General features: G+C 42.2%; 4 protein-coding genes across 5 annotated transcripts; 2 read left to right on the top strand and 2 right to left on the bottom strand.

The window, feature by feature from the left end:
• Positions 1-2,811: 2,811 nt before the first annotated feature.
• coa7 (cytochrome c oxidase assembly factor 7) lies at positions 2,812-5,004 on the bottom strand (the record flags this gene model as incomplete). The annotated part of the gene is made up of 3 exons (XM_083888605.1): positions 4,734-5,004; positions 3,945-4,085; positions 2,812-3,257 (listed from the first exon to the last, which is right to left on the bottom strand). The coding sequence occupies exons 1-3, from the start codon at positions 4,837-4,839 to the stop codon at positions 2,812-2,814; spliced, it is 693 nt and encodes a 230-aa protein (XP_083744731.1). The 5' UTR covers positions 4,840-5,004.
• Positions 5,005-5,179: 175 nt separating this feature from the next.
• On the top strand, positions 5,180-12,639 carry zyg11 (zyg-11 family member, cell cycle regulator). Its single transcript, XM_083888487.1, has 18 exons — positions 5,180-5,562; positions 6,592-6,757; positions 7,109-7,320; positions 7,427-7,744; positions 7,841-7,954; positions 8,048-8,164; positions 8,255-8,395; positions 9,151-9,327; positions 9,869-9,933; positions 10,201-10,300; positions 10,412-10,462; positions 10,551-10,712; positions 10,896-10,943; positions 11,042-11,239; positions 11,337-11,389; positions 11,485-11,582; positions 12,203-12,406; positions 12,505-12,639. Exons 1-17 carry the CDS (start codon positions 5,539-5,541, stop codon positions 12,394-12,396), a joined length of 2,238 nt encoding a protein of 745 aa, XP_083744613.1. The 5' UTR covers positions 5,180-5,538; the 3' UTR covers positions 12,397-12,406; positions 12,505-12,639.
• A 2,658-nt stretch (positions 12,640-15,297) lies between these two features.
• echdc2 (enoyl CoA hydratase domain containing 2) lies at positions 15,298-21,716 on the bottom strand. 2 transcript variants are annotated; one of them, XM_083888662.1, is made up of 12 exons: positions 21,349-21,716; positions 20,074-20,141; positions 19,714-19,801; positions 19,540-19,626; positions 19,362-19,454; positions 17,891-17,947; positions 16,995-17,057; positions 16,777-16,901; positions 16,609-16,684; positions 15,820-15,870; positions 15,684-15,731; positions 15,298-15,481 (listed from the first exon to the last, which is right to left on the bottom strand). In XM_083888662.1, exons 1-12 carry the CDS (start codon positions 21,602-21,604, stop codon positions 15,375-15,377), a joined length of 1,119 nt encoding a protein of 372 aa, XP_083744788.1. In that variant the 5' UTR covers positions 21,605-21,716; the 3' UTR covers positions 15,298-15,374. The 2 variants fall into 2 exon arrangements, with proteins under 2 accessions (XP_083744788.1, XP_083744789.1); XM_083888663.1 differs by lacking the exon at positions 16,609-16,684.
• An 11,466-nt stretch (positions 21,717-33,182) lies between these two features.
• lrrc52 (leucine rich repeat containing 52) lies at positions 33,183-53,497 on the top strand (the record flags this gene model as incomplete). Its single annotated transcript, XM_083887491.1, has 2 exons — positions 33,183-33,856; positions 53,151-53,497. The coding sequence occupies exons 1-2, from the start codon at positions 33,208-33,210 to the stop codon at positions 53,495-53,497; spliced, it is 996 nt and encodes a 331-aa protein (XP_083743617.1). The 5' UTR covers positions 33,183-33,207.
• Between the last annotated feature and the right edge of the window lie 18,592 nt (positions 53,498-72,089).

Raw genomic sequence — 72,089 nt, 5'->3', positions numbered from 1 at the left:
AGTTTTTGAATCAGAATTTTTCTTTGTGATAGGTAAGTGTGTTGCCAATACATTTTGGTAAAAAATCTACCCACTGAAAATAAAAATCAAGAAATCCCCATCTCACATAATGGGTAATAGTGTCAAGAAATCATATCTCTCTGAACAAGTTTCATTCAAATCCAGAAGTCAAGTTTAACAAGTTTAGATGCAACGTTCCGTTATCCCAGCAACATCTTAACAGATCAGGATGAATTTTGTCATGCGTAAGAAGGTAATAACTATAAGCAGGTTAAGTTCTATATAGATCCAGTGGATCAAACGTAAAGAGTTCAGGTGCTGGTATGCAAAATGCAGGTGCTCTGACTGCTCTTGTTGTCGTCATATTTTTCTTCTACTACGAGTAAGTGAAGGAATGTTGTGGTTTCCTCATCAGTCCACACATAATTCCTCTCACCTGCTTTATCGCCATTTTTCCAGTACAACAAACTGTAAAAGTGTCAGGGGAAATTTCAGTCATGTGATTTCCGGACATCCTCTTTAAACTAGCTAATCCTGTTTCCAGTGTACTCTTCCAATCTACCTTTTTTTGTTTTGTTTTCTTAATTCTGTGTCTTTTTAAAGTGAAAATACAAAATGCACATTTAAAACAGACCCAATTAATGAACCATATAAAATGATTTATCAAGAAAAAAAATGCATTGATCACAATAACTGTCAGAAATTATACCTTAATTAACTGTGGCAAAACAAAATATTTAAACAGTACATTGAGAGTAGCTTACTGAGCATTGTTAGTGATATATTTAAGTCTCTGTTATGGAAAACCTGGAGGACCCTCTCTTCCTCATAATCTACATTTTGTATTATTATTATTATTTCAATCATTTCAGGGCCACAAGGGTCAAAAACACCGTCACTACTGCACCTTTTCCAGCAACCAATATGTGCTAAAACTGTACACACCAGTGTTCGTGGGTGAACCCACGCCACACCCAAAACACTCCCCGGAGGGCAACTGTGCAGGGGGTTCACCGCCAATGAGCTATCCACGGCACGGAGAGGCTGCAGTGGGCATGCATGCTAAAGCGGCTCTACTGGGCTAACAGCAGATAAATAGGTCGACCAAAAAGTCCCCAGCTTGCCTGTGCACAAGCTAACTGTGAGGAGACTTGAGTAAACAAAGTAAAGACTGTGCATCCGGGGAATCACAGAATGTTAACTAACCGCCTGTCCTCACAATGCTTTCTAATATTAGCATATGTAACTCTATCTAACGCTAGCATGAATCGTTAGCTCAGAGGGGGGAGCGCATGATTTATTACCAGCATGATAATCAAACTCCCCCGCGCCGCCTCTTCCTATGCGTGGTTGTGGAGCAACTGTGTCTTCACGTGGGAGGAGGAGAACATCCAAAAAGGTCTAATAAAAAAAATGACTGCACCCACAAATTGACAGTTTGAACTACAATACACTCGGAAAAGAACCTGTGCTCAGCCCTCACATAACCCCCGTCCCGCCTCTTGATGGATGCCGATTTTACTTTAGATAATAGGAGCACCCTGCAATTAAAAACAAACACACCCAAACCATCTACGGGGCTTAGCTAGCTACGTCGACGGCGGGGAAGCCGCAAAATGAAAACAAACTTTGCCTCTTGCTGTTCGTAAACTCACCGAAGTGCGCCGTTTCTTGTCTTTATCCTGCTGCTGACATTCCAGCGGGTACATGAGAAGACAGCGTGCAGCTATCAGTTTTTTAGGCTAACGCTCGGAACACGACGACGCGCCTCGCAACAGCTGTCCTCTGTTTTGAATGAGGGCTGAGGAGATTCACGTCTGATGGGCGGAGCTAAGGGTGAGCGGGCGGGGCAGTCCGCCCATCACCCCGAGCACCCTCCGGGTCGGATTAAATCTTTGAATACTGTCGCATTTTTGTCTGTGCCTGCGACATATTCATCTTTGTAATCCAATATTTGGTCAAATCTGGGCATATGTGACTTCGACACACACTGATTGTTGTATTGACTTCAGGGAGAAGAAGCGCATTGAGACGTTTGAAACGAGCGCAACCTTCATGTCTTTGATTGTGGCTCCCCCTTGTGGCGGAAACACTATAATGCAACACCAGCTCATAGTATAAATGAACTAGTACTACAAGTTGTTACCATGCAAAATCTCACTTTTACTAACCGGTTAAAGTTTGCAACTAAATCCCACAGTGAAACTACACACTGACATTTGCAAATAAACAACAGAATACGTGGCTGGGATCATACAGCATGATCATTTCTGTTCAAAGTAGAATGTGTAGTATTGTAAGCTTCGTTTAAAGAATCAGTATGTAATATTGGCAGTATTGTAAAAAACACACAGTGTGTAAAAAAAAAAAGCCTCAGTATAAGCCATTCGCATGTTACAAAGGCAAAGACATTTATTGCAATTTGCAGTGTCAGAACTTAATTTTTACATCATAATCATAAATTATAAAAACTTTACAGCATGAAATTGTCATTTGTGTGATTCCAAGTTATTCAGTCCAGATCTAGAATTAATCTCTTTTGTTGATTTTAAACTGCTCTTAAAACTTTGAAGTCAGACATTTCCTTCCTTAAAAAAAATATTCACAAAACCATGATTAATGATGAAAATGTTCAGAAAAATCAGTTTATTACTTTTAACATTTCTTCCATAGATTTGGACGAACTCAAGTAGTAAAATTGTTAAGCTAACATGGCTTCCTTAATGGAGGCGAGGTACACCGTTCAGCCGTTGAGCATGAGATCACAAACAACGTTTTACTTTGACTTGAATACCAGAACAACGACAACATTCATTCCCCAAATTTCAGCTGCTGTTCTTTCTGTAAACCGTGCAGCTCCTTTGCTCGTTCTTTCAGCTCCTCCGCTTTCTTCTCGTCCTTCTCTGTACCGTCGCCCAGTTTGTACATGCGACTGGCGTTGGCGCAGCCCCACACGTGTCCCAGCTCGCAAGCTCTGTTGGCGTACTTCAATGCTTGTGCCATGTCCGGTGCCAGTGCTTTGGGATTGCCCTCGATGAACATGGCGCTCAAGTTAAAGCAGGAAGGAGCGAAGCCACCGGCGCAGGCTTTCTCATAATACTGTCGCGCCGCTGTGATGTCAGAACCTCCTTCCATAGATCGTCCATCGTGGGCCAACAGGCCAATGTTGTGACAGGCATCCACAGACTTCTTTCCTCCGGCCTGGCAGGAGCGCATGAAGTAAGAGTAGGCCGTTTTCAGACACTCGCTCATCCCACCTAGTGGTAAGATCAAGATTTAGACTTTAATATAGAAATCTTTATGGCTCTCATGCAATAAAAGGATATAAAAACAAGCTCTGCAGTCAAGACATATGTGAGCAATTAATTGTGATGATAATTTTTAATATCATGCAAAACCTTAGCAACAGGTCACAGCGGTGATGGATCACTGTGCCGCCCTCATTCCCCTGTAATGCCAACTGTAATGTCAACTGGTGATGGTTTTCCTGTTTGTGTCTGTGTAATGTGATGTAGTCCATGTGGGTGGTGTATGTGGGGACATGGTGGTGGGTGAAGAACTCTATGTAGTTCGTATTTCATGTTTTTGAGGCTTGTATGGTATGGTCAGTGAAAACAAATTTCCTATTTAAGGACAAATAAACTAACTAACCAACTAACCTTATAGCATTGTACTGTAAACGGTGTCTTCGGTAGACTGTTTAGCTTGGCTACTTAAAGTCATGTGTTTAATCTCTCACTTAAATCCGTCCATCTGTGCACGACAGCATCAGGACCTACTCTCCCACTGAGTTTTACATTTCTTTAAAATAACAACAACACGTCCTCTTACATGAACATTTCTCCAGGGTTTAAACCCAGTGCTGTTGTTGCTGCTTTTAATGTTATTACAGGTCTTTAATTGTTATTTTATGTGTGATTTGGTGATGTAACTGCCGTGTTTACCTTTGCCTGTGATGTGATAAGCCCCGAGTTTGTAGCAGCTCTCCCCGTATCCGTGCGTTTCACAGTTATGTTTGAGCACCTGAGCTGTCGCTTCGTAGTTTTTCTTCACCCCTTCCAAATAATCTGCGAGTCTCTGGCAACCTGGAAAAGAAAAAAGAAGAAGAAATTTCCCACGTGGAGCTGGGATATGTGTGTGTCTACTTCTTTTTCTGGTTTAAAAAGATATTTTTTCAGGACTAGTGGACCAAAACCTGTTTGTAATGAGTCAGAACCTCATCTCTGAGGCTCAAGGTCAGGATTAATGAATTGTAGTTATCTTAATGTAGCATCCCACCAAGAATAGTGTGCGTTACAGGTATTACTCATATTGTGGGGACCTAAATATGTTTACACAGTCATATTATGGGGGTGGCCTTGACGATTACATTTTATCATCAACATTTTTACATTTTAAGGTGAATACATGTTGTATGGTAAGGTTGAGGTTAGGTGTCCAGGTATTACAAATGTTGTGGTTCACCCAAATCTGTTTACAGTCACATTATGCGACTTATCTTCCTGATGGGGACAAAAAGTAAGCTCACATAACGTAAATGACTAGATTGTAATGTTAAGATTTTATGATTAGGATTAGGCCAGTAGTAATTATGGTTAAGGTTAGAGAAAGTCTCCAGGAAATGAATGGAAGTCAATGCAATGTCCCCTGAAGTCACGTAAACCCAACGTGTGTGTGTGTGTGTGTGTGTGTGTGTGTGTGTGTGTGTGTGTGTGTGTGTGTGTGTGTGTTACCTTCAGGGTCCTTCTCACTGTGGCACTGGAAGCTGTATTCCACTCCCAGATTTTCCAGAAACTGCTTCACTTCCTCCTCGTCTTTAAAGTTTACAAGTCCAGCCATGTTTTAAACGTTAAACCGTTCTTTCTTTCAGATAATCACATGTGTAGCACTTAGGCTAAAAAAGCTCTCACCACATCCACTGAGACTTGTGACCTTGGTGGACGAATGAATAAGCGACGTCGCTGAAAGGGTTTCCTTCGACTAAAAATCTCAGTAAAGATAGTCACGGTTAATCGTTGCTTTAAAAGCTCACCAAAGTCTCTCATTTAAAACGTTTCCATTGACAAACTAAAAGCATGTTCCTGTGTTACACCACTTGCTGGTTTTACCCTGACAGGTTTCCGTAGTCCCGCCCCCTTGGTGGTTTACTTCCGATGTTGCGACCTTTATGTACGGGCTGTCAAGGCAAAAAATAACCGTACTCCTTCGGGTTGTTTCGTTAAACCTATACTCGCTGCAGTGATTAGTCGATACATTAAGAACATGAATCCCGCTACAACAGACTGCTGTCGATATGTTTGCACCCAGAGCGCTTTTCCGCAACGGAGGCGACAACAAGTGAGTTAGCTAGCTGCTGTCGCCGCTAACGCCGCCGCCGATGCTCGGTGACAGATAAACATTAGACACCGCAGATCACTAAAGCAGATAAAACCGCAACCGCACTACGGACAGCGAGTGGTGAAAACGACACCAGTCTGTTACACATAAGCTAAAATTAGTGAGCATTTTGTTCTTTTCTTCTCTAACAAAGCTACGACCATGGCCTGTAGTTTCTTCAACACGGTAAGTTTCAGATTTTGCTTTCACTTGTTTTCTGTGACGTCTTAATATTAGAATCCTGCGAGAATAAACAGCATCATTGGCAATTGGCATTTAATGTTTAAATGTTATATTTGACTATCCGGAATTAACATTCCAGATGGGGCTGCAACGATTATTTGATTGAATTGTCAACAATCTTGATAATCTTTAAGTGTTTTTTTTTTTTCATTGATTCAAAACAACCACACTGATTTTTAATCTTCTTAAATTGCACCATACAACAAATAAATAATTAAAACTAAGGATGCACGATATTATCGGCAGATATTGGGTACCACAGTAGGCTAAATAGACTGCTACCTCCTTGACTTCTATGCTGGTGCCTTATACAACTATTGTTTATTTTTGTGTTTTGCACAGTGGAGAAAATATGTTTTTGCTGCAACATGACTGGGCAAAATATATATTTTAATATCACTACTGAAGAGACTCGTATATATCTGTGTATAAATGAATGAACAAAAAGTCCAATATCGTGCATCCCTAATAAAAATTAGAACAGTTTTGGTTTGTGGAAAAAACAATGACAGTTTTGATCAACGTTTTTCAAAAATCTTCAGACACTTTAAGGACCAAACAAATACTCTATTTATTGAGAAAATGATAATCAGATTAAGCGGTTATGAAAACATTTGTCAGATGCAGCCCTAAGTACAACATCCACATGATTTATCCACATCATTTCGACATTTTTACCATTTGAAATGATGCAGATAGTTGTATTTCAGATTTGTCTATCAAAATAACAGTGAGATATCGTATGTGACTGCTAACTTTGATAGAGATATCTGTAATTCAGATGTTTGTTTTTGACAAGTCAAAATACCAAAATTCTGTAATTCAAAATGACAGTGTGAGATGTCTTTTTTCAGTTTTGAAGAGGCAAAATAACAAATATCTAGGAATAATCTAAGTATTTATCTGTTCTACATATCCAGACTAAGTACTGTTAGAATAAATTGCCTTGTTATGTTATTAAATGTATTTCAGGAAGAGGCGTCTCCTGCGGCGCTGACAGACCTATGTCTGACCTATGTGAGCCAGAACTTTGAGTGTTTCTGTGTGAAGCGTCCTGATGGTTCTCTGTGCTTCAGAGAGGCTGTACACTTCCCACAAGAGCTAGCAGACCAGCTGCTGGCCAAGATGGCGACTGAAGGTAAAAATCACTCAACGCATAATGCTGGTCATTTCTGAACCGTCACAATCGGTGAAGTGAATGGAAGCTGGAACTGTCAACACCCAGGAACTCGGGGGGGGGGGGGGGTCTCAAGGGTCAGATAGTAAATCTCGGAGAAACTTCTCCACTATCCCATATTATTATCTAATCAGGAGCCAGAATTCCACAAAGAATCATCTCAGTGCTGATTGTCCATGATTAAGTACCCAATCCTCAAAGTTAAAGAAAAGTTTGACGACATTGCTATCAGATAGTCCGATTAGCTCAAATCAGTTGTGATCAGCTCAGCGTGGTCTCGGACGTGAACGTTAACATGTCGTCACTCCGCAGGTCTATTGAATGACAGTACAGTGGGTGTGTTTCGTAACTGTGAATGCCTGCGTCTGAGACGAGCCTGCATCCGCACGGCGCGCATCTCTGCAGAGGCCTTCCAGAAAGCCATCTGTCCTCACAGACTGTTGGAGCTGGATGCTGCCAGAGTCAATGCAGACCTCACTATCCATGATATTCTACAGGGACTGGCTACCAATAAATACTGTCAGGTAAAGTGGGAGTATTGTTTGTGTGTTGGATAAGCACCGCTCCCCCAGTCATCAAATAAAATAACAGCTTGTTGATTTTGTTTACTTTTTTTTAAACACTCCACAGGAGTCCCTTCAGCGTCTCAGCTTAACAGGTCTCACCATGTTTTCTCTGGAAGAACCAATCCGGTATCGCTTCAGCTCACTCCGGAGCCTCCGCTCGCTCTCTCTAGCCAACGTCGACTTCTATGACTCTGGGTTAGTGGACGTGTGTTCCCTGCCCCGTCTGGAAAGTCTCGACATCTCCAACACCTCAATCACCAACCTCACCCCTCTGCTGGGCCTGAAGGAGCGCCTGCGCTCGCTAACGCTACACCAACTGAAGAGGCTGGAAATGAGCACGGCTCAGCTGCTGGGAGTCATACGCCAGTTGGATGTACTACAGGTCAGTCGAGGCTGGAGCTGTCGATTTTGTTATTATGCTTAAAGTACAACATTGTCATCATTTTTGTTTCGATGTTTGTTACCTGTGGCTCTGCAGCACCTGGACATCAGCGATGATAAGCAGTTTACCTCGGATGTGGCTCGGCAGCTGCTTGGACAGCCAGGAATCCTTCCCACTCTTGTTTCTCTGGACGTATCGGGGAGGAAACATGTATGTATACTTGTTTTTGCCTATGTAATTTCTCTGAAATCCATCGTGTGAGTTGTCATTTCTTTTCATTTCTCACACGTGTTGATATTTTAGGTGTCCGATGCAGCTGTGAAAGCATTCGTTGAGGAGAGACCAGGTATGACCTTTGTGGGACTTCTGGCTACAGATGCTGGTTTTTCTGACTTCCTTTCTGGAGAAGGAAATCTGAAGGTATACAGATGTATGGATTAACACCAAATACACTGGTGACTGTTGCACAGAAATGTACTTTTGCTAAAATATCCTTTTGCGTGTGGCCAGGTAACCGGCGAAGCCAACGAGACCCAGATCTGTGAGGCTCTGCGACGCTACAGTGAGAGAGAGGGTTTTGTGAGAGAAGCTCTGTTTCATCTCTTCAGCTTGACACACGTCATGGAGAAACCACGACCTGACATTCTTAAGGTGAACTGACAAAAAAATTTCTGCTTCATCAAAGTAAAATGTAGATCATAGGTAGTGTTGTCAAACGTTAACATGTCAACGGCGTTTAACGCCGTCAACATTAACATATGACGCGTTTCCATGTCGACTGACCAGAAAAAGACGTGTGTGACGCCATGTTTACGTGACTCCGGATTGTTAAAATGAGTCTCTAAAGTAACGCTCAACTACATATGCAGTACACAGGTACGCTGGTTATTTGCAGCGCTTCTCTTTTCGTTTAATAAACAGACCGCTCCAGTTCGACTGTAAACGCGCTAACACCGCTAAAAGGAGCTAATGCAGCTAACGGAGCTAACTGGTAAACAGTGCCTGGACTCCGGTGTCGTGGCACGTAAACATGACGTCATGCGCATCTTTTTCCGGTCAGTTGCCATGGAAACGTGTCATGCACCTATTGCACAACACTAATTATAGGTAGTCTTAATGTGCATAAACATCTTGCATAACTGTCCAAACTGACCAATGCAGATTTTGGTACAAATGCAACAGATATATTGACAATATAAATATTCTGAATATAAAAACAAAACTTAAACCAAACTTTTCGTTTAATAATAGTTTAAGGTTTAATAGTTTTTCAAACACACTACTACTTCCTACATTCCTACATTATTATTCCTAAGCCAAAGCAATATATTTACATAATTCAAGTTCCTAATCAGTCATATTTAATGCTCTATTAAACTTTCATTTGTCCTTTCGTTTCTTTGTAGTTGGTTGTTTTGGGCATGAAGAATCATCCTGCAACTCTGAATGTCCAACTGGCAGCGAGTGCCTGCGTGTTCAACCTGACAAAACAGGACCTGGCAGCAGGAATGCCAGTCCGACTCCTGAGTACCGTCACTCAGCTCTTACTGGAGGCCATGAGGACGTTCCCGAACCATCAACAGGTAATTTCATGCGCTGTGTCTCGGTGGTACATGTCGTTCAATCAGTCACGATAAATGAAAAACGTGTCTTATAAAAGGTCCTTTTTACCTGAAATAGTTTACTAGGAGATAAACAAAATAGGGTATTTGAAGTTTTGTGGGCCATGGGGCTGAAAAATCTTGCCTGTGACTGGAACTTGGACCAATCACAGGACAGTTTAGAGACTTTGTCGAGGGATGACTCAAGTGTCTGATGCAATCTGTGTGTGGATTGGATCAAAGTGTGGATTGTGACACCCTGTAATTTCTGATGTGCTGCAAAAATGGCCACAACTAAAGAAGCTGCTTCCCTATTTCATATTGGAAAATTTGGGATTTGGTCATAGTCGTATGTTTGAGCAGGTATGTAGGTCATGCATAATTGGATCATGTATTGTTTAATACAATTTTGATGACGCATTTTCTGTAAAGGGCACAGGGAGAAGAAGCACACATGATGTGAACCATATAAGATTATTTCAGACTCCAAAGCACTGATATCTGCTCTGTTTCGTGTGTGCAGCTGCAGAAGAACTGCCTGTTGTCCCTGTGCAGTGACCGCATTTTGCAGGAGGTTCCATTTAACAGGTGTGAATTACAAATTGTGTTGTCGGTATCATTGTATAGTAACACTTCTGTTATTTCTTTATTTATTCTTTTTTTCAATTTAGTTAAAATCATGTCCGTTTTTAACTTAATAAAAAGATGTGTTTATAAGCCTTTCTTTTGTATTGCCACTTATTCTTAAATTCCTTTTCTTGAATAAAATGATGATTGAATTAGTATTAAAGTAGTAAAATAGTAGTATTGTTTTGAATGTTTTAAACATTTTGTGATTTATTTCTCCTCTGTCAGGTTTGAAGCTGCCAAACTCGTGATGCAGTGGCTCTGTAACCATGAAGACCAGAACATGCAGAGGATGGCTGTGGCCATTATTTCCATACTGGCTGCAAAGGTTCAGTATATGCTTTGATGTATTAATAATATCGCTGTTTATAACTGTTTACCCCCCCCCTTTTTTCTTTTTTTTACTAAATTAAACGTTGTAACATTTGCTTTTCTCCAGTTGTCCACAGAACAAACAGCTCAACTGGGAGCAGAGTTGTTCATTGTGAAGGTGAGATCGTTATCTCTGCTGTTTGCTCCTCCATTGTTAATCCTTTACCAAAAAAATGGAAAATAACCTCTCTCTCTCTACCCCACAGCAATTGCTCCACATAGTGCGTCAGAAGGCGACTCAGGGCGTGGTGGATGCTACCCTCAAATTTACACTGAGCGCGCTCTGGAACCTTACTGATGAATCACCGACCACCTGCCGCCATTTTATCGAGAACCAGGGGCTGGACTTGTTTATTAAAGTTCTAGAGGTACACGAACATATTCACATGTAAAGAAACAGAGCTGCTAAGAGCACATTTCCATATTAGTCAGTCATCACACTAAATCATGCATTGCTCAGTGCTATTGCAGCAGGTATGAACGCCTTCAGGGCAGTATGACTCACTGTTGTGTTTTTTTTTCTGCTTCTGCTTCCACCGTGCTCCCTGCAGTCCTTCCCCAGTGAGTCTTCTATCCAGCAGAAGGTTCTGGGTCTGTTGGTGAGTTAAGCGCTCTGTTTTTACCCTGTAGAAAAAAAACGCTGAATAAATTACAATATTAAGACATAATTATTCCCATTTCACCTTCTGTTGTGCAGAACAACATTGCAGAGGTCGGGGAGCTGCACGGGGAGCTGATGGTGCAGGGGTTTCTGGACCACATCAGTACTCTGCTGCACAGTCCAGAGGTGGAGGTCAGCTACTTCGCCGCAGGCATCCTTGCACATCTGACGTCACGAGGGGAGGAAGCCTGGACGTTGAGCGCTGAGCTACGATCGTCACTGCTGGAGCAACTGGTAGGAATGAGCAAAAGTGCTACTCATGTTTAAATACACTGTTCCCAATCATATAAATATGTCGGTATGAAGTGTATATGTTTGTGTGCTTCTACAGCATGCTGTCATCATGGATTGGCCCGCGCCAGACTGTGAAATGGTTGCCTACAGGTGAGCAGCTGCTTGCATGTAATTTACATGGATATTGTTTGATATTGATTTGATTCACTCAGCTCCTCTTATTTTTCTTCCTCCCTGTCCTGTAGGTCTTTTAACCCCTTCTTCCCTCTTCTGGAGTGTTTCCACACACCCGGTGTGCAGCTGTGGGCAGCATGGGCCATGCAGCACGTCTGCAGCAAGAACGGTGAGTCACAGATGCTGCAGACCAAATCCTGTCTTATGGTTTGACATAGGAGCCCGTTTACATGCAGTTTCAAAAAAATTTATTGAAGATAGTTGATATTTAGTTAAATGTCTCCCATTGCCTTCCTTGATGTACGTAGACTAGTCCTACGCAGAACAGCGGGGTTGTGGACACTGTCCCTCTCTCTCGGTCGTTGACATGAGAATCCATGCAGAACAATGAGAGAGCAAATGATGTGATGCCTGGGAAATGAAAATTCCAAGACCTCCGTCTCACCAATGAAAATGACAAAGACTGACTTTGACCAAGATCCCAAGGACAATCACTGGTCCAGATGCAGAGCGTGCTGCAAATCAATAAAAGTGGATACCATGGGTGAAGCAGCTCTTACAAGTTGCCCTCCCATCTTAAGCTGTGTTGGCACATTCGGTCCTTGAATTTGTCCTGAAAAGTCGTTGAATTGGCTGCATTTGAAGGTGAGGTGTGTCCATCTTGGTGTGAGGAGGACGCGCCCAGAAAAACAGGTGTAACAGACCTCGCAGCAGTAAAGGATGTATAGATGTCTGCATGAACAAGCCCGTAGGAAATTGACTGTGTCATTTACTCCTCTGTGTCTGCAGCCACTCGTTACTGCAGCATGTTGCTGGAAGAAGGCGGCCTGCAGCAGCTGGAGAACGTTCACACACACCCAATGACCCACAAAGACGTCAAACTGCTGGCTGAGAGCATCCTGGAGAGCCTGCAGCGCCACAGAGCGCGCACTGGTCAGCCGGCAAACGCACAACACACAGGTCGCCGCCCACCGCCACAGTGACCTCGCCAAGGTAAAGACGCACACAAACTGTTGGTTGTTTGCTCTCCGTCTTAATTGCTAGCCAGAAATGTTTATAGAGATTTTCATACTTTCATATTTTCCTTTCAGAAAATTAGTCTCCCTGACCAAGAGAAAGACTTAAGTGTGGACACGCCACCACTAAGGGGGATTTTGTATGTGTGCGTGCGTGTCTGTGGTATGTGTATCTAACGCACAAACACACTTTATTAAGAATCCCGGACAGAAACGGAGCAATTCTTTGCACACACACACACACACACACACACTAACCTTATTTATTTTTTTGTGTTCGTTTCATAACGAAAATATGTCTCTGTTAATGTGGGTGGGGTGGGGTGGGGGAGGGTGGGAAACATTTTAATTATGATAATCTGTTGGGTCAGTGAAGGTCAAATTTCATCATGAGGCTTGTTTGTGCTCGTTATCATGATGTTCGTACCAAAAACACGTCAGTGCACACATACAAATCTCAGCCGGGATGGAAAACCTCAGAGGTTCATCCAAGTGTCAGCGCTCTGCAGCCCCCGTGTGTTACGGAGGGCTTTGGTTGATATAAGCTCATTAAACATACGCATGACATTGCTGTGAGCTGACGCATGCTGGAGTTTGTCTCAATGCTTGTACTGTTCTTTATTTTTTTCTTCTTTTAAATGCCTGCTTGTTACCTACACTTTTGGGTCTGCAATCCTACAGCTATCATGAGCTAAGACCTTTGATTTGATGTGAAAGGACATACTTGTTGAGGGTGTGTGTTCAGATATTCTAGACATTACAGATGGAAACAAAACAACTAAATCACAGAGAAGTTAAAGATGCTCTTGTGCGCTTTCTTTTTCTAAAAGATTTGGCAGCAGAGTCAGGCACTGTAACTCAAACAAGCCAAAGTAGGATCCATGTGATTCACTGAAATTTTAAAGAGCTACAAGTCTGTGATTTCTGGTTTAAATGCAAATGTTCATTCTGGACTAAAATGGCAATAACAGTGTGGGTCAGTAAAGTCATGATGGTGAATCAAAAAGCTGCTGTGTTCTCCTCGGGAAAAGCATGTGTGTAGTAAGTCAGCTGTGCTTCCCAACACGTACTGTTGGCTTCAAGACAGAGGCAGCACTTTTCTCCTGAGCATGTGTGTGTATGTGTGTATCAGCTTCTTAAAGAGTGTATGTATTTGTACATATTATACAAAAAAAATGTGAGAGAAATAGTCATTGTGCAGGAGTGGATGCATGAAAGTTAAACTATTGTATGTTGCATTATTTGCCTTTTTCAATTTATCTGGGTGAGAAATACTTGTAAAGGGTGGAAGGACAAAGAAAAGATGCTTGTAACAAGGAGTGAGTAAGGTGGCATTATGGGAAAAAAAACTTAATGTTTTATCAGTATCATCCAGGATGCCATTTAACCTGGTGCATTTCTGTTCTCCAGAGGAGCTAACATGTGCTCACACTGTTTCCATTCTCTATCCACACAAAGCTAAGGTTACCGTTACAAACTGTTGTCAATGACACAATAAAGCAACACTATGCAACTTTTTTTTAAGCCTAATAACCGCTTCAAAGTCGTTTTTCATGGGTCGGTGAATTGTATTTTGGAGAATTGTGTCCATTTCACTCTCCCTTTGCACCTGAACATCCATCCTTGCACTACAAGGAATTAACATCCAGCCTGAGCGATTATTGAAACTACATCCTCACACACATTTATAGTACATCTGACTCCGCCTCCATAGGTGGCTCTGTATCTCTAAAAGCTAGTGTGTATTGAATCAGTTTCCTGTTGACCTTTACATCACAGAACTCGGGTCCAACTAAGCGTGTACACACAGGAGAAGTCGGACTATAAATCACATTATCCAGGTTTGTTAGTCCGACTAAGACTAGCTCGATTTTAGTCGGACTAACATGTTTACATGACATTAAAGAAACCAAATTATTGTCTCAGTCTGTCTATTAGCATGCATGTAAACACACCGATTGACATACCAAATGTTTAAATCTTTATAACACGTGACTGTACAGACTGTGACAGCTAGAGAGAGAAATGAGTCGGGAGTAGCTGACTGAAGGGTGCGTTCAAAGACCTGTACTTCATGCTGTTCACATGTGATGGCATCATTCAGGAGGGACGTTAACACCAGACTCTAATGGGGCCAATGTCAAATTGGTGAGCGAGTAAAGTTGTTGGCGGTTGAAACTGCCAGAAGCAGGCGCATCAAGTTAAAGAGTAATGCTGAACAGAGGTCCGTTAAAAAGTCATCAAACACTTACTTTCATGGTGGAGTGTTTGCTCCAGTCACAACACATTCAGAAAAGTTGCATAGTGTTGCTTTAAAAAAAACATACATCATTTTGAGGGGAAAAGTGAATTGTGGCTTCAGCAGTGACAGGAAACCAACACTTTTTATGGAAAATCTTTGTGTTAATGGAAATTAACTAAATATAATGGACTAAGTGTTAACCTGAAAATAGCCATTAGCTGAACACACACATCACCTCATCTCCACAGTGAATTATGGCCTCGTTTTCTGTAAATTATTTGTCGAATGAGCTTGCAAAATATCGTGCAGGTTCCCGAGGCTGAACTTTCAACATAAACAAAAGCAGCAGATGAAATGGAGCTTTAAAAATTGTGCTTCTACTTCTTCTGAAAATGTTTGATTATATGTTAAGCCCTGAATATCTCCTTTTGGTTTTTTTGTTTATATTTCTCATCAGACACAATTCAGATGAGAAATGTTAAAAGGTAACAATACTATTTATCTGCTCTGCCGGTGTCATGTTGCTGCTGAGAGTCATGTTTTCAAGATTGGGAAAAATAAAGAATGTACATTCCCATAAACTGGAGATGACACTTGTGTGGCCTTTTTATTACTAGTCACTAGTCATATGTTCCTATAATGTACAAACAGCTACTATCAAAGTCCTTATTGTCACAGATTGACACAGACGATGGTTAACATCCTACCAGGTAGAAAAAGTCACAGAGCAGTCTATTGGCCAGTGTACTGTGGAGGTCTCTTCTCTATGAAGGCAGCCATACCCTCCCGTCTGTCCTGTGTGGGGATGACCTGCAAAGAGAGGGACATGGATTACAGCAGACATATGACCAAGAGAACATGAGACTGCAATAATGGGTACAAACAAACACAAACAAATACTGTGCATCATAACAAAGAGAGGAATGAACTGCCTGATAGACACACATCTTAATTCTTACAGCCTAGACCTTTAAAGGATAAACAGGACAAGCAGGATGGATGGATATCTTACCCGAGCATAGCACATTCTCTCTATAGCCATCGCTGAACTCATGTTGACCTGTAAAAACAATTTCCAGTTAGCAAACAGTGGCTGGGAGGGTAAAAAAAAACAAAAAAACAGGGAAATGTGAAACGAGTCATTGTACCTCGCTGCCTCTGTTCATAGCTTCTTTTGCCATTCGCACAGCGATCGGCGCCTGAGCAACACAGATGAAGAACATCACAGCTGAAGGGTGATGATGACACATGTCATATGAGACGCTGTAATGTACACAGACTTCATAAAAGTATATGAATATGTAAAAGAAAAGGGCCTTTACTAGTACAGATCCACTACTTCTGATTCTACCATTTTTTTGCTATTTCTAACTGTTCTCCAGAGTAGGATGATGTCAAGTTTACGTGTAAGTTGAAGATGTCAGAAAAGTGCATGTCTGGAATTATGCGTCTGCTTATATCCATAGTTGGTTCTGTGATGTATGCGATATATCTTCATGGCTAACTCTGGCTTGAAAGTGGCACAGGAGCTTTTCCTGCTGCCATGACAGTGTAAATAAACTGAGTCACATGACATCCAGAGCTCCGTATACACCTGGAATCCTGAACTGGACTGGACTTTAGAAGCCATTAAATACATGAGTTTGATCAGATTACAACCATTGTGGTCCGATGCAACTCCTAATGCATTTTTCTTTTCTGAAACTAAACAAAACATCACCATTTCTACTTTAACTCAAAGCAAACTAGTGTCATTTATTCAACCAACACTAACACCAGTGTGTGTGTTTGTGTGTGTATTATTTGGTCATTTCTCCACTTGACTGCCACTCCAGCAGGGCTCCACTGCAGGCATCTGAACTGGAGTGGAAGATATATGGAACGACAGAGGCCTGAAGAGAGGGGAGGAAAGAGGAGGAAGGAGAGAGAGGAAACACCTGGGGGGAGATAAGGAGGGCAGAGGAGAAAGAGGTAGAAAGCAAGCAGAGGAGATGGGCTCTTACAGAGAGGTGGCTGAGTGGTGGAGGAGTACAAGGAGATGGAGGATGCATCAGTGTCTGAATTGCGTCAGAGAGAAAAGAGTGTGTTTTTAGTTTTGGTCTGACCTGGGGCAGAATCTCTCTGGCCAGGCCCAGTGCTTCTCTGTAGGCAGCGTCTCCAGTCTGGTTCTGCTCTACAGCTCTGTTTACGAGGCCCATCTCCAGAGCTGCCTGTCCTCCCACACACCTCCCTGATCACAGACACAGAGAGAGAGTGGTGCACAAAATGCTCATGACACCATAAGCATCATGTTCCTACAGCAACATGTTTGCATTTTCTATACCTGTGAAGATGAGCTCTTTGGCCAGAGTGATGCCCACCATCCTCGGCAGCCGCTGACTGCCCCCTGCAGGACAGACCACGTCAAGGTCAAAGTTGTTTTGAGACATGGGAATGGGACAATGCATGATATTATCGCACATTGCAGTAAAAAAAAATAAAAAAAACTCACAATTAGTTAATCGCGGTGAATAATAATTGTGAACAGGGAAAATTAAATTAATATTGTATGTGATTGACTTGAAAATGCTGTCTAGTGTGCCAACATACAGTTCTAGTGAATTATTTTCAATTGCAACAAGGGATAGTCTGCCATAAACCATCATTTAGTCATAGACCGTGTATTGAAATGTGAGTGTGGTCTTCCAGTTTCCTCCATGAAGCCAACCAGGAAGCTTAGAGGAAATATGAGTGAAGACCAGTGTGATTGACAGCTGGTATAGCAGCCTGACTGTAGTTGACATCTGTGAACTTCTATTTGCAACCGGTTGCCACTTGGATTTATGATTATCTTGATTAAGATTCTTATTTTTCACACAAAAAATAACATGTTCTTACAAAATTACAATATTTTGTTGTGTTTTTGTTGACACAAGTAATGGTTTTGTAATGTTAAATCTATATGTTTTAGTAATATTCCCAACATTTTTTACATCATTTGCTATTTGTTTATATTTTGTTGCATTTTCATAATAATATTAGTAACATGAGATTTCTCTGTATCAAAAAATCTGACGAATGTCAGTGTCACATTTTCTGAAATGAAGATTATGGCGGTTGCATCTGTTTATGTTAAAAAGCTCGACTTAATCATTTTTCATAATCATAATTGTGACAGGACATTTTTCACCAGTCTCGTGCCTTCACTCCGCTCATGTGTGTGACCTCTGTTAGTCTTACCCGCTCCTGGGAGCAGCCCCCGTGTCGTCTCAATCAGTCCCATCTGTGCTGAATACACTGAAACACACACACATACACAGAGGACAGTTGAAGGTCTGAGCCACTATTAAACTAGAGAGGACACAAAGTCTGACTGATGACTCTTTTAGAGCAACAGAGCACCTGCTTACCTCAGTGATCAGCCAATCACTTAGCTGCATAAACCAACCAATCAGGTCCAGCAGCAGGAACTGCTGGGCAGATGTTTCTGACCTCAGCATTGGTCTCATTAGTGTCTCAGCTCATCAGTGCATCATTAATCGTGCAGTCTCCAAATGCCAGATTCTCAAACGTCCACTGACTCACAGTGTTTTTTTTTTAAACACCTGCTGCACCATTTCATCAAAATGTTCTTTATCTTTAATAATTAAAGCGGTCTTCTTGACAGGAAACTTCCGCGACCGACGGGTCAGGCTGAGCATGAATAACCCACACTAAATTAAAACTTGAGTCAGTCATTAGTCTAAATCTGTCATGAGGATTTAAAATGCGTCAAAGTCATGACTTTGAAGAGTTCTGTCATGTAATGTAATCATTAATAATGTCAAGGTTAGCAGTAGCAACTCATATCAGAGGGAAAATGCCAAAAATGTATGGATTAATTTCCAAAAGAAATTTGTTGTCACTTTATTACTTTTGATACCAAGTAATAAATTATATTATTAATTATTTTTAAAAGGGTTTATGTAATAAGTGACTTAGTAAACTTCCTGAATAATTGAAGTCCCACGCTGCTGGAGCAACTTATCACGTCTCCTCTCATAATGTTAAGAGGGTTGTCAATGTGGAGTGAAATGTTGGTGTATGCGCAGAACGCCAAGTCCAACTCCAGTCCGACTAAGCGTATACATGCAGGAGTAATCGGACTATGGATCACATTAGGTATGTTAATCTGACTAAGACTAGTTCGATTTTAGTCAGACTAACATGTTTACATGACGTTAAGAAAAAACCTAATTATTGGACATTGATTTCTCAAAATGTCCTCTCATTCAAAGGTTGTGCTTTTTGGAACCGTGTCCCACCTTCAGTGAGAGAACATTTAAAAAGCAGCTGAAACTGTGATGGAGGAGTAACCAAACATGTGACCATACATACATTTGTGTAATGATGTGCAATGGGGTTTGTGCAATAGGTTTATGTGCAGTTACACCAGACACCATTTCCTCATTTATGTTACTTTTTTGTATTTTCATTTTTATCCCTTCTAACATCAACGTGCCAAGGAATTACAGCAGAAATTAGCCTTAGGCTACAACCTGACAAATTTACATTGTAATGTTTATTAATATGCCTTTTCCCTTTACTTAATTAATGAATCAATTAATTCATAATTAAATTAATAAATGAACTAGTTAATTAATTAATAAAAACCTGTCTTAGTCCAACTAAAATCAGACTTAACATGGATGTAAACGCACCGACGACTCACCTGCAGTACGGAGGTCACAGGCCAAAGCAAGCTCCAGTCCACCGCCCACGGCAACACCATCAATGGCTGCGATGGTCGGCATGGGCAACAGTGCTGCATTATTACGACAAAGAAATGAAAGTCGGCATCTGTGTGTCTACACGTTCAGGCTTCAGCGCGGGTCAGCTCCGTGTCGTACCTATCTGAGTCATGAGTGAACGCAGGCCGTGGACAAACAGGTCAGACTCGCTGTCCGTCATCAAAGCTCTCTCCTTCAGGTCTGCCCCTGTGAACAGGCAGCAGCACACGTGTCACACACACATACACACACAGGCTGAGATCACAGGTGTACATGCCCAGAGGATATTTTTACCTGCACAGAAAACCTTTGGTACTAAACTCTTGAAGACGACCACACGGACTGATGAGTCACTGGACAGAGTGGACACCAGCTCCCTCATCTGCACTCACATGACACAGTGTCCTTGTATTTGTCACCTCTTTAGGACCTTTTTCTGACATAAACACTGACCAGTGGTTGTCATGGAGACCAGAACCTGGTTTTAATGAGGTAGAATCTAATTTCTGAGGAACTGCTTACGTTTGAATTGTGGTTAGGTTATGGTTAGTGTTAGGTATGAACTGGTTATGGTAAAGACTTTGTTTTGGCTGAATGAATGAATGAATGAGGCTAAATGGAGTGTGTTAGAGAGACATGTAGACGTTGGCTCACCTGTGACACAAACACGTGGCCCAGAGCGTTTCTCGCTTTGTGTCGACACATTTGCACCTCCACTATTCCTAAAAAAATATACATAAAACACAATTATTAAAAAAATTGCCTGATAAATTGCCATTATTTTTCCCAGTGTGATCTTGAAATGCGTGTTCTATTGTTTGACATCACAGGTTTTAAAAAAAACTGTAGGTTTCTGAGAAGATTGTCTCAAATATAATTAACCTTGTCAAATCAGTCAATATCGATTATAATTTTTTAATAAATTATAGATAATTAAAGTGGAAATTTGCAGAAACAACATATGTTTTTAAATTCTTTATGGGCAAACTTTTTATATCATGATTATTTATTGGTATCAATATTTTATCCCTTATCTTTATTCATTGTTTTTATTATTTTTTTCATTTTGTGAGAAGTTTGTAAAAGTGATAGTGGTTTATTTGTTATTCTTGCTCTAGGAATAAATGAAAAATAAACAAGTGAGATGGGAAGATGTTAGTTTTTCATTTAGTTGCGTAATAATTCTGCGCACACAGATATTCTCCTGAGAAAGCCTTAACTCGCTTTTCCTTTATTGAATATTCAGTTTTGAGGTTTATTTTACATTTTGGATTAACTGTATTTGTTCAGCAAGAAAAATTAATCCTCAGGAATACATACAACAGGCCTAATAACTGTGCCCACAGTGTACACACTGTTAGTAGTAGTAGTAATAAATACTAGTAATAGTACTTAAACTATAAATCTGAGGTATAATATTTAAAGTAGGGCTAGTCAATAAATCAATATCAGTATCAATTGCAATATAATGTTATTCAACCAAATGTAACAAAGACTAAATACAGATGAACATACTGAGGAATAAGATGTATAATCATTTTGGCTCAGACTTGTGAAATGTCTCAGTTTGATGTGTGTTTTGTTGTTTTCCTCTACATTCAGCATTTCTGCTGAAACAAATGCATTTATAAAATGTTTACTCCTACAAACGGTCTCTTTAATGATTAACATTCAAATCATTTAAACCGTCCTTAAATTATTGCGACGCACTAATGCACAGCCAGATATATACATCTAACACTCTGATGTAATGTCTCATAACTTCCATGATGTATTAATATTCCAGAATGTGCTGTCACTTGTGGGAATATTTCGTGTTTAATTTGTGGTTGTTTTACACTTTGAAGCTTACACGCTTTAATGCTGTACAGTGTGATATGTGTGAACACTTTGTCAAAGTGGTGAATTATATGAAAAGTGGCTCCCTACCGTCGTCTCCCTCCTCTAACCGCTTCACATCCACCTCCACAGGCTCTGCTGCAGCCGCTGTGTGCTGCTGCTGCTGCTGCTGCTGCTGCCTACGGCTCGGGGCTTGAATGCCTCCCGTCAGAGGTTCACGTCTACCGGCTAACGTTTGCGCTCTGTCGCGGTGAAACGCAGACGAGGCCCGGAAGTGCGTTCCCCGCAGCGTTGCTTCCAGACACTTCCACGTCCCGCCGTCTACTCTGCGAAGGAGCTTTAACATGACGCCTGGTTCTTTACTCTTCAAGCCAGAGAAAGAAGAAGAAGAAGAAGCCGCAGAGTTGTAGTGTAGTACAGGAAGTTTGGGACAGGTAAACAGGAAGCGGATTTAGCTGCTCTTCAAGTGACCTTCAAATGACAGCGCAAAAATAAATAGTAATAACTCGTTCACCACAGACTGAAGTACACTCATGGTTACCACTTTAATAGGTACACCTCACAATATCAACGTTTTATCACAACATGTCTTACTTTATTTTACACTTTACAACAGGGTCTCCCACTCAAAAACGGGGGGGTGCACTGAGCGTCGAGTCTGGTCAGCAGGGGGCAGTCAAGGTCACACTTTTTGGGTAAAACCAACTGTTGAGTAGAGGTGGGTGATATGAGCTCAAAATGATATCACGTAATTATCCATCCATCCATTATCGCGGGGGGGGGGGTGCTGTGCCTATCTCAGCTGACATTGGGTGAATCACGTAGTTATATTAATGACATTTAAAAATAAGCGTTTTTACTATATATGGTATGATAACTATTTGATATGACAGTTTTTCTCCATTGGTTTGGCTCATTTCTTGAAACTGAAATGACATTCTCAAAACTCTAAGATCGTTTGGCACAACAGTCTTACAGTTCAGCACAACACCATAGTTCACTTGCAAAAGCTCATGTCTTTCTCAAAACTGTTCACTCATGCTTCAAAACTAGATTTCCTTCTCATATAAATAGTCAGTGCCCCCAAAATTCATTGTCCCTTTGGCATTGTGTAAGCACTGCAAGTCAAAACGTTTAGATGTTTTGTCGCTGTGGCAGAGGACCATTGAAATATCCCTCATGTCCACCTCTCAGTCTTAGCCCAGTCCTTCATTGACAATGGTTACTGTACTAGTATTTTTGTCCAGCTAACAGAATACAATTGTGTAGAATACTGATTTTTTTTTTTTTGGGGGGGGGGGGGGGATTTTATGGTAAGAGTACCCTCCAAGGTTTGACATCACACATTGCACTCATACTGCCAAGGAATTTGTAACCATTTTTATTCACAGATATCAACTAACTTCCATACATCAGCATAAAAATATATATAGAATACACATATAGAATATACAAACACATAAACAAAATAAAGCTGGAGATTCAAAACTAACATTTCTTGAGGACATTTCTGTCCTCGCCCTCCTTGCCAGCCACACGCTGCTGTCTGTTTGGCCACAGATTCTCATCCACATCACAGTGTATATTTTCCATTGTGCTGCAATGAGGGAAGAAACGCTGTGCATGTCACAACCATCCCCTGCACCGATCTCCTGTAATATCGTCACATGCAGCGTCCATTGCATAGAGCAGGGACCTCTTATTATGAGCCTGATGCTCATACACTCTCTAACACCAAGCAGAGAAAAACTCTTCAATAGGATTGAGGAAAGGAGAGTAAGGTGGTAGGAACACCACGGAGGAAATTCACACTGTCCCACACGATTGCATACTTTGGTAGGTGAGGCCCTACCAGACCTCTCATTGTCAGGGATCAAATGAATGAAGGTGGTTCAAGAAAATGAGGAGCTTCTGTGTAATTGAGGTCAAGGTCAGGTGAAAATAGAACTTTACTAACAAATGAGGAGTTTCACACATCTCAGATGACAGATCAGATCAAAGAATGTGTCAATTATGATATATTTATCAAATGTTTATTTTTTAAAAGAGATTCATATATAGTATTCATGGTATTATGTTCTTGACTAATTTTGACAATTGAACAGACTATTGTGCAAGTGATGACTTGCACAATGAAATGATGCTGACATGTTTTGCAGAGAACATCCATTAGACTGAGACTTCGATAATCAGTTTAGATCAACAAGATCTATTCACTTGGAAACTGTGCTAAATGAAGGCTAACTGTGCTAACTGTGTGCTACCTGTACTTAATCATTTGCAAAGATGTGTAAGACAATTGCAAATTGATAAATTAATGAGAAATGCAATTCTGTTGTGGACAATTGCGAAGTGTCTGGAGATTTGTCCATGTTGTTTTGAGAATGTAATTTCTGTTTCAAGAAATGAGCCAAACCAATGGAGAAAAACTGTAAGTGGAGGGCCATATTAAATTGATTGGAGGGCCATGTGTGGCCCACGGACCGCAAGTTTGAGACCCATGGTTTACAGCTCAAAATGTTGTGGGGGGTAAAATTATGGAACAGGTGAATTATAGCAGAGTGAAAATGTAAATCAGTTTTAAAGATTATACAAAATACACATTTTAATAAAGATGAAGAACAGCAGGAGATGGAAATGGCAAATTCTTCTGTTGTACTGAGAACATTAACAACGTCATATAAAATACTGTAAATGGGATAAAGTCGTCTATAAAATTGAGTTTTGTGTAGTAGGAATGGGGTAGGTACATAGATGTTTATATATCTCGATAAAGCAAAGTCTCCTTAACCCTAGAACACCATTGTCGGGTGTTTTTCACCCGCGCAAATAAATGTATGTGATTTTCATGAAAACTTCTTCATTATTTTTTTTTTTAGAAATTTTTTGTTCCCAAATTCCCAATTTTCCAGTAATTTTTGAGCATTTTTAGTCACATCAGCATAATGGTTACCCTCAAAGGGCCAGATGTAACTGTCATACAGAATAAATGTAACTAAACGTGACCAAATATAATGTAAAATAATGCTAACTACTCCATAACATATTGCTAAATATCTTTCTGTATTTATTACTTATTCAATTTCACTCGTCGCATGATGCATATACAATGATACACTACAATCTAGTGGCGATGCCGATTGTGGGTAACACAATCACCATGCATTGTGGGAAATGTAGTTTATGGTCAACGCACGCCTTAAAGCAGCATAGACCTATTTTAACACAGATTTTTAAGACCAATTAATCACCTGCGGGCCTAATAAAATTACGTGACGGGCCACATCTGGCCCACGGGCCTTGAGTTTGACACGTGCACTAGACCTTTAAATCACCTTTCTTCTCTATTCTATAATGCTTGACCTTCAGAAGGTCGTCTTGACCATGTGTGCATGCCTAAATGTATTGAGTTGCTGCCAAGTGATTGGCTGAATAGATATGTGTGTTAACCGGCACATGAACAGGTGTACCTAATAAAATTGGTGGTGAGTGGATAATGAAGAGTCATTAAATCTGAAAATCTAATCTTAACGCCTGACCCCAACCCTTATACTAACCCTAACCTAAACCATATTCGACACCAATCCCTAAAACCAGTCTTAGCCCTCAAATAGTCCTCACAACAACACATCTAAGCCCAAATACACACACACAAACGTGTACACAATCCTCTGCAGTGTCCACACAAAGCGAGTTGTTGATGTAAGGTTTTCCATCAGGCAGCCCGTGTCTAGTCTGACCATGCATTATTGAGCAGGTCTTTACAGGTTATGCAATTACTGTCAGACAGCATCTGATCTGATGAATCTGATGACACAACAGCCTCTGTGTGTGTGTGTGTGTGTGTGTGTGTGTGTGTGTGTGTGTGTGTGTGTGTGTGTGTGTGTGTGTGTGTGTGTGTGTGTGTGTGTGTGTGTGTTAGGTAAGGAAGGAGCAATTCAATAAAGTGAAACTGAAACCCTAACTGCATAGAAACACCTTAATAACATGGATTATTGATGTGAATTTAACATAATGGATAAAACAGGCAGAAAGACGAAAAACGTTACAGCCGAGTGATCATAAAACAGAGTTAATCCTGACTCTGTTTTAATGAGTTAATCCGGAGTGGGAGTGAAGTATTGTTTTTGGTGGCTCTGTGTGTCTGTTTGTTCGTTTGTTTGTGCTTCCACACTTGCACTTGCCAATATGACCAGCAGAGGCCGCCAGAGGCTTGTTGAGCGAACAGGGTATAGTCTTTCCATCTCCGATTGCCTTGTGTAGAGTTGATTTGTAAACAGGGAGTGTATTCCTCAGTCATCTCACGTTCAGATGGAAAAATAGATGTGTACGAGTGACAGAAAGTGAGAACGCTGTTGGACGCAGGCTGACACACACACACACACACACACACACAGTGTGTCCCTGAACTCAGGACACACAAGATAGACAATGGACAAATGCCAATCACGAGGCATTTTCCCTCACATCCTGCAGGGGTCAGCCTTGTATCAGGAGGTTGTATTAGATTTTGTCCAAATGACATTGATGGCACACGTCTCTCATTGTGTGGACATTTATGGTTTTGTCATATCAGATTTGACTCTTTTGTCTTTTTCCAACATCTGATCCAGTGGATTTTTTCCCCAGAATCCTGACATTGTGTCAGTATTGTGACATATGTGCAAAGCAAACTACAGGATATTGGACTTATTTTCCGATAATGTGCACGTGACTCGGTTAAAGCAGTTTTTAAACGTTGTTATAAACTTAGCTTGCTCCCCTATAGGGAGGGACGATTCAATTACAAACTCAGTTGGGCCACATTTTCAAACCAAGAAATGTACCTGAGCCAGACATTTCGTGCAGCCAGAAAGCAGCAGGTGAGGATGAATTTAAAAAGTGCATTAAAAATATAATAAAAGAACCATGCAGTTGGTTATGGTCCGCTATTTTAATAGACTGGCAATAGGGCAAAGGGTTCAATTCCCCCCGCAGACCTTTCCTGTGAACCCAGCCATGGGACGGCCACATCCAGTGAACTCCTAGTGCTGGTCCCAAGCCCAGATAAATGGGAGGGTTGGGTCAGGAGGGGGATCGTGTGAGTAATGCAAGAAAATTCAAGTGATCGTGTTCAATTTGTTTGATTTAAATGATTTGTTGCCTGATATCTCACAAAGCATCCTATAGCATATCGCTCTTCGTCTCAACTAAATAAATGTTTCCTTCTCTGCGATAAACAACTGTGCCGCTGCAGTAAATAGTCATTTCAAATGTATTTTCCTCCATAAAAGAACATTTACTACTGCATCTGTATGATTCATTTATGAAGATGTACATCTTCAATGGGGAATGATTCTGGGATGGGCAGGAAGTATTGCTGTCATAGTGTTGGCATGACAAATAACATATATATATTTATTAAAAAAGGTGTTCAAATGGGTTCATTTTTCCCCCCCGGCTATGATGTCCTTGGTCGACATCAAACATCATCTATGTACTCCACTTCACAAAATACATTTTTCGAGCAACACAAAGACATTACGGCCCACATGCAATAAATAAAATGTAAAAAAAAAAAAAATGACATTCCACCTCTTTATATTCAATTTCCTCTCTCCCCACACACACAAACACACCACCTGAGAGGAGGCAGTGAGGGTGACTGATAGACGGTCGTATACTCTCGCTTCAATTACATTAGAATGATGGAGTTGGTTATGCGACGGAGGTGAAAAATAGCCCAAGATTTTCAGCCTGAAAGACGGAGCAGGAGCAGGATGGGAGAAGAGTTATGGGCGACATACTGTAGAGCCGCAGGGAGAGAAAGGAGGAGAGGAGTTACAGCGACAGCCTACAATGGATAGATTACACTGCTGTGAAAAAACTTTCCCCTGTCGTTATTTAGTGTGGGAGTGCCTCTGAAGAAAAAAAAACAACACGCAAAAAAAAGTGAAGTAATGCGTGTGAAACAAAGGTGAGTGACACCAGAGATTGAGGAGGCCCTTCCTTCAGGAGCGAGGATTAGACCCAACGTCAGACGTTTGACAGCTGACACTGCACAGGCACAAGCCCTTATTAAAAAATAAAGAGGTTTCCTTTCACACACACACACACACACAAACACACACACACACACACCTAAACACACACACAGGCTTGCAAACCTATTCCTCTTAGGACTTGCATTTATTTGGACGGCTTAAACAATGCATTATCCCTACAACCACTTAATGCCTAATCCTAACTTAAACCTGTAATCACAATTCAAAATCTTAGCCCTAAACTTAACCAGTTCCTCAGAAATTAGGTTATGCCTCATCAGGACCAGGTTTTGTACTCCATGAAGACTACTGGTCCTGACAAGGTCCAGTAGTTGTTTGCGAAGTATAGCCGTGTGTCCACCAATGTGGTTTTATGGCATTTCCATTGGGAATAGTACCGCAACCAATCCATTCTTTGACACCCTTCTGTTGGGGTACCAGAGTAAAATGGTACGGTACTGTCAGGGTAGGTCCATCCACGACAATCAGCTGATTGGGCGACAGAAAAAAAAATATCTGTCTATTCTCATAATAGAGTTTCATTGAGACAAACTGCTGGATGTCCTTAATTTGTTGTCTGTTGTGTCGCATTCAATGTTGTTGTTCGCTGTCGACGCACTGGTACAACGCCACTGTATACGCGGCCATCAGGCACAGCCCACATCCAAGCCTGACCCAGGACTTCACCATTCCAAACTGTACCAAACTGAACCACATCATTTCCACCGGGCGCGTTACAGCAGCGGAACATCAGCGGCATGGTTTTGCTTTGTCCTCTGCCCGGCGTCAATCCCAACAGGGCGCGTTAAGCAGCACAGCAGTGCCTTGGGATCCAGCCGTATTCACGGAATATCACGCGATTATCCTGAGCGGACGCGAGTTTGCGAGATCCCGCGATAGACTGTGTGTATAAAGGAAACAACAACAACACAGCTTCTTTCATTCTCCAATGTGGAAGAACTGTTGATCTGGTGTCAAAAATCAGTCTCTCGTCGTACATTATGACTCTCCGAGACCCTCTAATCAATTGACTGTTGACCTGGTAGCACCGGTTACGACGTAATGTCGATGTGAAGTTGCGATAGGCTATATGACCTGCGTATTGTGTTTTATTTTGAAAGGGAGGGCGGAAGTGTTTTACTTTGATTCTGTGTCGGACTTCCTGTCTGGTGTGATCTGCTCTGTTGAGCTTGGCGAGACTCCGCAACGGCAAAAATAGAACTGCTACCTATCGATGCGTCCAGCTGCCGCTGACGTTCCGCTGCTGTAACACGCCTGGTGGAAATCCAGGGTAAGGCTACGAAAACCAGACAGTTGGCAACGCATAAGCAAACATACGTCAGGTATAGCTTCTGTTACAAACTGGAAGGTTAACCCTAAAAAAAGGGTTTATAGAGCGTTCTTCTAGTCTTGATGACCACTCAAAGCTGCATTACACTACAGCTTTGCCATTCACCCATACTTTCTCACAATACTGGAGCAACAAAAGGTCAAGTGTCTTGCCCAAGGACACATGTAGACTTGCCACAACCTTCAAGCTGAAAGACAAAAGCAAAAACAAATACTGTTCACACAACCACAGGAAAACACACACGAGCACCAACGCAGGGAACATCCATGACACATAAACTCTGTAGCCACATGACCATGAAACACCAGACCTTCCAAATACCATGTGACCCCACACACACACACACACACACTCACACAGGTGGCACCTTGGGAAGCTGACACCTTTTAGATTAGTCAGGGAGAAAAATGACATTAATGATTCTGATCACCAGGCTTTATCTGCGAACACGATCCAGCAGCAGGACCATTTAGACAGCAGGGCTACGACAGAGGGAGGAGACAGAAACCCACACTGATCAAATAGACTAATTTCCCCCCCTGAGGCTGCTCTGTCCTCACTACAGCCGTTTCTTCTTCTTCTTCTTCAGAAAGGACAGAGATGTGTGTTTCCTCTGACCGGAGCAGAGCTGCAGTAAAAGGATGTCCGTGTCACATCTGTGGAGCTGTGTGTGCTTGTATCTCCGAGTCATGAGACTTCAGCTCAGGACTTATTTTCAGTTCTTACACATAAAAGTGCTAAGTAGAACCATATAAGGTTCTTCAGCTTGTCCTGATAGGAGAACCCTTTTTGAACCTTGTTATAAACCTTTATTCAGGAAAGGGGTTTTAAAGAGTTCTCTGGATCAAAATGGTTCTTACTGGAACCATTAGTGTTACCAAGAACCCTTGAAAAACCCTTTCTTCGGGAAAGGGTTTTTCAAAAGCAAATGGTTCCAGGTAGAACCTCAGCCGTTGTAGAAGGACCCTTTTGGATGGCATGGAGAAAGTATAAAATATAGCGTCATTAAGAAGCTATGTTATATTTCTATTTCAATTGAATTGAAGGGGGACAAATTTGTTTCGTTTAAGTACTTTTTACCACGAGAACAAGAGAACTTTAGACAAATTAGTGGTGTTTTATAACTTTGTCTAACTGTTTTGAGCATCTAAAACACTCATCTTGTTGCATTGTACAGTTCTTTGTGTTGCAATGACAATAAATATCTATTCTAAACCATTAGAATTTAGGGATTTTATGAGTTTTTCGTTTTTGTTTCGTTTTTTGTTGATGTTATTGTTCTGCATCTGTTTGGTCTCTGTGAACAGAAATGATGTAACATTATTTGTATGCTGCATCTGTCAAGCAAAACTAACAGACCTGGCTGAGGGAGCATGTGTGTGTATACAGTGGCTGACATGAAAGTAGAATATACTATATACTATGTGCAATATTGCTGTTGCCTCTGTCTCTCTTTACATGAATCTAACTGCTTCCTGTGTGCAGTGCTAGCATCATTCCAGCACTGTGGAGCCTCGATCAGCGTCATGTGAACTCATTTGTCAAATTATTTGAATGTAACAAAGTTACACTACATACATTCATTAATGGATGGACGGATAGATGGATTTATTTGCCTTTTCTAAAATGTTCAAACTGTCCCTTTGGATCAGGAATTCTTTAACCCTTTAAGGTACCACTCAACCATTTGGTCGACCACATTTTAAGTCACTAAATCTCATTGAAAAATGCATCAAGCTGAACTCACTAACACTTAATGTGTGTTGTTCTGAATGTTGTACTTTATGAATTATGCAAACCAGGTTTATTATGAACAACCGTTTGGTAGAGACCTGTATCTGAAATACTGTAGGGTCTACTTACAATGGTCATCATACTGTAAAAAGCTGGTAATAAATGTCCAAGATGTTTCCTCTTCATTAGCTTAACAACTTAATGTTGTCGCATACTCTCTATTGAACATATTTCTGACACTACCGTCATGGCAAATCCATAGACAGGACAGCAACGTTGCCACCGTATAATTTTTCTCGTCCACATCCTTCATTTAAATTAAAAATCTATACTCGCATCCGCTTTTGTCGTGATGCAGTAATGAGACTCTGACAGAAGCGTGACAGACAACATCCTGTCTGCCTCGTTACCATCAGTCCATTGTTCAGACTAAAAACTGACGCTGCATATGAATGTGGACAGCTTCGAAAATTACAATTTGGAAAGGCAGTGCATTTTTTTTTTTTTTTTTTTGTTTAAATGAATGGGGCTTACAGTGAAATGTGGATGCACTGTGTTGTCAACAAACAGCAACAAAGCAGCTTGGGGTGAGAAAGAGCCGGAATTGCACACTGGACCACATGAGATAAGGCCTGTTAAAGCTGTCTATGGCTCAGAGGCGAGATTATGAGTTCATGTTAAGAGAGAAACGACAACAGACATTCTCTGATTTTCAAAACATGGACACTCTAAATTGACCGTGAGGTGTGAGGTGTGAGAGTGAGAGTTGTTTGTCTCCATGTGTGTCCCTGTGGTGGATTAGCGTCCTGTCCTGTGCAGGATGTACTCCGCCTTCCGCCCTGTCAGCGAGGATTGGCACCCGCCGTGACCGTCATGTGGAGGATAAAAGCAGCCGTGAGTGAGATCCTAAAAGGCCTGGTACTTAAGAGAGGTCAACACCTGACCATGTCACCACCACTGCAAACTGCAAACTGCAAACTTTACCTGACAACAACACTGCGACAAACGCAGCCCGACTCTACTTTCATGATATATATTCACATCATCATGAGCTCAAGTCAATATCACTCACTGAGTCATTTGTATCCAGGTAATTAGGGAATGAATGGACAATAAAACAAGAAAGGCAGACGGAAAGTAATTTGATCAATGGAAATATAATATTACATAATTATAGTATTATGAAGACTGGATCACACACAAGGATAGATCCTCTGGTGACACTAACCTACATGTCATTCTTAATGTATTAACCCTTGGTCAAATGGTCAAACACAGTAAAGAGCAGTGTAGGGCTTTTATTTTCTTTGCAGGAAGTGACTTTGACGTTTTTGGTCAATTTTATTACTTTTGTTGTTGTGGGTATGAGAAGTATCTCCGACCCACTGTCTGATGATCGAGTAACACATTTTATCTCTGGAAATTAGTTAATAGCTGCATATTTTTTGGGTGAAGTGTCCAAAAAGGCCTTTAAAGCTGTGAGAACCTGCTTAGAATGTCCTCAAAATGATTGGGTCGTCCTCACAGCCAAAAAAAGACACACTCTCTTGTTGGTTCTGCATTGATTTCCATTCATTTGAACCTCCTAACCTCAACCACACTCTTCGAAATAAGGGTTCCAAAAGGGTCCTTCTGCAAGGGCTGAGGTTCTACCTGGAACCATTTTGCTTCTGAAAAACCCTTTCCCAAAATAAAGGGTTTTTCAAGGGTTTTGGTGGAACCCTCCAAAAGGTTTCCAGGTGGATCCTAAAAAGGTTCTCCTATGAGGACAAGCTGAAGAACCTTATATGGTTCTACTTAGCACTTTTATTTCTAAGAGTGCATAACCAGATAATGCCTAAACCCTAATATTAACCTATAACCACAAATTCACCTCTAAGACCTAATCCTAACCAGATCCTCAGAAATGAGGTTCTGCCTCATTAGGACCAGGTTTTTGGTACTAATGAGGCAGAACCTCATCTGGGGGGGGGGGGGGGGTTGACTACTGGTCAAGGTCAGTGTTCGTGTGTTTATGTTTATGCCAGAAATGGTCCTCAAGAGGCAGCAAAACGAATACACACACACACACACACACACACACACACACACACACACACACTGCAGTGTGAGCACAAATGAGGAGGCAGAGAGAGAGAGAGAGAGAGAGAGAGAGGATGGTTAGAGCGCAGCAGAGCCACAGTCTCGCTCTCACAGAGCTGCGTGAGCGCAGTGGAGTGAAGGACACACTTTCCACAGCTCTTGTGTAAAAAACAAAAAACAGAAGACAGTCTGCTGGACAGAGGGAGACATCAGACCCACGCACACTCACACAGAGACTCACATTATTAGGCACACGCGCGTGTGTGAGCGCACAGCATCTCCAGGAGTCCACATCCAGGATTCGGGGAGGATTTTTGCGCACGTCGCGTCATTTGTTTTGAAAGTGAAGCAGCAGCCATGCACTCAGCCGGCGACAACTAACTCACTAAAAATGACTCACCGAGGGAACGGAGAACAGCGTTCGTGGGTTGCCGTGGCGGAGCAGCAGCAGCGTCCGTTAAGCCGCGTGATTCTCACCCACAGAGGGTCACCTTCTGGAACCATGTCTTGTGGCGACGTGCGTGGCGCGCCGGCGTGCGCGTGAGTGACTGACTGACTGACCCCGATAGTCTTTTATTGCGAGAGGAAGAGAGGCTGGATAAACACAGCAGACCGGCTTCCAGGCAGCGACAGCCACACACCGAGAGAAGCCGCCCGTCGTCTCTCCCAGCCCCGCAGACACATGCAGGATGTCCGGGGAGCGCCGGCGAGTCCTGGTCCAGCTCAACCCGAGTTCATGACGCGCTGGGCGGCCTCGTCATGCGTCTCCTGCCCGAGCCCAGCGCTCAATCCCTCCGGCTCCTCTTCCTCTTCATCTTTGTGATGGGGGTGGCCCCGTCGCCGGTGCTCACAGCCGGCTGTCCAGACAGATGTGTGTGCGACGACCAGCTGGTGGTCCAGTGCGCCGGGCAGGAGCTCACCCAGTTCCCCAATGACCTGCCGCTGGCCACCCGGCAGCTCATCATCTCCAACAACCGCATCGGGGAACTTCCGGCGCTGCAGCTCAACTACCTGTCCGACCTGGTGTATCTGGACTGCAGCAACAACTCTCTGAGCGAGATCTCCGAGTCCACGTTCGGCAACTTGCGCAAACTCGCCTACCTAGACTTGTCTTTTAACATCCTGCTGCAGATCGAGGACCGGACTTTCGGCCCGCTGGCGTCTCTGGTGATGCTCCGGCTGACGGATAACCCGAGTCTGGCTGAGATCCACTCGGACGCCTTCTCGGAGAACATGGCTCTGCAGGTGCTGGACGTGAGCCGGAACAACCTGACCGCGCTGAACATCAGCAGCCTCATCGCTTTGCCCGCTCTGCGCTCTCTGGGGCTCAGCGGGAACCCGTGGAGGTGCGACTGTGACACGGAGGACCTGTGTCTGTGGGTGCAGATCGAGGGCTTCAAATTCCAGGGTGAGTGATCTGAAAGACGCTCACAACTCATGTCTGCACATTTAAACATTAAACCAGTGAAGTAAAGTGTCAAAAACATGTTAAATGTTCTGCCTCTGTCCTTGAGGACACACTGAGTTCAGGTGAACCTCTTCAATGTTTGGCTCTGGAGTTTTCTTTTTGTGTTTAGCATGTTTGTATTGATTTGTCATTAAACCTTATAACATTTCCTACAGCACATATTAGAGTAAATATACGAGAATAGTATAGCTGAGTTATTCAAATATTAACCAATATAAAAGATAGAAACCCACCCCCAACATTCATCCCAGCTTGGCCTTTTAAATCCACATCATCACAGGAATAATTGTCCGGCTCTGGAGTTTTCTATGTCCAGTTTCCTGGCAAGGTAACAAAGTGTCCTTGTGTTTCGAGCCAAAAATGCCCCAAGGTCTTACATACGTTATAAGTTATTTAAGAAGGTAGATCGATAGATATTTTTTCAGATTGGTAGGCTGCTCACACACTCAGTGAGCACACTGCTTAGCCCTTAGAACCAACATTTTGTAGTGGGGACACAAAGAAAAAAAGAGTATTAAGAATATTTTAACCACGTTTCCCTCACTGTTTCTGACTGGAAACTTAAGTTTATAAACTATCCACTTTCCTGCACCAAAGTCCATAGAGAAAATCAGTGATTTTTATCCCATGGGGACAAGGGAGTCGCTGATCTGCTGCTGCCTTGTTTGGTAAGTTTGTGTCTCTGAGGTAAATCAAAATGAAGTATGTCAAACACCAAAGGTGCAAAATAACACATTTTAACTTACAAAAGGAAGCAGCAGTGGATCAACAACACACTTGTGCCATTTTGTTAAAACACTGATTTTCTCTATAGACTTCTGTGCAGGGTGAGTGAGCACTTTACAAATCTTCAAGTTTCCAGTCAGAAAATGCTGTCTAACTGTGAAAAAAGCAGCATATTGAATACCCACTGGTGTGAATACCCTGAATACTCATCCTTTGAAAGCAAGTATCCGTATCACACCAGTTCCTGGCACAGGTGATGCACAGTGAAGTCAGCAATGACTTTATGTCAGAGGGTGGCTTAAACACTTGTGTTTTGCATACAAGCATCTGAATTCTTTACATTTTTGAATTTAAATTGCTGCCAAATCTGTAATCTGGATCAGATCTAGATGAAACTCTGATGGTAGAGAGTGTGATCCTGCACACATAGTCCACATTTCAACATGTAATGAGGACACACTTGGGTGATCACCTAGCCATCTCAAAAAAATCAGATTGAATCGTGAAAAACTGTAGACAGGAAGTCGCTAACATCAACCCACGCTGATGAAAATATAACCTCCTTGATGGAGATTAAAGAAAATGCAGTTTGTCTCTCTGTAGTGGACACACACACCTGCAATCTGAAGCCCAATTTATACTTCTGCGTAAAGTGCTCTGCGTAGGCTACGTAGAGACTCTGCGTCGACGCAGAGACTGTCGAAGAGCCTCTGCGTCGTCTCCGTCTGCACGAAATATTTTTTAAGTGTCCGTCACTCCGTCAAGGGACTACGGAGACGACAAGAGCTGCGATTGGTCCTCAGGACAGGCTGAGCTAAGCTGCTCTGTGCCGGCTCACAGTGCGCTCCGGGCGTCCTGACAGAGGCGGAGCTGATCCCCGCCGATAACGCCGCTGCCAAACTATAAATACGTCATATCTTAACACACACAGCACATGTTTAGACTCTAAATGGCCAATTTCTCGCCTCAAATTATCTTAAAACTGCGTTCCGTGACACAGAAAAGTGAGAAACGGCCACTTTTTCAACAACAACAGTCTTTCTCTCTCTTTCTTTCTCGGACGCCATTGCTCACTGTCGCCAGAAGCACAACAACCTTGCGCAGCGACCCCTACTGATCGGGCGGGAAATTGCAGCGAGTGTCCGTCACCACGCCGCAGAAGTATAAATGCTCGAGGCGTCTCCGTGGTGACGCAGACGGATAACGCATACGCAGTCAGAGAAGTATAATGTGGCCTTAAGCCTCCACTGATAAGTCAAGAGTTCAAGTCCAGCCAGAGGTAATCTGAAGATTTCGGTGTCCCGGCTCAGATCTGCAACACAATCCCCTTAAAATGCCCGTCACGTCTCCATAATGTCTCAAGTTTACCCGTTTATCAGATCGGCTGACTCGTGTTGCGCTCACTTTGCAAACCGACGGTCACTTCAGCTGACCACTCGGTAAACAGAGGGTGTGAAATGACCCCGGGTATGATCGCGATCTTCTCAGTGACAACATGTTTAAGTCATTTGTGCTTGTGACTGTTAGCTGAGCTCAGCTGTGGAGCAGGTGAACTGGCGGTTATGTCTGTAACGGTGAGGCGCGCGTACGTCACTTCTAGCGTCCTGGTCATGTTACTGTTGCTGCTGCTGCTGGTCACTGTCTGTCCACTGAGAGCATGACTGCGTCCTTCTGTACCTGTTTCATGTCTCGTTATTACACACACACACACACACACAGACACACACACACACACACACACACACACACACACACACACATACACACATACACGGTAAACAGGCAAATAGGAAACTATCATTCTTCACAGACAAACGGGGGACTTGTGTTTCTGGTAGTGCTGTCGAACTTTAACAGCGTCAACGTTTACGCACATTAACGCATGAGGCGCTTCCATGACGACTGACCGGAAAAACACGCCTGTGACATCATGTTTTTACGTGACTCCGGATTGTTAAAATGAGTCTGTAAAGTAATGCTAAACTTTAAAAACAGAGGCACACATACGCAGTACACAGGTACGCTGGTTATTTGTAGCGCTGCGCTTTTCGTTTAATAAACAGACAGCTCCAGTTCAACAGTAGGCGCACTAACGGCGCTAAAAGGAGCTGATGCAGCTAACTGGTAAACGGTGCCTGGACTCCGGTGTCGCGGCACGTAAACATGACGTCACGTCTTTTTCCAGTTAGTTGTCATGGAAACATGTCATGCGTTAACCTATTGCACAGCACTGGTTTCTGGTCATTTTTAAATGACAACGAGGGGCCCTGAAAAATGCCCCCTGTTCAAAGTGAGTCCCCTCTTTGTGGGTGTGTAACGACACCGAAGTCCCCTGTTCTGCTGGTTGACGAGTACACACACACACACACAGAGCACAGCATGCACCTGGGAGTGCTGTCACTCCCTCCGCCGTATGCTTTAACCCTTCAGTCCAGATGGTTTATGATGATGCTCAAAAAAGCTGAACTGTTGTGCTCACATTAAGAACAGAGTGTGTGTGTGTGTTCTTGTATGGGTATGTTTGGGAGGACCAAAAAAAATAGCGAGCAAGGACATTTTGCCAAAGTTAGGGTTAGATTTGGGTTACACTTAAGGGAAAAGGGTAAAGCATGCATTTTGTTCTCATTACAAATGCTGCACAAAACTCCTATCAGGGATCCCAGGAATTAGGGATTAAATTGATATATTTTTTTTTTGTTATTGACCCATAGTGAAGGTTGAATTTGCCATACGCTCTCATTGTGCAACACTGACGCCTGAAAAACCAAGACAAGGACACTCACCCTCACTGACTACACAGCTGCCAGCAGGGACACAAAAATGTTATAGCCACCAACTAAAAAGGTTCACCTTTATCAAATCTACCCCTGTGACATCTTAAAAATATACTCACCTCTTTATCTTTAGTGTTAGACGGCTCTTTTAGGCCGAAAAGGGAAGTAATTGCTCATTGGAGTCGTCAAATGTGTTGTTTTTTTGCGGCTTTCATGTTTAAAATCCTCTGTTCCAGTTTAGTTAAAGGTGCCATATGTAAGAATGTGGCCAAAAACGGTAACTACACTCAAATTCAAAATACCGAGGTCTTTTAGGTTTCGTTTTCTGACGTAACTGGCAACCTGTGGTTGCTCGGAAGCTGAGACTCTACTGACTGCAGTGATGTAGACGGCGGTAGGTGGCGCCACATGCCAAAACATGATTTCAAAACATAAACATGATTTGCAGTCTGCAAAAGATTTTTTTAATGCAAATATTTTGTCTGTACTGTTGTTGTTGGTGAGTTCAGTTTGTTATATGAACATTATTCCTGAGTCTCTGTGACATATTAGGAGGATTTTATGGACAGTTGCTTTAGATTTATTACATAATGCACTTTTAAGTGAAATTAACACTAAAAACACTGATTTTCCATAGGGACTTTGGTGTGGAAGAGTGAAACTTTAGTTTAGTTTAGTTTAGTTTAAAGGGACGCAATAAAGGCACAAATATTCCACCTTTACTTTCACAGCACCCGGAAGTCCACTTTAAAACCTATGTACTGAACATAAATTATCACTTTTGCTGTGCTTTTTTTCTCCACATGACCGGCCAGTTTGCACTTATTTCACTTTAAAAAAATCAGAGAGGTGGCACAATAGAAAAACTCCCACACACGAGCCATTGTGCTTTCATCATGTACTCTTCAGTCCTGGCGGATCAGCATGGAATCACAGCTCACACTTTAGAAAGTTGTAAATCTGACCAGAGGAGTTTGAACTCTGCTCCATCTGGAACTAACATTACAGTAACACACACACACACACACACACACACACACACACACACACACACACACACACACACACACACACACACACACACACACACACACACACACACACACACACACACACACACACACACACACACACACACACACACACACACACTCTGTAAATCCAAACCACAGGTGCTATTTTACCAGAGTGAATAAGGTCAAGTTTGTGTGTATGTGTGTGTACTTTTTGCCTTTTTAGGACCTTTTCTGACATATTAACAGACAGGACCACAAGTTGCATCTGATAATATCAAGCAATTACAAACAAATTATAGCCTGACGAGCCAGACCCACATCAAGATGTAGGGTCTGGGAACTCTCCATAGGCAGGGCTCAATCGGAGGGGTGGGATAAACGCTTGTCTTTCAAATTCCCTCTCCACGCAATAGGATAGTGCTACAACCAATCAGAGCAACGGAAATGAGGTGTGGGAGTGCTCTGTGTTTATGTGCTGTTGTGAAGTTTGGTTAAGACATGCCGTAATCAAATGTTGTAATGGAGACATCTTTCAAAGACAGAAGAAAAAAGAAACTGTCGCCGAGAGATTACAACGTGTTGGAGTGGCGATAGGTGACACACCGGCAAATTCGAAACGACTCTGTTAGCGGTGTCTCACCGTTTTGTCGAGACTATAGCGTGACTTGCCGGTGTACTGGAAATGGGTGGAGGACGATAAGGACGTGGAAGCCTCCGCAGCAGAAGGTCGTGCAGATAAAAGAGACCGTGAGTGATATTTCCTGTTCTTTTCGCAAAGAAAAGTTCAACTTTAAATCGTCCAGAGTTGCGCTCAAAGCTTACTTGAAAGAAACTTTTTCGCCAGCGGCAGCCATCTTCCTTGTTTTCGAGTAGCAGAATGCGGAATTCAGTCGCTACTTATGGTCGTCATAACGTTAAGCCCGCCTACCGCGATGTGATTGGGCCGTCCGTTTCTCGATTTCTCAGCTCCTAAGCTCAATGGAGCGTAGCTAGACTGCCCCGCCAGCCAAATTACATTTGCTGCCTCTAGGGGCGTCTAGATTTCTAGGCTAAACAAATTACAACACTTACCAATTAATTCGCTTTGCTATGATATTTGACGCATATGATGCAATATACTTCATCAAAAACACATCTCAGGTTCTTCATGTTTAATGCGTGTCTGTTCCTGGGCTGCGACATTTAATATATGTAATTAATCTATTACTGTTATTACTTTTTGTTTTATGGACCAAACAAATGATGAAAATCATCTTCAGTTGCAGCCACTCATCTTAATCTGTAGCGCAGCAGATGGTCGGTCAATAAAATCATTAACACATTAAATACGTTGAAACTAATGTGCAATAGAACACAATTGCAATGCAGGGTCAGAGGTCATACTGATGTCATGCAGCAAACTGCATATCTCTCCAGTGCAGCGACCGCTTACACTTGCGTGTAAATTCTACATTTATCCCAAAGTAATTTCTTTTACGAAATGGCTTTTTCCACCACGCTCTGGAAACTCCTGAAACTTTCCTGTGCCAGGCACCGAAACATTCTCTGTTAATCTTCAGTACTCGGGGAACCTACATTACCTCTCGTGTTATAATGGAATTTCAGGGTGTACAACGACCCGCTGTGCTCACCGTAGGTCGATTCTGACAAGGGGTTCGGTTAAAATGGCTCCAGTGTTTGGGGGATGGGGAGGATCCTGGCTGCTTGTCAGAGTCCTGAACAGACTCTTTTCGGCAAAGAGCCAACGCAGAGAGATACACAGTGCACATGTTAAATATTCATATATAGATATATAGATATATATATATATCTATATATAAAAAGGATGAACAGAGGCAGGGGGGTTCAAAGAGAGGATGAAGGGAGGAAAGAAAGAAGTCAAGGGATTTAGTTTATCTTTATGGAATGTGATTATTTGCTGAGGAAAAGAGAGGCTTACAGAAAATCGTGTGATAGAAGAATAAAGGAGAGAAAGATGAGAAAGGACGTGGGATAAATCTGTAGCGCGCACCTTCACTAAATAAATACAAATACTAATGTCAGCCACGTTCAAATCGCTGTCAAATGAGTTCATATAAAGCTGATTATCGGCTCCACACGACTCTCTCTCTCTGTATTTCTCTGTAAAGTGGTGTTTGGAGCTCATGTCACATTCACACACGAGAGGTTGTGATTTGTTTTTTACTTCAAGACGAACGGAGGCAACAGCGACCTTGAGCGAGAACAAGTCAGACGGCTGCAAACAGGTGGAAGTATGACTGAAATCGCAAAGAAGCGTGTATGACGGTATTGCACGCTGAAGGTCATTTAAATAATCTTACGTTGTTTCCCACCAGGGCCCATGGTTGGTGTAGTGGTTAGCACTCTTGTCTTTGCAGCAGGAAGACCTGGGTTCCTGGGTTCGAGCCCTGTTTGGAACAATTTCTGGAAACAAGGGCCTTTCTGCAAGGAGTTTGCAGAAACCCCCCCCACGCGACCCTCTGGTGGAGGATAATGCGGTAGATAATGGATGGATGGATGTTTCCCACCAAACAGAGGCCTCAAAAACAACAAAAAGTCAGCAGAAGTTACGCACTGCAGCTTTAAGTCGGATGTTGGCTAACGGCGAGGAGAAAAGAAACAACAGGCTGTTGAACTGTGCCCCAGATCTGTCACTCAAATCCATGAAAACATTCATTATGACAGGGTGCCATCGATTCAATTTAATACAGGTAGGCGATGCATTATTTATCAGGTGGAATGATTCCTCAGATTCCATCTGGTGCGGAGAAGCATATCGAATTCCACCGGCCTACTTGTGTAGTAGAGTCTGCACATATTTTTATGTCTCTCTCTAGCTGACTGTGCGAGAGCGCAAAAAAAAGGATTGATGTGATGCTTGTGTGGGTGCGATGGTGATGTGATCACCTGGGGGCAGCTCCACTGTGTCTGTTCATGTGTGTGTTTGACCAATCCAATATACAAGGGAACTGTGTGTGAAGATGACGGAGCAAAAACTGAGAGAAAGAGATGGAAGGATGTGGAAGAAGAATGGACGGATAAAGACTGAAGGGGAGACGTGAGGAGAGAATAAATGTTGGAGTGTCAGATTTGCACTGAAAAGTGGGAAGCGATAAAGAGAGCATGACTGATAAGACGCAGCAATAGAGGCAACAGGAGGAAAAAAGGGAGCTATTGCTATCTGACCTTCACGCACTTTCTCTTTCTCTCTCTCTCTCCTCTTATCCTCCCTAAGACGGAGAAGGGATCATCGAGAGAAATGATGGAATGTAAAGGAGGATGGTGGTAATCTGACTAATGCCGTATTTTGGAGGAAAGAGAGTGTGAAGGCGTGCGTTATTCAGCCCTAGTGGATGAGATGGAGAAAAAGGTCAGCTATTCTTAGTTGTTGCCAATCCCCGTATGATGCGTTTAGCTCGCTAAATGCTAAATGGTGAGTTATTTGGGTTTCACTGTGAGAGGAGGAGGAGGAGGAGGGGCCTGGATTCATCATCACATGTGGGCTGGTTGTTGCTGGAGTGAATCGCTTGTCAAAGACTAAAGGTCAGGGGTTCGAGTCCCCGGGGGTCACAGTCACCCCGCCGATGTGTCCCTGGCCAAGACACTTAACCCCAAGTAGCTGTGGGTGGTTGTGTTAGCATCGTGTGAATGGGTACGATAGAAAAACACAGAATGTAGATGAGGTTTTTGGGTGAATTGGTGTAAGTTTTCTCAGTGCCCCTATGTCGCATTGGAGGATTATAAAGGAATGTAAAATGACTGTATGTTAAAGAAGAGGTTGAATTCCCACAGACTGTCAAGTAATGGTCCATCAAAGTCTGATATTCAAACTAAAAATACCTCAAAGCTGCTGTCAGCTATGTTGTTTTTTTGGCTAACATTTAGCTAACTTCCTGGTTGCTGTTAGCACTCCCTGCCCTCCTCCTGTCATCACCTCAAATGTAAATAGTACATTGTTTAGTTGCTCATTAGCTTTAACAGATAGGGCACATTTATGCTATTTTCATATTATATTTGATACTATAGTTTTGTCCATTTTACGCTCAACAAAAATGTAAACACACAAAGAAAAACTCGTAGTTATTGTTATGTGTCAAAACAGAGTAATTATCCTAAACTAACAGTACAGCTTAATCAATAAAGTGGCTTTAATTTGCGAGCATTAGGATCAATTTCAAAACAAAAGTCCTGGAGTAATGGCAGGAAGAACACAATGGGGGTCGATGATCCAAGTTTACAAACTTCAATGACGTGAGTGTACACCATTAGCCTCACGCAGAGCGTTACACCGGCGACACATGGATGTCACCAGGTTGTCGATTGCAGGCTGGAATGATCGTGGAATGATTCACATTCAGTTGTGTTGCCACAGCTGTAACGCTCAACCCAGCACTCAGCATGCCAATGGCACACTCCCTCATGGTTTGTGACATCTGTGGTATATTGACAAGTGACAAAAGTCCACATTTTGGTGTGCCCTTTTATTGACCAGACCATAAGGAGTGTCTGTGTACTGGTCACGCATATTGACCACCACTCTGTCATGCTCCATGACTCTCGTGAGTTGAAATACTCAATCTGAGATTATAGTCAATAGGAGTTGCCGAGTGACACTGGACTGCTGGGTTTGAGCAAAACAAATCATTCCATAAACGAATGTATCAAGAATCTGAGCAAATGACATGACATTCTTTTTTTGTTCACCATTTCAAGTTTGTGCGTTTTATATTTTTGTTGAGTATACATCCGTCCATCCCAACCGATATCTCCATCATTACCCTCCGTACCACCATGTGTCTGTTTTAGGTTGGTATGGCCATTTTACGCAATATTTCCTCTACAGGCAGCAACAAACATGGCGACTATTGAAGAGGTTATTTTATTGTACTTGATCCGAAATAGACGATGTATGATATGTTACTCGTTGGTGTTGCCAATGAGGGAGGTTGGTGATGAGCGGCATGTTCAATATTTCCGCACATCCGCCGTGACTTTTGACAACGTGCTTTGCCACAGCATCAGGGAGGAAAAGGAAATCAGATCTGACGGCAAGTTTTAAATGCCCACATCGACTCTTTTTGGTCATGTTGCTGACTCATTGGACTACTGACTCTATACTGACTCCGTAGTATTATTGCTATTGTTTCATCTGTCATCGTTAGTTCCCCTGCAAGGCGCACAATGACGGACAAATTGAAAGTAAAGATGAGATGAAAGGCTCCGTCTGTCTCCGTCTTTTGCTTAGAGTATAAACGGGCCTTTAGACATCTCACAGACGTCTTTACTCCTACAAAACACCAAACAGGTGCTTACTATAGTGTCTCCTGGCAACGAGCGCGAGGCCACGAGGACATCAGACTCCTATCGATCACACAGACGTACTGTAGAGATCCAGACATCTCATGACTCAGTTTGTTTATGCAGCCACGGAGGCAGGGAAAGGTCTCTGCAGGTTTTTAAGCCGTCAGAGTTCACTGCACGCGTTTAAATCCACGGAGAGCGAGCAAACGTATCGCAGGACTCGACAGAGTGAATATACACCTGACGCCGATCATGCTCCCCGCTGTGCTTTTCATGATGACGGAAACAGCAGAAACATTAATCCAAAAATAAAAGCATGTGAAATAAACACGATATTAAAGCTGGTAAGCGTCAGGTTCTGTACCTGATATGAATCACACCACACGAGCCAAATCCGTTCCAATCACTCCATGTTTTTTCTATGCTAATTTTATGGAGCTAATCTACCTCCTCTGTCGCGTCGTTTTTTGCAACTGGAAATTCACAGACGTCACCTGCACCCACGGACACACTGGTGTCAACTCATGTTGTGCTTTATCGTCCTTTTTCCTCTAAATGGGAACATGATTTACAAAACTATTGAAAAAAATTCAAGCTGAGTTCTTTTTGTACTGTAACTGACTGATACTTCCTGGGTGTCACTTTTTAAAGAAGCTGCTGCAGAACCTCAGTGTGTGGGTGATGATGCTGCCCCTGTCAGACCAGGATTTGGACTCGCTTTTCTTGCTGCGAGGCACCGACGTGAACCACTATACCACTGCGTTGTTTCCAGAAGTCAAGGTCAGCTACAGGAGCTGGTGTGGACTGAGAAACACGTGCAAGGGTGCACGGTCAAAGACGTGTTACACATAATTTTGTGGTCTGTGTGAAGATGCGTAGATGCAGTAATGTAAACGCGTTTGTGTCGGCAAAAATCACAATCACAAGGCGTTTGGGTTTGATTAGGGGGTTGGAGGTTAACGTAATGCCTGTGCCGTACCGATTACCATATGCATCAACATAATTAATCTGCTTATAATTAGCTCTGCTCTCAGTTCACAGGAAAAAGGCAGCATCCCCTGCAGGTTAATACCTCACAGTTTTGATTTTCTGAATGTGTATGAGAGCATACTGTGAACATAATGTACACACACATGCACGTGTTTGACGCTGCAGCTTGAAAGAGAAACTGTTGTTGTATTTCCGTCTTTAAACGCTCTGCACTGCACTGAGACTCAGGGGAAAAGTGAGAAAAGTTCATAGAGAAGTCAGCAACGTTTTTTTCAGCGGCGTCTCACTCCTGAACTGGAGGAGACGAGCCTTTCGCTCTCTGTCAGTGATGATCTCAGACAGAAAAACCAGCCTGCTGAATAGATTAAATAGGAAAATCACTGAAGATTTCATTCACATGGCACATCTTTTTCGGGGCTGATGTGTATCGTGGTGTGTGTGGAAAAGCCTTTAAATGTAAATAAGTGTTATCGCTGCAGAAATAAGATGGATCTTAGCACTTCCTGTGTGTACAATTAGGCCACTTTCACACTAATATTAGTGGATTTACCTGGGATTCTTTAAAACCATGTGAACCCAGCAAAAAAGAAAAGAAAAATGCTAGTTACGGGAGAGAAAATCAACTTTAGAGATGCTCCATCCACGTTCTGTTCTCTATGTTGTGAATAAATAGAGAAATCCTGCACTTTTGACTTTTCACTTACACAGATGTGTGACACTGTACTACACTGGTGTTGTGTCGTGTTTAGAGCTGAAACAATTAATCTATTAATCGATTACTATTCTGATAGTCGATGAATCGGTTTCAAGCTTTTTTCATGATTAAAACAAGATTTCGGATTGTTTTAGTTTCTTAAATGTGAATAGTTTCTGCTTTCTTTGCTCCACATAACAAAGAAATCATTAAAAACCCTTTAAGGTACTACTCAACCATTTGGTCGACCACACTTTAAGTCACTATATCTCATTGAAAAACGCATCAAGCTGAACTCACTAACACTAAATTAATGTGACTTGTTCTGAATGTTGTACTTTATGAATTATGCAAACCAGCTTTATTATGAACAGACATCTCAACCATTTGGTAGAGGCCTGTATTTAAAATAATATGGGTCTAATTTAAAAAAAAAAAAAAAAAAGTATATATATATATATATATTTTTTTTTTTTAAAGTATATTTATATGTATATATATAAATATATACATATAAATATATATATTGATTGTCGTTATTGTTATCCTAAGTAAATAAAATAAAATAATAAAAAATGCAAACATCCTTTTGGAGAGAACATTGTCATTTCTGACATTTTATGGGCTGAGAAAATCATCGACCGATTAATCGATGATGAAAATAATTGTTATTTGCAGCTCTAGTTGTGTTATTTTTTTAGCCCCCATGATAATAGGTGAACACTCTTTCTTCAGTTTAATTCCTCTTGTATGCCACTGTAAACCAATTCCCAGGTTCTCTGCAAAAACTGGCCCTATAGGTGATCAATAAGAACATTGCTGCTGTTGCTTTTCTATCACATTACATTATGCAAGTTATCAAGTTTATGCCATAAATTACTTCAGCTTTAAATACACACACATTCTCTAACCCGAGCAGTTGAGTTCCAGCGGTGCGCTCGTCTCCTGCTGCAGTATAATATAATATAATATAAGTGCTGCACATGAAGTTTATGACTGTTTTAATTCTAAAGTGGGATAAGAGCCAGCGCAAGTTAAAATAAGGAAGCTCAACTTGGCCAGAACACACCGAGACACTCAAATCAAAACATTTAAATACATTTTATCCACAGATTTTCAAAAATAATGTGCTTTTAAATCCAGCGACACAAATAAGCACTTACTCCTTGGGGGGGGGGGGGGGGGGGGGGGGGGTTTGGGGGGGGAGATGTTTTGATAAAGCTGACTAAACACTATTATCTTTAAATGAGATGGGGAAATTCCTTATCTGTTGGACGTGTAATACTGACGTAAAAAGAATAATGAAAGCTTCTTTGGAGAAAATGAGGTTTTGGTGAAAAAAACAGGGACAAACACAGAAAATGTCAAGGGCATTCTCTGCCAGAACGATGTGTGAGTGGATTTGCAGCCTGACTGACGGTCGGTGAGAGTGAGAAAAAACACTGAGTGACAAGAAAAAGTCAGACAGCGAGGAGCGGCGAAACGGAGAGTGAATCATCCGCCGCTTTCTCCTTTCTCCTGCTCTCACGTTAAATTATTTTTTTTCTCTTATCTCTAAATTAGGGGAGCCAGTCAAGATTTCTGTCTGCTGAAAACCTCAGAGACTTTTCTCTTCCCGTATGCAAGACTGATTCAAACTTTTTTATCTTGTTTTCTGAGAAATGTTTCGTTGTGATGTGACCTTTACAGGTGCACGTGTATGTCTGATAGTTGTACATCCCTTTGCATTAAGGTTGATAGACTACACTAACTAAGTTAGACTAATGTAGAATATATATTTATTATCCCTGAGGGTCAACAGTAATCACACACATCCAACAGAGGATCAAAATATTAAATCATACTATGCTTTAAACAAGCGAGAGATCATATATTAACAATTCTTACAGCATTAAGGCATATTTGTCATAATACATTAGACGTTGTGAGTCCAGTGATGTGGATTTACCTGGTTTTTATTGTGCAAAGTCAACAATAGGGTTTTAAGTGATTATTTTACCAATCAATTCATCTGTCATTTCTTTCATTATTAATAAATGTGTTGTTCAGTCAATAAAATGTCAGAGAATAGTGAAAACTCAGAATGACATGTTTTGGTTTTTTTTATCCCCAACACAAATATATTCACAGAGGAGAAGAGAAACCAGGAAAAATATTCATATTTAAAGGTGCATTATGTAATAAATCTAAAGCAACTGGCCATAAAATCCTCCTAATATGTCACAGAGACTCAGGAATAATGTTCGTATAACAAACTGCACTCACCAACAACAACAGTACAGCCAAAATATTTACATTAAAAAATTTTTTTTGCAGACTGCAAATCATGTTTATGGTTTGAAATCATGTTTTGGCATGTGGCGCCACCTACAGCCGTCTACCAATCATTGCAGTGAGTAGAGTCTCAGCTGCCGAGCAACCACGGGTTGCCAGTTACGTCAGAAAACGAAACCTAAAAGACCTCGGTATTTTGAATTTGAATGTAGTAACCGTTTTTGGCGACATTCTTACATATGGCACCTTTAAAAAAGGAAAACTAAGAAAACTTGTCTGATTTTTACATTAAAGCTTTGTGAAGCAAGTTATACTATTTGTTTTTAAATTACAGTCTGCATGTCTTGCTGGACATGCTTCATTTTTAACACGTTTTCTTCTTCGTCTCCTGACATAATGGTGTGAGCAAAGATAAGGAGACGGGAGAATATAATTTGACATATTTTGGAGGCTCCAGCGTGTTGGACGACACTCACGGACAGCTAACTGGTCTAAGACAAAGTGTATTTACATGGCTCGGTTCATCTGTTGCTACTGAATAAACTCTTAGCACATCGGCGCTAATCACCATCATGATTATTTACATAACGCTGCACGCTAACTTAATATCTCGGTGCCTCATCATGGTCTCGTCTGTTTTTTCAGCCTGGACGAGGAGAGGAAAGCTGTCAGATAAAAATAAACACAAACAACCATCTGTTCTACGCCGTGTAGTTATGTGGTGGCTGTAATTGTGAACTGTTAGAACGTGGGTTCGATTACTGGCTATATACAAACCATTTCCATTGTATGTTTCATTGGAACAACATTTTCTTTTTTAAATCTAAATGACATTTCTTATTTACTTATGTACTCTATAGGTGAGCATGTCCATGATTTTTGGGGCACTTTTGGCTCAAAAAGAGTAGTGATAACCATTTTTTTGTCATAAATGTGGTTAAATTTGAGCACAAAATCACCTATTAAGCTCTTACCAGGTGCAATAAAGGTTCCTCCTCATGTCAACATGCTGTTTGAGTGGAAAATGAGTCCACCTCAAACTTCATTTATAACTTCAGTGAACGTTTTCCTGAGGCGTTAATAGTCTTAATTGCTAGTTTTGTGTTTTTTTTCTCCAGTAGGAACTAGACGATAGCGAGTGGACACCACTGTGATTTACAGCTTGTATCGTCCAATAGGAGCCAGCATCATCAATCTGCAAACCGTGAATATGGTGCTGGCCACAGTCTCAAGCCTTCAAAATGGATCTTGTTATGGGTGATGTCAGGTCCACGAGTTGCCACAAGTGTGTCCAGAAGACATAAAAACAGCATCAACACAGTGTCTCCTCAAATGTCAAACATTAGGCAACTGGACAAGTTGTATTGGACATGTTTAGTCCACAAATTGGAGGGGAAAAAAACCTTGGTAACGATCATGAACTTTCAATGAACTTCTTCTCGCTCTTCACACAAACTGACGCTGCAGCAGCTGTTCCTGCTGCTATGCCGGTGGATCTCTGGCACGTAGACTTAAAAGAATAGATCATATCGGCCTCTTCCCACCGCCCCTCCCCCCATCACTCATTTCCACACTCAGACCTTTTGGCTTTATCGCTGAATGAGTGCTCTTTAATTAACATTGTTAGCATCAGTGGACAGGACTGCAGCCAGATGAACTGCCTCTCCGCTCTCTCATCCTCTGAGGTCAGATCCACTTCATCTGTGCTGTCCCTTCAGTGTGTGTGTGTGTGTGTGTGTTGTGGATTCTTCTTGGCCTGTGTCAGCTCATGTTTCAGTGACATGATCTTGTCGAGTTGTGCCAACAGCTCTGGTTCTCCTCCTGCCAGCACGTTTCCAAATAGTAAATTGAGTCTTAGGTTGTCCCTCCTTCATTTTGGGCTCATTTCCCCCCGCACTCATGTAGATCCCTCCTGGTTGATCGATGGAGCGTTTGAATGGCTCTTATGGTAAGGCTTTGTGAGCATTGCTGGCCTTAAAGGTGCAGTGTGTACGAATGATTGACATCGTGGGCGTTTTTTACAAGAGCATCAGGACGCCAATTTTGCAAGCTATGTGTAGCTACGTTTTGAGCGTAACATCATTTAAGTCAATCAGGTTTCACTTGTTACTCCCTTTCAAAGCCAGGTGTGTGGCTTTGTCTGGCACATTAAACGGAAAATGCAGGAAACTGGAGAAGGGAACAAGTCTCTGCTGAAGGAGACCGATCACAAGTGAGCAGATCATCTACGGTTGCAGCGAGAATTCTTCACTGAAGGTTAGGATTTACAACCGCATTCATTTAACTGACAAGGAAGTGTGTGTACACTACCGTTCAAAAGTTTGGGGTCACTGGGGTCAATGACCTTATTTTTCAAGGAAAAGCATGTTTTTTTCAATGAATATAACATTAAATGAATCAGAAATACACACTATACATTGTTAATGTGGTAAACGACTATTCTAGCTGCAAACGTCTGGTTTTTAATGGAATATGTACATAGGTGTATAGAGGCCCATTTCCAGCAACCATCTCTCCAGTGTTCTAATGGTATATTATGTTTGTTAAGGGTGTTAGAAGGCTATTGGATGATTAGAAAACCCTTGAAAACACTTGCAATGATGTTAGCACAGCTGAAAACAGTTTTGCTGGTTTTTTGACCAAAGCAAAGTTCTTATTTTGAATAAAAGCCATTTCTTCTAATATTGTCAATGACTTATAACTATATTTCCTATTCATTTTGCTATTCTTTTGATGAATAAAAGTGTGACTTTTAATGGAAAACACACACACAAACCATTGCATAGTGTAGTGCATTGTGAACTAAAATATTGTGACTTTAGACCAGGTTTTTGTTGGCTTTTGCTGCCTCAAGATAGAACTGCACCAACATTTCGCACCAAACCACACCTCATACACTCATACACTAGAAATAAAAGTGCTAAGTAGAACCATATAAGATATAAGGCTTGTCCTCATAGGAGAACCCTTTCTGGCTCCAGGTAGAACCTTTTAAAACCCTTTTTAAAACCCTTTATTCAGGGAAAGGGTTTTTCAGAAGCTTATGGTTCCAGGTAGAACCTCAGCCTTTGCAGAAGGACCCATTTGGAACCCTTATTTCTAAGATTGCATGTGTGCCACAGAAACTATGTCAGAGAGATGTAAACACTCTTTCAACACACTGCCACTGTTTACGTGAGTAGAGCACTTTTCTCTGTCATTTCATTTCTCTTCTCTCCGCAATTGTTTTCCCTTCCTTCGTTCTCCATCTCTTCTTTTACATGCTCCCTTTCTTCCATCTTGAAAAGTGCCATCTCAGTCCGCGCTTGTCTATCTGTCTCTGTTGGCGCTCTCATCTCTTAAATTGCTCTCTGCTCGAAGGGAGAGACAGAGACAAAAAAAAAAAAAAAAAGTCCTTTTTTTGGAGAGCGCAATTAAGAATGCACGGGAAGTGACGGGGAGACGAGAGATGGAGTCAGATGAACTGATAGAAAACAGCACTAATTTGTGCCTGTCCTCTGCTTGTGTCTGATAATTCATCCATCAAATACATTCAAAGCTGCACCCCCAATACACCCCCTCCCTTGTTTGAGCACTCAGCATTTACACTAATTAATGTACACTACGTGAGGGTACTGTATATGCTAATGCCGCAGTGTCACTGTAGCAGAATGGGGAGCATTCAGGCATGTTTGAAGCCAGGCACGGCAACAACGGAATCCTAATTCTGACTCTGACCTTTGACCTCTGTTGAGAATCCAGGATCCAGTGGCTTGAACAAACTCTGGCCCACTGTGAAGAAGACTTTCTGGGCTGCTGCCGAGTGATGTGTCAGTGTATAATGATGGTGAGGTGCATGATGAGGGGGTGGGAGATGTGTCAGCGGCTCACAGTCAAATCTGGTCACCTTTTGGTGTGTGTATGTGTGTGTGTGTATGTGTGTGCAGCATAATAATGTCGCCATGTCCTCGACACCATTGCTTAGAGGAAATCTATAAAGTCTCTCGGGGTATTTTATCACAAAGGTTATCACTGAATTAACAACATGCCTCTTTAGGACATTTTTCTGGTGTAAACATTGACCTTGGCAGGACCAGTTGTCCTCATGGGTCATCGTCCAGATCCTGAGGCAGAACCTCATTTCTGAGGAACTGATGAAGTTTAGGACTAAGACTTGAATCATGGTTATAGGTTAACCATGATCATTTGTTCAGACTGTCCAAATGAAATGAAGTACAGTGTCCTCAGAAAAATAGCTGTGTTAAATTACTTAACGTACTTAAGGAACCAGGGTATCCATTAATGCGGTTCACCTGAAGTTTACATGCAAGGCCCATGCAAGCTTTTTCTACTTCATCGGCCCTGGATCAGAGGGGGAGCGGGTCATCTGCCAAACAGAAGGTCGAGGGTTTGATGCCCAGCTCTAGTAATCTAAATGTGCCAGCTAGCAGAATGTTAATAAGTACGATAGATGGGTGATAGAAGAAAGACAATGTAAATGTGCTATATCAATGTATCAATTCCACCATGTGTCATCTCTTCTCGTTCTTCCTAACACTGTCATTTTTGCCGCTTTCATCGCTCGTCCTTGTCTGCGTTGACGTCCTAGTAGATCAACCTGACCTTCGTTTATCGTAAAGAGATCAGTCTCTTCCTATTATTCTTCTCACATATTATGCAAAAACAACTTTTTCATCATTGTAATACTTATATTTGGGACTCTGGAGGCCGTATTAGGAGTAGGCAAAGTGTGAAAAAAGATGACTCAGTCATGTTTTTGTGGTCCTCCTCAGTTTAAGTACAGGAGATAAAACACGCGATGTTGACATCCGCGCTCATTGCTACGTCACAATGAGACATTCCTGGAATTGTTGTCTCACAGAGCTCCGCTTTGTCCCTCAATAGTATCTGGAAGAGCAGTAGTCTGCGAAGTGTTCTATTCTTGGCTGCACAGTGCACCACAGAGTTCTACACAAACTTCCAGCCTCGGAGGATTTACGTGTCCAGCGGATATGTTTAATATATGGCGGCAATCATGATGGCTTTTCCAAATGCTAACTGCTGTTAGCTGCCAGAGCCTCAGTGACGCTGACGTAGTTTCCTGTGTCTCATTTGCATTTAAAGAGACAGGCACTCAAAAACGAGCGTTCTGAACAGGGCTGTTTTGGGTGATTGAACTGCTGTGGTGCTTCATCCTTATGGTATTTTGACCAAAGCATGTCACAGACATGTTCATTAGGACACTAGGGAACTAGGTTAACTAGGAGAAATAGGGTATAATATGTCTACGTTAAAGCATCAGCAGATTTCGTCATAGTTAACGCCTCGTTCTTGTTTCATTATAGTTTTAGCCAACTAAATGAACAGCTGACAGCTGGCAGGGAGTGACTGTGACCTCTGCTATTTGACGAAACACCCAAACTGGTTGCTTGATTTGCCTGTGAAATATCTCTACTGATCCACTCTATCCTCACTTTCAGATGAGGGCCAGACGGTCTGCCACAGTCCCCCAGAGCTGGCAGGCCAGCGGTTGGCGGAGGTTGGCATGCAGCTGCGGGCAGACTGCCACCAAGGCCTGGGCTACTGGGACTACCTCTTCTTCATCGCCATTGGCTTCGTCATCTTCTCGGCTGGCACGGTGTCAGCGTGGGTGATGGGAGTGCTCATGGTGCTCTACGAGCGCTACAGCAAGCGGAAGGGCGAGCAGCTTGACAGCGACGACGAGGACGATAGGGGAGGGATGGGCGGCGGCGGAGGTGGAGGAGGTGGTGGCAGCGATGGAAACCAGGGGAACGGGGATCTGAGTAAGCCTGGCATGCAGGTGTGACACTCTGATGCGAACGGGACGAGAAAAGAAAACGAGGGAGAGGAGGAGGAACCAGGAGTGACAAGACTCTCTCTGAGACCAAAGGCAATGAACCAAGATCTGACCGTCTCTCTTTGCTTTTGATTTAGATTGTGGCAATACGCTCTTCTTCATATCGGGCTGAAAGTCAGTGTGTGTGCGTGTGCGTGTGCGTGCGTGTGTGTGAGCGAGAGAGCGAAACAGAGACAGAAGTGGAGACACACAGAGACCGCAATAATGACTATGACTATGCCTGCATTTCAGGAACACAGACTGACCTCTGAGATTATTGAGAGCAATAACCCCCCCCACACAGCTACACACACACATGCACACACGCACGCACGCACGCACACACACACACACTGTCCTTCTCAGCAAAGATATTCTACAGAGCTGGATTCCCTGAGTGGGAGGATGAACCTGCACACATCATGAAGTGCTCCCGAGTAACACCGTAAATGGTGATTATCAAAAAACACACACACACAAATATTAGGGGTCACACAGAGAGTGATGCCTTCGCTCAACGTAGTAAATATTGCTATAAAAACTAGTTATTTTCTGAAGTGCTGTACATTTAGGGTCATTACATTACATTACATTGTGTCCTGGTCCACATGCAAATAAGACAGTGACAGTTTTATATTTGAAGACTGACTGACACTCAGAGGAGACTTTTATTTTATTTTATGTACACAAAACTTCAGCTTTATCCATTTGAATGTAAACATAATTGTGTTTATTTCTAAAGAAAACCACACAGGGTAAAATTGTAAAGAGGAAACCAACATCCCCCTCCCCCTTTAAAAACTTCTATCCTACAAGAAGTGATGTCAGTGTGCAGTTCATGCTTCATCCACACGAGTATATTTTGTGTTATGATGAAAAAAAAAAAAACACTATTTTTGTGCAGATGATGCATTTGAATTCCCTATAAGTAACCAGCTTCCATACCATCAAAAGTCCACATTCATTCATTCAAATGGAGCACAAATTTTAACCAAATCATGTTCAAAGAAAAAATACAAATGAATGCAAATCTCCATCCACTACCGTTACATGCAACTGAGCTGAGGTCACATGCTACATGTAAATCACGATGTAAACTTATGTTTCTTATCCACACATTTAAACCGCAGTCCAGTGACGTGCAGATTGGGATTACGTTAATTAGAGGTTGTAAAATGACCATAGGTTGGTGTATGATTGGGTTTGTAGCCCAATATCAGCAGTGATTAGCTCCAGCTCCCTCCCATGACCCTCCAAGGATAAGCTATGGATGATGGATGGATAATGTGGTCAGAGGAAGAGGAAATAGACTGGAAACTTTCACCCAGCGCGGTGTGGTCGTCTGCTGCTGCTGCTGGCGAAGCTCATATCTGTGAGTTTCAGTTGCAGAATTAGGGTCGACGACTCACAGTGGCTGCAAAGTAGGACGACGTAGTGTCAGAACTAACGACAACGTTATATCGTGTGACTGGAAGCCTCGCTTGGTCGCCCTCGCGGTAAAAGTTGTGCACATACAGGCCACGGTCTGAAGCCACAGGGCAGTCAGAGTGGAAGTAAGCCTCTGGAGAGTCGTATGGAGTAGCGTGTTGTGTTCATGTTTGCATGACTCTCTCTGTGTCTGTGTCTGTGCTTAATGGGGGCAGAGAGCGATCGCAGAGCATCTCTGTGAGTGATTCACGAGCTCAGATGGATCCAAACGGTTCCTCCTTTATCCTGAGCCCCTCGTCTCAGAGAGAGAGAGAGTGTGTGTGTGTGTGTGTGTCGTGAAAGTGATAAACGACAAACTCCACACACAGAGATGCGGTGGCGGAGAAAGAGTTGGGTCACAATCACAGGCAGGAATTTATCCCGAGTGACACGCACAGCAGCTTTATTGAAAGGCTGATTGATAGCTGGGCCTTTATTCATTTTGCCCCGGATGAATGATAACTCTTCAGAGGAAGTGTGTGCCAGTGGACGTGTGAATGAGTGTGTACATTTAAAGTGGAAATGAAGCACTGAACAATGAGAGGTTTTTTTTTTTTTTTTTCATACAATCAAATTATGCATTATATGACAAAAGGGTCATATTTTACACTTTTCAATTTGGTAGCAGTAGCTATTTTTTTACTGGTGGAGAACGGCTCTGTCAATTTGTTTGTAGAAGTTGCTGTTGTACGGTTGACAATTGGACATTTCTGAGGAAGGGAGACACACCTGAGGACAGTCCTTTTTTTAATTGTCTTTCCACAATAAAGAGGGTGTTGAACTATTTTATTGTCATATCCCTTCTGTGAGGACTCAGCAGCTCGTACTTACTTTAGCTACTACAGTAGTCAGATGTCATGACATCAGTCTTTGGCAAACGCTGGCTATTATAAGTCCAGATTTAGGCCTGGGACAGTCAGGATTTTAAATTCCTCCAGTCGGACGCTCAATTGTCCTCTTTTTTTGAGTTGAACTGGAACGCAGCATAACTTCCAATGCCCTAAGATCTACTCTATAGTCTAACAAAAAACTGTCAATAAAATGACTATGCATGGAAAAGGCGGCGCTGCTCCGAAATTATGCATTTACTTGATATGATGCTTTATTTATTTGTCACATTTATTCTCAATTTGCACAGAAATTTTGAATTTGCACAATTAGACATATATAGTTCTAGCCCTATTTCTCCAGTTGTCAGTTTTTGAACACAGATGTTTTGTTGTAAATAAACACAAATACTATGAATACATAGGTGTTTTCCTGTTCTATAACTCATACATGAATGAATAGAGTATCTCAGTAGCTGTTAGTGTCAAATGCCGATGGCACTGGCAACATTAGCTGCTATCAAATACTGATACCCTGACATCTGATGACAGGAGCTGCTGACGTCAAATGTGGTGACAGTTGAGGCTAGCAGCTACAATAGTTGTCTCCCTTTCTCTCCTCAAAAAACAATACATTGAAAATGAATCAAGCCTAATTCAGCAATTTGTTAAAAAACAGAGCTGGACAAAAAGACGGCTGAACCCTACTGGTGAAAAACTGTAATACAGTATGACAATTAAAAAATATATAAAATATCTACGACAGAGCATTAGGACCAAACTAAAAAGAAAAAATATTTAATCTTTCAAGAACAAGGTCATAACATTACGAGAATAAAGTCATAATATTACGAGAATAAAGTCATAATATTAAAAAAGTCATAACATTACGAGAAAAAAGTTGTTAAACATTACGAGAATAAAGTCATAATATTAAAAAGTCTTAATATTACGTGAATAAACTCATAATATTAAAAAGTTTTAATATTAAGAGAATAAAGTTGTGATATTACAAGAATAAAGTCATTATTAATCAAGCAAAGATTATCGGCTGCAACCTGCGACAAGATGAGAAACGTGACTTTATTCTCAAAAATATTTAAAAATGTTCTTTGTTGTTTGGCCTTAATATTAATAATCAATGTGATTAGTGTGCTAAATTTGCCCTGAAATGAAAATAAAACACAATCCCACTGCTCCACCTCTACTAGATCCTACTTGAGTTTGTCATGGACATTGGTCAAATCACACACTTGTGAATCTTCCCGCTCACACACACAGAGGCTCACGAACATACATCGTAAAAACTCAAGGGCACAGTTAAAGTTGAAAGCGCTGAACATTAACACCCCTCTTTTGGTCTCTCACCACGCATCACTTCCTCCTTATCCTCGCCTCATCCTCGCCCGACACTGTCATCAGCATTCACACAATGCTAACACACGCACACACCTGGCCCTATTAATTATGTGCCCAATCTTAAGGCTGTCATTATCAGATCACTCGTTCAAAGCGTTCAGAGGCGTGCGGGGCTTTAACAGACCTGCGGAACCTTCTTATGTTACATCACGTTCATAAAAATGACCTTACAGGGGTCACACAGACCCAGAGGAGCGCGACCTCACAGCCACGGAAGTGAACACGTGTCCCACAAAACACAAAGCTTCCTGGTTCAGGACGATCTGCTCGATGACTAAATGTCAGTTTTACGCAGGAGACACATTTAGAGATGACAGAAAACGTCAGTACTTGTTTGATGTCGGGGGTCTATCCTGGCCTGGTGTTAACTCGTCACAGGTCAGAACACAAGACAGAGTAAAAATACCACTGATCTAATTTGGCTTGTTTTGTGTGTGCGTGCACATGTAGCACACACAGGTTGTTGTTATCAGCTGTTTCCTAGAGATCAGGGGCCTCATTTATAAACGTTGCGTACGCACAAAAGAAGGCGTACGCCACTCTCTACGCAAACCATGGGATTTATAAAAAGAGAACTTGACAATAAAGCCTTCCTCTTCTCCACCTCCCCGACAAGTACTTCCACCTCGTGAAATTACGTTATTTGGCCTTTCTCTCCGATTTCTGCATGATTTCAGTCATGAATCAATATTTACGAGGGGCGTTTCTCTGAATATTTATCAGCAAATATGGGCGTGGTATGACCCGCAAACAGGTGCGCCACATTTATAGTGGATTGTGATTTATAAAGGGAAATCGGCGTAGGACGTGCGTGCGCACTGTTTTATAAATCAGGATATTTTTGTGCGTAAGCACTTTCTGTGCTTCGTGCGTACGCCAATTTTGACGTCGGTCCTACGCACAGTTTTATAAATGAGGCCCCTGGTCATGGCTTATTTACATTAGTGCCCCGTGTCTGACGGTGAAATTGAATTTCTCCCGAGGACGCGGCGTGAAGAATCGGTGTTGAACCTCGACGTAGATGAGTTGATGCAGCAGGAAAGTGTGACGTTACATGGCAAAGTTTAGGGAAATCTAAAGAACATTCCATCATGATTTTATATTTAAAGCTACAGTATGCGATTGCCTGAAAAATAGTTGAGTTAAAAGGGAAATTCCAGTATTTTTCCAACCTGGGCCCTATGTTAATTAATGTGGTTGTCTTGTAACCAAAAACCTACACTCCAAGCCATTTATTGGCGAAAACAAGCACTTTTTATGGATATAACTAAGATTACACTGCATCTATTGCTGCCTGAAGGGTAATCTACACTCTTAGAAATAAGGGTTCCAAAAGGGTCTTTCTACAAGGGCTGAGGTTCTACCTGGAACCATTTGCTTCTGAAAAACCCTTTCCACGGAGAAAAGGTTTTTCAAGGGTTCTTGGTAACACTAATGGTTCCAGTAAGAACCATTTTGATCCAGAAAACCCTTTAAAATCCCTTTCCTGAATAAAGGGTTTTAAAAGGATTCTTGGTGGAATGGTTATAAAAAGGTTCTACCTGGAGCCAAAAAGGGTTCTCCTATGAGGACGAGCCGAAGAACCTTGTATGGTTCTGCTTAGCACTTTTATTTCTAAGAGTGTAGTGGACCAATCATGAAACTTTCTGTACTATTCACATACAGACCCACATGTATAAACATAGGGCCCAGGTCGAGAAAGACCAGAATTCCCCTTTAATACAATAGTTTCACAATAGCTCCTTACATCATTCGTTTATTTTCTTTTTACTGTTGAAATCTTGAACAAAAACATGTTTGCTGACATGATGATGATGATCACATTCTTAATGGTCCTCCCCAGTTTGTAGGGCTTGATTTTGTGACTCAGGTCCAAGTGTAATGGTAAAAATTAGAAAATGGGTTTGGGCTATGTAAAACATGCAATATGGGCATTAGGTATTAAAGCTCCCATAGAGTGGTCCTGTCGTTTAAAAATGGCATCGTCACGACTCCCCACCGCAGTCCCTTTTACGCCTTTGACCCGGAGTCGGACCTAGAGTCAGAAGACACTGTCACTCGTGCAACACCTCCACAACGGACGTTCTTCTTCTTCTGCGGTACAATGTACGCAACCGGATGTGCCCGGACTAGTGCCCGGACCCGCTGTTCAGGAGAAATGCTGTTTACTTAACCAGAGATTTCGCTGAGCCCGAGATTACAATACAGCACAGCGTTCTCAGCAGTGGCTGAACTGTTTGTTTCGAACCTTCAGGGCTTCATAAATGAGGTTATGGCGCAGATACACACCAAAAAAACAGCGTTAATTGGAACTTCCGTTCTAGGTCCGCTTTAAATTGACCGTAGGTGTAAAAGTGGATGAATGTTTGTCTCTATGTGTCCCTGTGATGGACAGGCGATCTGTCCAGGATGTACCTCGCCTATCGCCCTATGTCACCTGAGATTGGCACAGCCCCCCCCCCCCCCCCCCGTGTCCCTCATGTGGAGGATAAAGTGGAAGAAGATGGATTAAAAATTGAACACAAGCAGTGGCCAGTGGGATTGATACATAGATGTTTTCTCTGCCCTCTCTCTCACTCACACAAGAACTTTTGCTTCTCCTCTTTATCTGTCCACACGCTCCACTCCCACCTGCTTGGCCTCTTGTCTTTCTTTCCACTCACCGCACTGCCAACTGTCACTCCACTCCACACAACACTGGCAGAGAGCAAGCGCTAATCCTCTCTGTGGTCCTCAAGACTCCACGTGCTTACACCTCTCTGAAAGCTGCCGAAAAGCTGCAGAGACCGGAATGGAAAATGTAGAATGAAACACAGAGAGCAGCTAACGCCTGCTGCGCCTGTAGATTCTCTTGTATACTGTACAGCAGTGGACAGAGTCGCCAATGCATTGCAAAGTAATTTGATCACGGATTAATCAGTTTGAGAGGTGTGTTTTTTTGGGAAACACTGAATAGCACTGGATGCAATTTTTCTGGATCAAACAGCTCCCAGATTAAACAAATTTATAACAAAACATATCGTAAGTGGCAGCCTCACTCTGGTTTAATCTGTCTTGAAAACCATATGTGCTTTGATATTCAAACAATTTAGTTTATGCATCACTTTCTGTGTGACCCCTACTATCACATTTCACACACACACACGCTTTTTAACATAAAAACCTGCCTGTAGACGACTTTGTGTGGGAGCAGATGAGAGTGTGGTTGTCAGCAGGATTCCTTCTGCTTGTTTGCCCTTGAGGGAAGGAGACGAACGCCTTAAGAGAAAGGATAGCTGTCAGACTGAGCAGGAAACTTTAAACTCTGCATTATAAAGGTCCCACTATCTCAACTTGGTTTTAGCAATTCAGAAAGTTCGACTTTGGCCGGAAAGTTAATCAGGGCAAGCAGCGCACGACCCCCCCCTCCCCACCTAAATCTGAACTGAATAAAAGTAATTTTCTCTTATCGCTGTCCACTTTTTTACTGAAGGAAAAAGTCTTCAGTATGAACTTTGGGAACATGGAAAAAGACGAGTGGACTGTAAAAATGTGAAACTAGGTAGCAGAAAATAATCATTGTCAGTCTAGATTTCCATCCTAGAAAAGTCACCTTAGTATGATTAAAAACTTGAAGTGAAGACGGTATTTATATAATTCTATATTTATTAGCTGAAAAAAAAAATACAGAATAAATAAATCTGCAAATGAGCAATTGAACTGGAGCTGTAGTTCTCGTTCATGCTTTACGCTGTTGTTCACACTAAAAAACTTTGTTTGGCTTCTAATGCACAGCGTCCGTGGTTTCTCCAGCGTGGTCAGAAGACACGACAGATGTTTCTTAATTCTATATGAACATGACACACTTTCTTTCACACAGAATATTATTGTATGAATCGACACAGAACCTCTGTATGACTAGCAGTTCTGGCTATTTAAAAAAAAAAACTGCAGTAACTTATATTAAGTACCATTTTATCTTTTACTATTATTAAAATCATAGACTGATGTTTAAACCCCCCGTGACTGTGGTTTCGTTCTTTCTTCAGCTTTTCTTTTTCTCCCCACTCTTGCATGTCAGCAGCACAGTGTGTGGATGGAGGGAAGCAGGGCACAGAGAGGTGATTGATTTAGCCTCTGCACCAACAACCTGGCACTGGAGACGGGAGGGAATAGAGGGGTTGGGTCGAGAAAACAGAGAGGTGGTGCATAATGCTGCACCTCAACAATGACACTTTTTCCCCCCCTCCACTTTCTGTTTCTTCTGCCTTCTCTCATGTTCCTATTTTTTCTCCCCCACACTGTGTTCCTCGCTGCACATTTGTCTTGTCTTTTGTTCTGCTCGGCTTTACCTCCCTCCTTTATCTCTTCTTGTCCGTTTTTGGCAGGGACAACGCTTTTATTATCCTGCCTCACCTATGCCAGGATGGGTCAGATACTGCAGTGGAGCCTCAGCACTTACTGTCGACTCAGAGTAAAAACCCTGGTGGAAGGAGGTGGAGAGAGTGACATGCAGCACCAGAGAGAGTGCATACTTATTCCTGCACATTCTCTCGCTGTGAAAATGTGTTTTTTTGGTTGTGTTCGTGCAAATGTGACGCCTGTGTGTGCTGCATTGGTAAGCGATGCGTCGCCGTGGCCGAGAGACCAGACACGGCTCAGCGGTGCCAGAAGGCCAGGTTTGGTCCAAAGGAGGCTCAATTGATTTTGACAGCTCAGTGTGTCACCAGGTCATACTCAACACTGAGCTGGAGGAAAAAGAAGAATGAATGAGAAGATAACAATAACGAATGCAAGCTTATAGATGAAGAGCGGCAGGCTGGGCAAATCCTGAGTGACTTTTCTGCGACAACATTTTTGGGGATTCTCACATCACCCTTCAGCTCAACTTCAAGACAAAGTGCAAGTGTGGAAGAAGCTTAATACTGTAGCACGTAACTTTCAAATAGAAACAAATGTCCGTTACATTCAAAGTATTGACAAAACAGTGCTGATTTAAGCCTCTGAGCTCTATATGACTCTGTTTCTCATTCCTTTACTGCACACAGGAAGTCATTCATGAAACCCTTTAACGCTAAGCGTATCGCAGACGACACGATTGTAGCACTCTGCATTACCGTTATTACACAACGGTTTCTGAAAGCTGAGAAGTCAAAGCCAACACGGTAATTTCACTGTCGCTGATGCAGGCAAATCAACATCTTTCAAACAAATTTTACTTTAAATATGTGTTACACTGTTCAAATTCCAAATTTAGCACGCAAAATCTGGTGTTCATGTACAACTACAGTGTTTTCGTTTGTTTAGTTTAATGAAACGTTTTGTTTTTCTTCATTTTAAAGTTGCTAATACACTATTTTAACATGCAGTTAATTGTAAAATAAGAGAATATATAATATTAAAATAAGCAAGTCCAGACGGACATTTTGAGGCTTAGGTGTTAAAGGGTTAATGCTAAGAAGAGTCAACATTGCGCTACATTGCTCGAGTAAAGCGAGAGACGGCTGCAAACAGGTTGGAGTATGACTGAAAACGCTAAGAGGCATGCACAAAAAGATTCAGAGGTGTATTCTACTGCTAAAAAAAAACAGGTTACTCAACACTCTGTTCCCGTCTTCCCCCTGTGCTGCCACTGTATACACGTAAACGCTCCCTCAGTAAGTTCTGACAGTTTTGCATGACCGTTACCTGAAATGTAGGACGTGGCATGCAAACAGTGTTACATCAGAGGCAGAATCATAACATCGACTACAAAATCACCAGGAGTTCTGTAGCACTGTAGCTTTAAATCAGATCCAAAGATCTTGACGCTCGCTCCCCTTCGTTCAGCAGGTCGTCGAAGGGAGAGCATGAATCTGTGCTGAGCGGCATGAGAAGGTGAACCAGAACCTCAGATTAAAGCTGAGAATAGCAGCTCACTGTTCCTGTAATAGAGCTCGTCTTCCTCAGAGACTCACAGCTCATTACCAAAGGACCGCCCCCGAGGACCCCCCACTCCCCCCCATCACCAGCAAAGCACCCCTCATAACACGACCTCGTCCCTGTGATGGATGGATGAAATCTAGACACACATTTTCAGAAACACAGCCACACCTCTGTTCTTTAAACAGTGTGTAACTCCTTAATGTATACGTTACAGCCAAACTTTTGTAAAAAAAAGGGTTCACACAAAAGTCTCTACATGACTCACTCTGTGTTTCTCAGTGTAGTTGTGTGTGTAGATCGCTGTAAACAGGTTGTCATCAGTGAGGTTCATGACTGCTGAGGCTGTGACTCATTCAAACTCTGATTTACAAATATGAACCCAAAAAACTAGCTTATTCACTATTTGATTGGCAGCTCATGGTTATGTTTCCTATCTCATCTGCATTCTTTACACATATATAAGTAAGGTCCATATTTGGCTCTAAAGAATGCTATATTTACCCTCCAAGAACAGCAGCAACAAGCACCTGTTTGGCTCACATGCCTTCAGGTACTGTCAGCCTCACCTTGCGCCTTCTCACTGCAGTTCTATGTCTGATCAGCAAAGACTAAACATGACACCGAAACTACCCCCAAAGGTTTTTAGAAGGTTCTACTTCTCAGAAAACACAATAATTAGGCAGTTTAATGGAGTTTGCATGTTCTCCCTGTGTGCGTGGGTTTTCTCCAGGTTCTCCGGTTTCCTCCCACAGTCCAAAAACATCCAATATTAGGCAAATTGGACGCTCTAAATTGACCGTAGCTAGAGAGTTGTCTCTATATGTGGCCCTGGCGATCTGTCCAGGTTGTGACCCCGCCTATCGCCTATGTCAACTGACCACTGCGACCTTCATGTGGAGGATAAAGCGGTATAAGATGGATGGATGGATGGATGCTTCCACTCCCCCTGCCTCCCTACACAGAGACACTCCCTCAGTCAGGTCTGATAGTATTGCTTGACAGAGCCTGTTTTCAGAAGGACACAGCATATACATAAGGGGACACCTTATATATATACACAACAAACAGATCACCGAAGGTTACGCACTGCATCTTTAAAATGTTAAACTAACTCCTGGAGAGCCAGTAACGTTTCCTCCAGCATCATAGCTGTCACGGTCTCTCTTCCAGAAGAGCTCTCACCACACACACACACACACACACACACACACACACACACACACACACACACACACACACACACACACACACACACACACACACACACACACACACACACACACACACACACACACACACACACACACACACACACACACACACACACACACACACACACACACACACACACACACACACACACACACACACACACACACACACACACACACACACACACACACACACACACACACACACACACACACACACACACACACACACACACACACACACACACACACACACACACACACACACACACACACACACACACACACACACACACACACACACACACACACACACACACACACACACACACACACACACACACACACACACACACACACACACACACACACACGCACACACACACGGCTGTTCCCTGCTGGTACCGCGCTCCCCTCTGTCCCCCTACAGGATGACTCTTACTGACATCTTTCCTGATTTGGACATTTTTGATGAGAATCTCCCACCTCAATCTCTTCTGTTTCCCTACTTAACCCTCCCTGGGGTTCGATCTGCTCTGACTGACACACTCACACACACACAGGATCATACTGGCTGTGTTGTACACACTTGCTTCTCTGTCGCCTTAATGAGGTCTCATCCTGTCTTTTATTCTCTCTCCTCCCCTCTCTGCTTTCTCTTTTTTTCTTTTCGTCAAAGTGTCTTAATCGTCCTTCTGCTGCTCTACTGACGTGTCACATTATAACATTAGCCAAGACAAGTAATTGAGCTACTTTTGGAATTTAGATTACGAACATAAAAAAAAACGATTTTCTGGCTGCCTTGTTTTTGACACGGAGACGCTTCAGAGACATACAGCAACAAACACTGAATCATTTGGCGAAATACTATTTTTATATATACAGTAATTCGGGTTTTTTTGTGATAGAACTTTTGGTGCAATAGATTTAAAATGCTATTGAGCACTGTCACATGACACAAATACAGACATGACCCTGTATCCTATAGAACATAAGAACAATAATCAGGTATGTGAGGGCCATTGTAGTTTACTGACATGCTTGGAAAAGGGAGGAGTGAGTGGAGGAGTCCTATAGTTACATCACTAGACCTAGTGTGTAATTAGATGTAATATTAAATTAAATTGAATTAATTCAAATTCTAATTAATTAAATGTCATTTAATTCCCAATTCCTCATGTGCTCGTGTTTTATAAACCTAACTCAGGTATCGGCTACTATGAAGCACACAGCAGGTGTATATGGAATTAGGTTATTGAGTAGAGGACCTAGAAGAGGGTCTCATCCTACGAGGGTCGTCTGTTTAAATGTAGGACAAAATGTAAAGCATTTACCTCTTACCTCACTTTTTTTTTTGCATCAAAAGACAAATAAAAGATAGATTCTCACATTCCCTTTACTGCGTTCCAAACTGCTGCCTCAGCACTTTGCCAAGGCTGATTATAGTAGCTGTGTTTGTGTGTGATGGATGGCCTCTTGATCCTGTTCCAGGGTAGACCTGTAGTCTGACTCCTCTCAGGAGACACTGAATATAGCCCAGTAGAAAACACACCCAGATGACACACACACACACACACACACACACACACACACACACACACACACACACACACACACACACACACACACACACACACACACACACACACACACACACACACACACACACACACACACACACACACACACACACACACACACACACACACACACACACACACACAAGGCCGCAGATGCTCTGCAGACAGTTAACCGAGTGCAGACTATTTTAAATAGACGAGTACACCGGATAGCTAATAAAATATCAGGAGTTGTGGTCTCCTGCTGCTGTAGCCCATCTGCTTCTATGCCTGAGGTGATGAGTGGTTATTTGAGTTATTATGTTGACTTTTTATCACTTTCAAACAGTCTGCTTGTTCTCCTCTGACCTGCTGCTCACTTGATATTGTCATTTTATTCTGACCATTCTCCAGGTCAGCAGTTACTGAAAATACCAGGCTACATTCAAAGTCACATACATCACCTTTACTGCTCAGACTGATGGTCAGTTTGAACTTCAGCAGGTCGTCTTGATCATGTCTACACGACTAAAAACATCAAGTTGCTGCCTTGTGACTGGTTGGTTAGATATTTACGTTAACAAGTAGTCGATCAGGTGTACCTAATAAAATGGCAGGTGAGTGCAAATTCACAGAAATCACCAGCAACCAGGCACATATACCAGCTGCCAATCTCACTGCACCATTTACAATACTGATATCACTTTCTATTGAAGAAGAGCTAATTTAAATTTTTATATCCTCGGGAAAATGTTTACTGACGCTATAAATCAAGCGTAAAAGCTAATTTTTCCCATCGCCTCACATTCAAATCCGCCCCCTGGTGTCTGCCTGTGACTTTGGTCCTGCTCCCCCGAGGCTTCACTTTAAAAACTGTGAGGTTACACTGATTTTATATACTATACTACGGAAGCGTATTGCATTCAGTTTGTGAACCTGATCACCAGTCGTGTGAATAAGCTGAGGCTGGTGTCAGAGAGGATGGTCTGTGCCTTCCTCCTCAGTAAAAGGATGTCTGGATGTCTTGCAGCTCAGAGCTGACGATACAATATCCTTAGTCAGGATATTGTATTGAACAGCTGAATAATCTGTGCAACACTCTTTTATGTCAAAGCGTCCTATTTCAGCAGGGGTTTTTTTTTTGCAGCCTAACTTTCAGTGCACACACTGCAGATTCAGCCCGGGCTGCGGTGGACCGATGGCTCCTGTGATGTTTATCGTTTCCCACGTGATCCACAAAGCACAGATTACTGCTGTCACACTGCGATTCACTCTTCACTTAGCCAGCTATAACAACCTCCCTGAAGAGGCATATACACTACACACCGTGCCACCTCAGCAGGATTCCTTTTTTTTGTCTTTTTGTTTTATGAGCTGAAAATGTTCTGGGGCAGAATGAACAAAAGCAGCGACTACACATGACACACACACACATACATCAGCAGCATAAGCAGGCTGCGACAAACTGTGAAACTATAAAGGAAATAGAGGGGTCAGGGTCAGATATCACGCAGGAGGCTGCGGCTAAAATGGCCATTTTTGGATCAATACACGAGAGAGCGGCAGAAAAGATGAGAAGAAAAGGAGAGAAGAGGAGGAGGAGGAGGTGTAATTGTGTGTTTGTTCTCCTGTGATTGATCTGACAGAACAAGTGTGCCTGTATGTGTGTGTGAACTTTTAAGACTTAAGTGCTCTCATTTCTTTCTAAGAAACATCTTTTTTTTCTCTCCTCTCTGTGATTACGCCGAGACTTCACAGCTCATGGAACAACTACGTATATGTAAAACACAAATCAGTGTGTATAAATAGAGCCCGAAAGAGAGGAAACACTCTGAGGTTCTTTACAACGCAGGATATTTTAAGCACATGTCTTTTATAGTTTTTTTTTTCCTTTCATACCAGAGGATAAGAGAGTTGATAATTGGTGACTGGAGGCTAATGTGATAGCAGATTTAGCACAGAGAGAGAGAGAGCGTCATTACACGGAGAGCATTTACATGATTCTCACACCCACACACACACACACACACACACACACACACACACACACACACACTGACTGATTAGGTAACAGATTATGTGCTCATATAGATTTGATCACAAGATCGTGTATGAAAGTGATAGAAAATGTGTTTAACATGAACGTGAACGTTAAAGCTCACAGAGTGGTCCTGTCGCACATATATCTTAGTTGCTGTAAACGAGCCGATAGAAATCTCTCTGTACTGATGCTCTCCTCAGCCACGCTGTTTCAGACTGAAATCTCACCCCCAGAAGACAGACTGTGTTGTGATTGGCCAATACCCGGAAGTGACGTAATTAGCACACCCTCTCTCAGAAGCGCAGCCATTGTTTTAACAATGTTTTGAATCTCTTGTCACGACTCCCCGCCGCAGTCCCTTTTATGACTTTGACCCGGAGTCGCACCCAGAGTCAGAAGACACTGTCGCTCAACACAACAGACGTTCTTCTTCTGCGGTTCAATGTACACAACCGGATGTGCCCCGACTAGTGCCCGGAGCAGGAGGATCCGCTGTTCAGGAGAAATTATGTTTACGTAATAGGAACGTGTTTTTTCAGAGCTCTCGCTGAGCCCGAGATTACAATACAACACAGTGTTCTCAGCAATGGCTGAACTGCTTGTTTCTAACCTCCAGGGCTTCGTAAACAAGGTAATGACGCAAAAACTTCCGGCCTAGGTCCGCTTAAAGTGACTAAAAAAAGCACAATATAAATATACAGATCACATATACCCAGATCACAATGTGATGTGTTTTCCATCGTGATGTCACACCATTCTATAAAAGAAATAATAGTTTTTCAATGTCTGTTGATCTCCTGTGCAGCATTTGCATAAGCTTTGGGAGAACGTCTGGGTCAAACTGGTTCATAAACACAAGCGAAAGTCTGGAGCCGCCAGGCGAGGCTTAGACATGCAGTACGCAAAGCCACTTAACCACCCGTGCAGTGGAAATTACTCTAAGTGTTACCTCTGGTCTCACATGGTTCACTCATATTATCAACCAAACTGGCGAGGTAGTTCGCAAAAAAAAGTATTTTTATAAATATATATATGTATTGAGTGTACAGTAGGTAAGCTGAAAGCATCTCAGGAATCATCTTCAAGGACAGACTAATGAATAAGCAACTAAAGGTCAAGTGTGCCACATTGCGGAGGGTTAACTGGCAGAAGTGTGTTTCTTTTTACATGTGTCTTACTACGCAAACAAAGATGAACAACATCCTTACTGGTCTTCGAAGGTCACTGAAGTTGATGCTTGGGAAGAGTCCTCCGTTAGTCCTCCGTCTCGTCAGTTGGTGTCACTAGGAGGAGGAGGAGGAGGAGGAAGGCGCCATGTTGCACTGCCACGTCTCTACAGCTGAACCTGAATGGACAAAGCAGACAGTGGAAGTTTTATGCTTTGAATCAGAAGATTACCGTGCAAGGCAAAGACCAACAAACATCCCTGATGTAATTGGAAAAGGAAGAAGTTTGTTTTGTTTGTTACAAAATACAAGCTACTATGCATCTTGGGCAAGTAGTGTCTTGCGCTTTCACACCTATAGATCGATTGCTTTGGTCCGCACCAGTCAGAAATTAATTAGAATGTAGCAAACACTGGAGATGATTGCTGCCACTCAAATCAATGTGAGCATTTCCACCGGGCATGCCGCGGCTTCTTGTGTGAATACGGCTGGCTCGTCCTTATTTTTGAAGGAAAAGCAAATTTTTTCAATGAATATAACATTAAATGAATCAGAAACAAACTCTATACATTGTTAATGTGGTAGACAACTATTCTAGCTGCAAACGTCTGGTTTTTAAGGGAATATGTACATAGGTGTATATAGGCTCATTTCCAGCAACCATCTCCAGCAAGCGTTAGAAGGCTATTGAATGATTAAAAAACCCTTGTGCAATTATGTTAGCACAGCTGAAAACCGTTTTGCTGGTTCTTTGACGAAAGCAAAATTAATATTTTGAATAAAAATCATTATTTCTAATCTTGTCAATGTCTCGACTATATTTTCTATTCATTTTGCAACTCTTTCTATGAATAAAAGTGTGACTTTTAATGGAAAACAACAAAATTGAATAGGTGAGCCCAAACTTTTGAACAGTACAGTATGTACATCATATCTTTCAAAGGAAACACAGCTGAGGGTCATTTCCTGGTGAGAAACTCCTGCGTCTTAAATGCGAAACCCTCGTTTAAGTATGAACAGAACTGCGCTAAATGCAAAGTGGCTCTCTGTGAACGTGGAAGGTGCCATGTTTGACCCCGGCAGTAATAGCATCTTTCATTTGCACACTGACAGACTTCACTGGTACAAGCACAATGTGATCTGCTGAGATCATATCAAAGGCATCTGTGCTTAAAGCGCTCTCACACTGTTAACTCTTTAGCGAGGGCCTTGCCAGCTAAATGTAGGAGTAGGGCAGAGTGGTTTTCTTTGTGTTGTGTTGATTCGAGTGCTCTCAGGAGTGCAGCTCCAGCTGCGTTCAGCACGGGGCACTCTATTTATAAAAAGTGCATCGTGGCGTGGGAGGGGAAAAGCATTACGTTAAGTCAAGACTGTATTTCACATCACGTGAACCACAGAAACATGTGTGAGGAGAACACACACACACACACACACTGGCCTGGCCTATAATTGTCCCTATTTAAAATGCTAATTTCCTCTCTCCCGCAGGTGCCTAACTGTGTTTGAAACAAAATTGCTCGTCATAGCAGCAGGTCAGTCGGAGCCTAATGAATTCAGCAGTTCTCCCATTACACTTATCAATGTTGAGAGGTGGCCAACAGGTGTGCTGAGGCTCTTCTCACTTTCTAAGATGAAATTCCACATCATCGGCCCCGTGAATATTTCAGTGTTTGGCCTGGGGGACGTTGTCGTTGACCTTCGGAGGGATATTTTACTTGGTGACGCTCACTCTGACACTAAACTCCCAATCAGATTAAATCACCTGCGCCATTTCTGGTCAAACACTAACCAGGAGCAGCACTTACTTTAAGGGGACTTTAGTGCATACTTGCAAGTGCAAGAAATATTGAAACTGGAAAACAGCCATATACAACGTAGAGGCAATTTAGCTGTGACAATGGAGGCGATTTGCATAAAAATACATCCGTGTGCAGGGACACATATACTGTACAACGTAGGCTACTTATAGAGTACTTTTACCATTTTCTATGGCTGAAGCCAACCAGGAAGCATGATTTGCCAAAAGAAATGGACAAACAATTCTTGTTTTTGTTCCAAAGCAAAAGGTAGGTCAGCAGTCAAACAAAGAAAATAAACTCCAGTTCTGAAGTAAGCATGATTATAAATACACGTGTGTTCTTTCATCGACAATATCAGTTAAAGGTGCCATATGTAAGAATGTGGCCAAAAACGGTTACTACATTCAAATTCAAAATACCGAGGTCTTTTAGGTTTCGTTTTTCTGACGTAACTGGCAACCCGCGGTTGCTCGGCAGCTGAGACTCTACTGACTGCAATGATTGGTAGACTGCGGTAGGTGGCGCCACATGCCAAAACATGATTTCAAAACATAAAAATGATTTGCAGTCTGCAAAATATTTTTTTTAATGCAAATATTTTGGCTGCACTGTTGTTGTTGGTGAGTTCAGTTTGTTATATGAACATTATTCCTGAGTCTCTGTGACATATTAGGAGGATTTTATGACCAGTTGCTTTAGATTTATTACATAATGCATCTTCAAGTATACGTGTGATATCATGATGCAATATTGTGAACAGTTGTTTTTTTTTTCCACATTTTGTTCTCTAGGCCGGCCCCCTCTTGACCACAATAGATGCGCATTGGGCCCCCAGGTCATTTGAGTTTGAGACCCCTGACCTAAAGAAAGAGGAGACACGCGGTGGATCACTGTATCATACTTTAACGCTGCAAAATCTCTAAAAACATAAAGTGTATGAACACAATTTGCTTCTTAATCTCAGTGGAAGGTTTTTTTTCCTGGTAACTGTGGATTCGCTGCTTGGCAAACAAACTCCCTCTCACTCACTGATCGATGCCAACTCAGCATGGAGGATTTAACAACTTTAACTTTAGTGCTGATATGAACATTTCCAGTAGTAGTCAAGGATTTTCTGAGACCAGGCTACTGTAGAGATGTGAAGAAAATGATTAAAACATGAGAGGAGG

The sequence above is a fragment of the Microchirus variegatus genome (assembly GCF_963457635.1).
Source record: "Microchirus variegatus genome assembly, chromosome: 4".
Lineage (NCBI taxonomy): Eukaryota > Metazoa > Chordata > Actinopteri > Pleuronectiformes > Soleidae > Microchirus > Microchirus variegatus.
The sequence above is the reverse complement of the archived record's forward strand: the minus strand, read 5'-3'. Positions and strand labels throughout refer to the sequence as shown.

Coding starts and splice junctions, on each gene's coding strand:
- echdc2 (XM_083888662.1), bottom strand. CDS start 21,604: ATGTTAAAGCTCCTTCGCAGAGTAGACGGCGGGACGTGGAAGTGTCTG. Junction 19,802..20,073: donor GCCACGTGTTTGTGTCACAG/GTGAGCCAACGT, acceptor ATGTGAGTGCAG/ATGAGGGAGCTGGTGTCCAC. Junction 15,732..15,819: donor CTATGAACAGAGGCAGCGAG/GTACAATGACTC, acceptor TTGTTTTTACAG/GTCAACATGAGTTCAGCGAT.
- zyg11 (XM_083888487.1), top strand. CDS start 5,539: ATGGCCTGTAGTTTCTTCAACACG. Junction 7,321..7,426: donor CTACCAATAAATACTGTCAG/GTAAAGTGGGAG, acceptor AACACTCCACAG/GAGTCCCTTCAGCGTCTCAG. Junction 10,301..10,411: donor TTTCCATACTGGCTGCAAAG/GTTCAGTATATG, acceptor GCTTTTCTCCAG/TTGTCCACAGAACAAACAGC.